At 44.6% G+C, this 72,089-nt stretch overlaps 2 protein-coding genes across 2 annotated transcripts; both read left to right on the top strand.

Annotated features, from left to right (window-relative positions):
• The first annotated feature begins 41,024 nt into the window (after positions 1-41,024).
• LOC121569165 (eukaryotic translation elongation factor 1 epsilon-1) lies at positions 41,025-49,896 on the top strand. The gene is made up of 4 exons (XM_041879847.1): positions 41,025-41,130; positions 41,752-41,949; positions 45,435-45,530; positions 48,233-49,896. The coding sequence occupies exons 1-4, from the start codon at positions 41,047-41,049 to the stop codon at positions 48,374-48,376; spliced, it is 522 nt and encodes a 173-aa protein (XP_041735781.1). The 5' UTR covers positions 41,025-41,046; the 3' UTR covers positions 48,377-49,896.
• Positions 49,897-66,434: 16,538 nt separating this feature from the next.
• On the top strand, positions 66,435-69,510 carry LOC121570443 (biogenesis of lysosome-related organelles complex 1 subunit 5). The gene is made up of 5 exons (XM_041881903.2): positions 66,435-66,716; positions 67,228-67,310; positions 67,421-67,550; positions 67,838-67,896; positions 68,147-69,510. The coding sequence occupies exons 1-5, from the start codon at positions 66,698-66,700 to the stop codon at positions 68,318-68,320; spliced, it is 465 nt and encodes a 154-aa protein (XP_041737837.1). The 5' UTR covers positions 66,435-66,697; the 3' UTR covers positions 68,321-69,510.
• The last annotated feature ends 2,579 nt before the right edge of the window (positions 69,511-72,089 follow it).

Genomic DNA, 72,089 nt, shown 5'->3' with positions numbered 1-72,089 from the left:
TGATTCAGATGTGGTATCACTCATAACACTTAAGTTTTGGTGCCTTGCCTGGTTCTTCCATCATTCAAAACTGTGCATAAGTTTAACTCATACACAACCACCTTACCCAACCCCAATATATACAGTCTGAGCTTTTAATAACCTATTTAACAACACAGCGGTGTCACCATGGCCCACGGCTCAGCTTAGGCTTAGCATGATTCAATAATAGCATAGCATCTCCTAGCATGGATAAGCACACATCCAAATGAACAGCCTCTCCCCACAACTCACTGTACTAGGCTATACTTTATATATGGACACACAGACTCCATTTTGGTTCACTTATTGGTTGTTTTTAATGGCTGCTTCAGTGGCATGGCTGCTCATTGCCGGCCTACAGTATGCAGGCTGTGGGAGAGAGGCAGCTAGGCTAGGCTGTGGTAATTAACAACAGAGGATGTGGCGTGGATGTGGCGTGCTCATTAGCGTGCCTATATACCCGGAGGTGCTGAGCACGGACAGCTAATGAGATCCATATTGTAACGAAGGGGACTGTGACCGCCCGGGGTTCTCTTCTCACTGCACAAATTGGGGTGTGCATCGAATGGTAAGGGGCGCTTGGAGAAATGTTAACCGCGCTGTGAACTAGGAGTAGAAGGGTAGTTGTCTGGTGTGTGTGTGTGTATGCCACAAGGAGTTCACAATTATTTTGTTAATACATCCCTAAAAGTTAATCTAAGCTAACACGTGGAATTGTTTTAAGATGGTCATACCATGGATCATTTTGCTATTTGATTTTGATTTGTAGGACCCCTGTAGGTATACAAAAATTTAATAAAACAATTATTTGATAAAATATTTTATTTGACCTTTACTGCACATAGAAACGTATTGAAAAACACATTCATAAATGGCAAAACAAACAATAAGGAATAAGGTTTTGAAGTGTCTGTCCTATATCTAGGAGATGTAAGAAAGCTCACAAGAAAAAAAGATTTGACACATATTTAACCCCTTTTTTTTGTTGGCACAAAACTGGTTCCATACTTCCATTCATTTTTCAAGCCAGTACCGGGTTACCTTCAGACGAGTCCCGTGACACTTGTGAGTGATGTAGAGAAAAACAGAGAACACTATGATGTTCTTGGGAGTCTACCCTTTCCATAATGGGGCCATATTAGTTTGTAGCCCAAACCATTCGGACGCTACACACAGAAGTTGGCATATCGGCGGTACCGACTTCAGACGAGTCCCGTGGGGGTTGTAGAGCAAAACGGAGAACACCATCGTGTTTGTGAGGGTCTCATCTTTCCATAGAGTGCTCATATTAGTTTGTAGCCATTCGGACTCTACAGACATTTTCGTGAGAAGACCGATTTTTGGGATGTCTCCTGGCGGGCGCGTCAATCGGTTTTTAAAAAGTATATGATTTATATTGTATCATGTTAACATACTGTGTGCAATGTGTGTGATCTGTAGTGATGTCTGTCATTTCATTGGCCTCTATATAAACAACCTTGCCCACTTGGGGAGACATCCTTTGGAAGGTTTGTTTTTCATATATTTACCTATATTTTTCTGCATAATTGTATGACAAGGTGAACAATAAACATTTTACTACACCTAACTATGAATGTCAAAGTCAATTTAGTGAAGCCACAAAGTAGGGAGTGATAGCCTGCCAAAAACAGTGGAAATTCAAGCCAAGTGGGTAACCTGGAGTATCTCTCAGTCTGTTTCTGGCAAGAATAGAAGGAGACTGTCCGCTTATCATCTCTGAGGTCACAGAGAAGCTGGATGCGGTGATAATTACTATGGTGGGCAAAAAAATAGTGAGATTTGGTGTGTGTGTGTGTGTGTTTGTGTGTGTGTGTGTGTGCATGTGTGTTTGAGAGAGAGAGAGAGAGAGAGAATGAGAGAGAGAGAGAGAGAGAGAGAGAGAGAGAGAGAGAGAGAGAGAGAGAGAGAGAGAGAGAGAGAGAGAGAGAGAGAGTGCTAGGGGACAGGCACAGAGGCACAGTGACAAAGCATATTGGCACTAAAAGGACAGACCATAGCCCTGACGCTGAGGTGCACCATATTAAAATAGCAGATGAATCCCTTCCACATCCACTAACAGACACACTTGATGCTACTAGCCACACTGGACTGATGTTTGCAGCTTTATTTACTCAGTTACTCAGTGTACCATGCATGTTCTGCTGGAGATAATATGAAGAAAGAAAAGTATATGAAGGGAGAAAATGAGAGATGAAGATGGAAAGGCACAGATATGAGAATAGGGAGTAACAGACAGACCAGAGAGGAGAGAAAAACTGAGAGAAAATGAGAGAGGGATGGCAATAGAAAGATTGATAGAGAGAGAGAGAGAGAGAGAGAGAGAGAGAGAGAGAGAGAGAGAGAGAGAGAGAGAGAGAGAGAGAGAGAGAGAGAGAGAGAGAGAGAGAGAGAGAGAGAGAGAGAGAGAGAGAGAGAGAGAGAGAGAGAGAGAGAGAGAGAGAGAGAGAGAGAGAGAGAGAAAAAAAACCAAGAGAGGGATATAGTAGGGAAGCTCAGCCAGTGACACAGGTAATATCATATTCATCACAGGCCTGGCACATATCTCATGATGGCTGGGAGAGTTTCCCCCGGGGGCTTGGGGAGAGGACAGGGTGGGGGAGAAAGGAGTGGAGAATAGTGGGAGACCTGTCACGCAGAGCCACACAGGTATATTGTGAGAATGATTTAATGCGATAATAACCTCCACTTCACCGGATAGATAATGTTTCATTGTGGCGCCTGATGGTTAATGAATGATACATTAGTAAACACTACTAAAACGTTATTAGAGACAGAGACAGGGAGGATGGAGTCTGCGGGAAGCTAACGAACAGGAGGGGCGAGGGTGGAAAAGATGAGTATGTGAATGTGTCCTTGCCCCCTTCTCTTCGACACCCCCAATTATTTTTCCTGCTCAGCAGTTGTGAATAAAATATGAAAAAAGTGGAGGACCTGAGGAGGTGGCGGTGATCCACCAGATCAAATGATATGTGTACAGCAAGGGCCCACATATTTACAAATTACATACAAAGTGACTTTATATGAGGTGGGAGTCTGGAAGATATCCCTTCCGGAAATCCTAGGTGAACAGTGGCAAGTACTCACTAAACAAATATGCACTGTCACAGCCAAAACCAAGTAGCTTAAGCTGGCCTGATGTATCAGATGCTGTCATACTTTGAAGTGTTGGGGACAATATGAAAACAATATACAGAAATACAACTGAAGTCATTAAAATAGTCATAGTTTTATTTATATATAGACTGATGTTTCAAAATGCTATTGTTTTATATTGAAGTTGTCAACTCCACTGTATTTTTATCACTGTATTCATCATCATTATGGTGATGCAATTGACCCTGTGCTGGGCACTCATCCAGCTCGAAGGACTATGAAAAAGACCGTCACCTCACACATTTTATTGCCAGGCTCAGAACACACAATCTCTAAGCACCTGAATTCGGTAGGCTATGTCACTAAACATGACAACTTTTCAACGGTAGGCTGGATAATGTGAAAGTGCACGCAAGGTCAAGCCTGAATTAAAAATGTCTCTCTTGTTTCCTCTCTATTTCTCTCTCTCTGATTCATTCTCTCTCTCTCTCTCTCTCTCTCTCTCTCTCTCTCTCTCTCTCTCTCTCTCTCTCTCTCTCTCAGACACACACACACACGTGCGCGCGCACACACCCTGGCAAGCAACAAGGTCAACAAAGGCAAGGTTTACTGTCAGCAAGGGTAACACTAAAGTAATGTACAGCAACAATGCTGCTAAATAGCACCACAGCAGTCAGAGGGGACGGAGCTAGAGGAAGTGCTAACTCACCTATTTCTAACTGAGGAGGTGTTATTGGCAAAGATAGAGGGACAGGCAAGGACGTCCAAACAGGCCAGACCTATCTTTGAATCAGTCAGGGACATTAGAAACAACAAGGACAGAGCAGAGGTAATTTGCATTAGAGCACTTCCCAAATAACTAACTATTTAGCAGGAAAGTTGTTGGTTCATACTCAGACATAGAGGAAGTTTTTGATTGCACCTCTGTCCCACATGTGTAACACAATAACAGAAATACTATTTCTTTAAAAATGATTAGTTAAATTCAATAGTTACCAACAATATAATGTTTTGTACACACTTAACGTTACAATGTGACACCTGATTATAGCGCCAGCCACTTAGGAGTCAAATTAAGTTCATGGGGAAATTAGCATGTTAGCCACGCAGGACTGCATTCCTTCATTTATATGACTCTTTTTATGGCCCAGTCAAATCCGACTAGCTAATCAAGCCATATTACAATAGTTCTCTATGGCTTGTATTTGATTGGCTTCAATTTACATAATGGAGCAACGCGGAAATGTGTCCCCCTCCACCCATTTCCATTCCTTTTCTCAGGAGATTAGATTAGTTTATGGATTTGAAACATGTGCATGCGGTTGATTTTATTTATTTATTTATTGGTCTAATGCACTCGGCAACAAGCGAGTCGGTCTATGCCAATTATGAGCTGAAAATGCACCTGGCCAGGACAATGCATAGTGTCAGAATCCAATTTGTGTTGGGGAATGAGAAAACGATTTATCTCTCGCCACGACGTCTCTGAACGCTACACACACCAATAAAAAAAGGTGTCTGTGGCAGCCACTGTGGTTCCCCATATCATAACGGGGAAAACAAAATAAATTATTTCTTAAAGAAAAATACTTACAACATGCAAATAGCAAGTGTTGAGAATTGCGGATAGATAATTGTGTACCTTTAGTTTTCATGCATATTTGTGTCAGCCAAATGTAAAAAAATATATATATATAATAAAGTATGTTTTTATTATTATTATTTGAGATTCCAATTGGCTATGGATGAGTAATTTCACTATGTTGCCGTGGCGATATAAAAAGCTGGTGCTGTGGTCTTCTTCTATGCTGTGAAGAGAGATACGGTAGCTGGGATCAAAAGGACATTATGTCCTTAATGGCAAGTTCCCTCTATTTGGTATTTGGTCTCTATCAATGTGCTGAGAGTCTGTCATTTGGTGGCAGAATGAGCCGGGCTAAAGAGATAATATTTCAATAACATACTGGCCTGATCATAAAGTAACTCAATGGAAATGTGTAACAGCCCGAGGCACCCCAGCAGGACAGTCAGCAGTCAAATGATTTCACATTCCCTTTTCTCCTTGGCTGCCTGCATGCACACGCTGCCATTTCCCAAAGAGCACCGATGACAGACACACACACATATTTAAACAATACACTCCCACACATTAACCTACATGGAAATGTATACAAACTGTACAGTTTTTTAATATAGTATCTAGGAGAGGAAGATTACTTTTCATGGTTAGAACAGTAAGAAATATGAAAATAAGGCAAAATATGTAATTGTCTGGAACCCCCAGGTGACAGTGAATAAGATGTATTGACAGTACTGAGGGCCAATGCATTCAGATCAGTTCAGGACACCTCAGTCAAAGATAATATAGTGCTCTCTAAGGGATGCCTATCCACCAACACACCATAAATTACCTTACCCTCTCAATTCAATTCAATTCAGTAGACTTTATTGACATGGCAAGTTAAATTACTTACATTGTCAAAGTATACATATAACAACAAAATGGTGGGACCAACAGCAATAAGGCATCAATAATAATGGTAGTAGTAGTAGTGGAAATGTGATTACCTTACCCTCTCTCTCCCTTTCATCCCCATCAAGGGGAAACCCTTAGTTCGGATACAATATATAATCAAGTTGCTTCTCCTGATAAGCAAAACAGGTCAGCAATAACTGAAGCACAGAGACAGGCATCAATGGAATGAACAAGTTAATGAGGCTGGAGATCCAGTCAGTGGAGGCCGGGTGTTTGAAGCATCCATCCTTCCAGATGTCACACCCACCACTCTAACAGGGATAGCTACACCTCTCATGTAGCTAGCTCCTTTCCTTTGGTCTTTCCCTTCTTTTTATGAACCAGCCTGAAAGTCAAGGCGTTGGGGATATTAAAACAGGGGAAAGTAGAAGATCAAAATTGCACTCTGGTGTTGGTAGCGGAGCTGTGGGCGCCAAGCCTCTGATGCCACGTGAAGGAGCCATGCCGCAAGGGTATCTGTGAGCCTCGTCCAGGTATAGCTAGCTAGCTCCCCCGTTTTTTAATGACGCCATTTGCCTAATGTCTACCTGTGGTTGTCAATCAGACATTATCCCAACTTATTTTCTCTCCCCCAAACTAGACCAAAGCCCTTGCCTGAAACATCGCTGTGCCTCCTGTTTACCTCTTTCCACCCCATTAATTGGGCGGGAGACACCACTTTAATATGAGACCAGGAACAGGAAGAAACAACAACAAAAACATGAGTGGAGATGATGGGCATGTCTTTTCATCCTTAACCCCCATTGCCGTTCTGCTGATCTGGACAGTTCCAGGGGGAGAAAGAGGAACTCCTTTAACCCTCTTGTACTCCTACCTCTCTTCTCTCTCTCGCTCTCTCTCTACCTCTCTATCTCTCTTGCTCTACCTCTAGCTCTCTCTCCCTCTACCTCTCTCTCCCTCTACCTCTCTCTCTCTCTACCTCTCTCTCTCTCTCTCTCTCTCTCTCTCTCTCTCTCTCTCTCTCTCTCTCTCTCTCTCTCTCTCTCTCTCTCTCTCTCTCTCTCTCTCTCTCTCTCTCTCTCTACCTCTATCTCTCTCTCCCTCTATCTCTCTTGCGCTACCTCTATCTCTCTTTCCCTCTACCTCTCTCTCGCTCTCTCTACCTCTCTTTCTCTCTACCTCTCTATCTCTCTCGCTGTCTCAAAGGTGACTAACCAGACACGTCCTTTGTTACTTTTTTACCTGACGCAATTCTGAAACACTGCACAGACTAGCCTTTTTTTTTGTTGTTTAAAGGAGATGATAATTACACATTGTGAGCTGTGTCACCATGTCTGTCTGTCTGTCTGTCTGTCTGTCTGTCTGAGTTTAGGAGTGCAGGCAGGTGCGAGGCACTCAGACAGACACATGTCCAGATATTGCCATGTTAGCAGTTTTCTTTGTCTTTTGTTTGTCTGGGCCATGTCATTGTTTATGTCAATCCAACATTTTAGCTGAGAAGCCTTTTTGTACCATTAACTGCCTCGTGCTGTAACAACACAGTCGGCCTGTATATCAAGACATATGGAACCAGCCTTGGTAATTATGACTATGTAGATGTCTAGTGGTAATTTGATTGACAGGGGTGGAGTGGTTTCCTTGAGCTGTTTCAGGCTTTGGCATTAATCCTCTTTCCATGATAAAGAGCCCAAGTGTTATAGAGAGAGGAATGCCAGGTGGGCCTGCTCACCTCAAACCAGGTGTGTGTGTGTGTGTGTGTGTGTGTGTGTGTGTGTGTGTGTGTGTGTGTGTGTGTGTGTGTGTGTGTGTGTGTGTGTGTGTGTGTGTGTGTGTGCGTGCGTGTATGTTCTTGTGTGTGGCTAAGGAAAACAATCACCAGCATACCTGATTATTAGGAGAGGAGGGCATCATGCACCAGACCCTGATCTCTGGGGAGACTAAGTCAGACCCTCTCCCACCCCCAATACCCCCCCCACCACACACACACACACACACACCCTCGTCTCCACCACGTGTATCCCAACAGAGGCTTTATGACAGGCTGCGGCGACATGGAGCCCACCGGATGAATTGTTTCATGGCCCCGGGCAGTCCAGGGGAAAGAGGAGCCGTAAATAGGATTTAAGTTTAAATGGAGTAATACGGCCCTGGAAAAGAGGGCCCCGAGTGGTGAAAACCCAGAGGTAAGAGGGAGGTGAGAAGTTCGCCCGGAGAGCAACCACATTCAGCAATTTGGCCTAACAGGAGAGAAAAAATGGGGCCTTGAAATAAAGTTGAAAGTCAATGGGCATGTTTTTTCGGACAATGGAGAAGTGGTCCTCTGTAGCTCAGCTGGTAGAGCATGGCGCTTGTAACGCCAAGGTAGTGGGTTTGATCCCCGGGACCACCCATACACAAAAAAAAATAATGTATGCACGCATGACTGTAAGTCGCTTTGGATAAAAGCGTCTGCTAAATGGCATATTATATTATTAAGACTGCTCCAAACTCAATGGTCACATTTTTGGGTCACAGAAACGGATATATATACAGTGGGGAGAACAAGTATTTGATACACTGCCGATTTTGCAGGTTTTCCTACTTACAAAGCATGTAGAGGTCTGTAATTTTTATCATAGGTACACTTCAACTGTGAGAGACGGAATCTAAAACAAAAATCCAGAAAATCACATTGTATGATTTTTAAGTGATTAATTTGCATTTTATTGCAAGACATAAGTATTTGATCACCTACCAACCAGTAAGAATTCCGGCTCTCACAGACCTGTTAGTTTTTCTTTAAGAAGCCCTCCTGTTCTCCACTCATTACCTGTATAAAAGACACCTGTCCACACACTCAATCAAACAGACTCCAACCTCTCCACAATGGCCAAGACCAGAGAGCTGTGTAAGGACATCAGGGATACAATTGTAGACCTGCACAAGGCTGGGATGGGCTACAGGACAATAGGCAAGCAGCTTGGTGAGAAGGCAACAACTGTTGACGCAATTATTAGAAAATGGAAGAAGTTCAAGATGACGGTCAATCACCCTCGGTCTGGGGCTCCATGCAAGATCTCACCTCGTGGGGCATCAATGATCATGAGGAAGGTGAGGGATCAGCCCAGAACTACACGGCAGGGCCTGGTCAATGACCTGAAGAGAGCTGGGACCACAGTCTCAAAGAAAACCATTAGTAACACACTACGCCGTCATGGATTAAAATCCTGCAACGCACGCAAGGTCCCCCTGCTCAAGCCAGCGCATGTCCAGGCCCGTCTGAAGTTTGCCAATGACCATCTGGATGATCCAGAGGAGGAATGGGAGAAGGTCATGTGGTCTGATGAGACAAAAATAGAGCTTTTTGGTCTAAACTCCACTCGCCGTGTTTGGAGGAAGAAGAAGGATGATTACAACCCCAAGAACACCATCCCAACTGTGAAGCATGGAGGTGGAAACATCATTCTTTGGGGATGCTTTTCTGCAAAGGGGACAGGACGACTGCACCATATTGAGGGGAGGATGGATGGGGCCATGTATCGCGAGATCTTGGCCAACAACCTCCTTCCCTCAGTAAGAGCATTGAAGATGGGTCGTGGCTGGGTCTTCCAGCGTGACAACGACCCAAAACACACAGCCAGGGCAACTAAGGAGTGGCTCCGTAAGAAGCATCTCAAGGTCCTGGAGTGGCCTAGCCAGTAGCCAGTCTCCAGACCTGAACCCAATAGAAAATCTTTGGAGGGAGCTGAAAGTCCGTATTGCCCAGCGACAGCCCCGAACAGCATACAGGGACTAAGTGACAAATTACATATGCACAGGGAAGATTAGTAAGCACCAATAACATGTACATTTATAGCACTTTTATACAAGGATTACAAGGATATCATAATGTATTATATTAAAACATAGTGCCACTTTGTTATGGTTGCAATTTCAATTATTATGTGCTTTAATCCACATTCTTGGTTCTCAATATTCCAGTGTGTGGAATTTTTTCTGTCGTGGGAAGAACAAACCACAGATGACCCATTTCATAAATTGTGAGACAGATCTATTCCTCCCACATGGTTCCTCCCGTAAATCTACAACTAATTACAAGAAAATTATTTGATGTATCAGAAAATAATGACCAGAAAATAACATTGTCCTGGTCTGATTTTCTTCACACAATCAAGCCTCTTCAGTGAACTTTGCAGGTGCAAACATTATATACGTTCATATCAACACTCTAGTCCTTCTTTCTGAGCTTGTATAAACAGAAGTGCTCAGTGAGTTTCACTCAGCGAACATAAGTACCATTAGGGTAGTCCCCAAACAACGCTAGCCTCGGATCAACTTCACAGTAAATTAGCCACAATTAGCTCAGCGGCAGACGTCAACGTGACCGTCCTGATGTCATTAAAGACCCACACATTCATAACTTACAGTCTACTGGATAATTTCTCAAATCAATGATCTTGGTAAGTAATTGTAAAAAGGCCCCGGTTGCCAGATCAGCTGGATGTGGCCAATTAAAGGGAAGTGGGGGGACAGCCTTGATTAGCGCTTTGCTCGGGGGCAATGGTGTTTTATTACGCAGCGCTAGCTGCTGCTACTCCACGGCGCTCAGGTTAAACGTTTTTCATTCATGGACCTCCCCCTTTTAGCTGAGGGGCGAGGCTGTGGGGGAGGGCAGGGATTTAGTTTGTACACAAATGATGACGACACGTTGTCGACAATAGAGCCTTTTGGTAGAGAGGAGGGCTCAGTGTGGAATAAAAAACAATGACGCTCATTCAGAAGAGTCTCTTCCCCTAAAGCGTTTCAATTCTGGCAAATACTTTTCAATATTGTACCGTCAAACTCTCTCATACTTTAGCTTGAAACCACTATACTTATTTGTATTTATTTTCCTACAGGTATGACCCAGGACTTAGTTGTATGTTGTACAATTGTATCTGGATATCAAACGTTTTTTGTCTTTTCTCATTTCAGCTGCTGCCCACTGGCCATTGAAATGAGAGGGGAACCAATATCAGTTCAGTGTTTTCACTGAGTATCGTGAAACACATTGCCACTTTGGGAGAGCAAAGAGCTCTGGTGTACTAGAGGTGATAATGTACAAGAAAGGTGCGTACCTTGACAACAGTCATTACAGCACAGAGAGGACTGGACACAATACAGACCCTTGCAATCTGAATGCGTGGGTTAACACTCATCCAGACAGTCCTCTGTCACGCAGTGGTATTGGGATTCAAACGTTCACTGGGGCGCAGATGCTCACCCTCTCCCTCGCAGGTTGCCACCTAGCCCCAATGCCACCCTGCCCAATGCCAGGTAGCACCCCATGCGCCCCTCACGCCCCAGCCTCATCAGTCAGTCCACACCTCCATGAAATTAAGCATAAAACATTCATGGAGGGAGATTAGCTCTTAAAACCCAGCTAATGTAGCATGAAATGCAGAGGCCTTGCTCTAGCGATCAGAGAACTCTGAGAACTGACCTATTTTACACAGTGCTCAATCTCTTTCCTCTAGGTTTCTATTGCTCTCCCCCCCACCACCACCACCACCACCTCCCAACATCTGGCTAGAGAGAACATTATTTGATAATTGGTTTGGGCTTTTATTATTCTAACAGTGGAAGCCGTATAGAAGCAGAGAGAGAGAGGGGAAGAGTCTGGTACTAGAGCGATCAGCGGGTCCCAGAGGGATAGGAGTGTGGGGACAGTTGAGAGATGGAGGGAGAGAGAGAGAGAGAGAGAGAGAGAGAGAGAGAGAGAGAGAGAGAGAGAGAGAGAGAGAGAGAGAGAGAGAGAGAGAGAGAGAGAGAGAGAGAGAGAGAGAGAGAGAAATAGAGAGAGAGAGAGAGAGAGAGAGAGAGAGAGAGAGAGAGAGAGAGAAAGACAGTGTAACGATCCCGGCAGTCTGAGTCGGGTCCTGTCTGGTGACTAGTGTTTCTGTTCGTGATCTCCAGTTTCCCGAGGGTTCGGGAACGCTCCGGGGAGCGCTCTTGATTTCCGCACCTGCATCCCATCAGCAATCTGCACACCTGGTCCTGATCATCACCCTTCTTAGGCTCTGGCCTAACATCCAGTTCCTGCCGGATCGGTTAGCCATGAACAGTATGTTTGTCAGCGTATCAGCCTCTGAGCTACTAGTGTTAGTTTTGTTGTTTTGCACCTTGTTGGCTTGCCGTGTACTTACCTCCGTTTGTTTCTATCTGCAGTCTCTCACCCGGAACCTTCTCCCAACCTCTGCCTGATGGTCGGCGGCTGCCGAGCCATTACCGGACCAACCACTACACCCTCAACAACCCATCCACGCCACCCGCTCTGTTCCCTGGATTATTCAGCCTCACTCGGGAATCTATTAAATAAACACTCACCTTTGTCTCAACGTACCTTGTCCTGGTCTGCTTCTGGGTTCTGGCTTAGTAAACCGTGACAGAACGATCCGGCCAGTAATGAACCCAGCGGACCTGGACTCTGTTCGCCATGCCATTACCCAGCAGGAGAAGATGTTGGGCCATCATAGCACGGTACTACAGGAGATCGCGTTGTCAGTTCGGAACCTTTCTACCGGTCTGACGGAGGTCCAGAACCAACGCAAGTGTCCGGTGGAGGATCCACTACCGGTTTCACCCATCTCGCCTGCCGCTTCTGAAGTTGTGTCCCTCCGTGAGCCCAAGGTTCCGACGCCGGATAAATATGAGGGGGAGCTGGGAAGATGCCGTTCCTTCCTTATGCAGTGTGGATTAGTGTTCGATCTACAGCCCTACTCTTATGCCACAGACAAGGCTAGGATAGCCTTTGTGATTGAGTTGCTGCGTGGTCGGCGCTGGAGTGGGCTTCAGCCGTTTGGGAACGACAGGATCCCTGCATGGCTTCATACCAGGGGTTCACGGCCGAGATGAGGAAGCTCTTCGACCATTCCGTCCGAGGGAGGGACGCAGCTAGGCACCTGTTTTCTCTTCACCAAGGAACTCGCAGCGTGGCCGACTTCGTGATCGAGTTCAAGACGTTGGCTGTGGAGAGTGGGTGGAACGAGGAGTCTCTGCAAGCGGCCTTTTACCAGGGTCTGTCGGAGCAGCTCAAGGATGAGTTGATCTCCTATCCGGAGCCTAGTGACCTGGACAGCTTGGTAGCCTTGTCTATTCGGGTGGATAATCGAGTCCGAGAGCGAAGGAGGGAGAAGCAATGGGGTCCGTCCAATCGATCAGCTTCTCAGTTCCCAGTCGGGTCGGGTGGTGGACCAGAACACGTCGATCATTCTCCACCACAAAGGATTAGTGGAGAGGACCTCTCTCCCGATTCTGAACCCATGCAAGTGGGGCGGCACGGGTTAACCAAGGAGGAGCGTCAACATAGACGTAAGACCAACTGCTGCCTCTACTGTGGTCGCTCGGGACATTACATCTCCACTTGTTCCCGGCGGTCGTCAAACTGCCCGGCTCGCTAAAGTTGGGAGGACTTTTAGCGAGCCAGTTTCAACCTCTCAGTACCTCTGTCAGACCCCGTTTCCCGGCTACCCTTGTGAACAGGAATCAAAGCTTAGCGATTAACGCTTTTATCGATTCAGGTGCCGATGGAAGCTTTCTTGATGCCGAGTTGGTGGAACAGCTGGGGCTTTCCAAGGAGCAATTGCCGGAAGCCATTGAAGCGACCACTCTGAACGGCAGTAGTCTGGCACGTATCACGATGAGGACTGAACCGGGTTAAGATGCGGTTGTCGGGGAATCATTCTGAGATGATTTCATTCTTCATTCTGCCGTCTTCCCATGTTCCTCTGGTCCTTGGATACCCCTGGCTGAAGGAACACAATCCCACGTTCGATTGGGTGACGGGCAAGGTAACGAGTTGGAGCCTTGATTGTCATGCTAACTGTCTCAAGACTGCCTGCCCCCATTCGGTTCCCAGTCAGGTGATTGAGGCTAAACCCCCAGATTTGTCCCTGGTTCCCGAGACATATCACGATTTGGGGGAAGTTTTCAGTAAGCAGAAGGCTCTGTCACTCCCTCCCCACCGACCATATGATTGTGCCATCAACCTGTTCCCGGGAGCTGTCTACCCCCAAGGGAAGGTTATACAGTATCTCCCGACCTGAACGTGAGGCGTTGGAGACCTACATCAAGGAGTCCCTAGCGGCTGGTCTCGTTCGTCCTCGTCATCACCCCTGGGGCAGGATTCTTCTTTGTGGGTAAGAAGGATGGCTCTCTTCGACCGTGTATTGATTATCGGGGGTTGAATGCCATCACGGTCAAGAACAAGTATCCCCTGCCCTTGATGAGTTCTGCCTTCGACTCCTTACAGGGTGCTACGGTATTCACCAAGCTAGACCTACGCAATGCGTATCACATGGTCCGGATCAGAGAGGGGGACGAGTGGTTGACGGGTTTCAATACACCGATGGGTCACCGAGTATCAGGTGATGCCGTTTGGACTGACCAATGCTCCAGCGGTATTCCAGAGTATGGTGAACGACGTCCCTGAGAGATATGATCGGTCTCTTTGTGTTTGTTTACCTGGATGACATTCTGATCTTCTCGAAGGAACCTTCCGACCACGTCCAGCATGTCCGGCAGGTTCTGCAGCGATTGTTGGAGAATCGCCTGTTCGTGAAGGCCGAGAAGTGCGAGTTTCACGCCCACACGACATCCTTTCTCGGGTACATCATCTCCAGGGAGAGATTAGGATGGACCAGGAGAAGGTTAGAGCGGTTCTGGAATGGGCCCAGCCCGGTACGAGATTGCAGCTCCAGAGATTTTTGGGGTTTGCGAATTTCTACCGCAGATTCATCCGGGATTACAGCCGTGTGGCCGCTCCGTTAACTGCCTTGACTTCCAGTATCAGGACCTTCAAGTGGAATCCGGAGGCGGATCGGCGTTTCTGGATTTGAAGAGGCGATTCACCAACGCACCGATTCTCTCTCAACCGGACACGGCCCGTCAGTTCGTGCGTTGAAGTGGACGCGTCTGATGTGGGAGTTAGCGCCATCCTGTCGCAGCGATGCTCCACGGACAGTAAACTCCATCCCTGCGCCTACTACTCTCGTCGCCTTTCGCCTGCGGAGAGGAATTACGATGTGGGTAACCGGGAGCTTCTCGCGGTGAAACTTGCCTTGGAGGAGTGGCGCCACTGGTTGGAGGGGCGGAGCAACCGTTTATTGTCTGGACTGACCACAAGAATCTTGCTTACGTGCAATCGGCTAAACGTCTCAACTCCCGTCAGGCCAGGTGGGCGTTGTTTTTCGGACGATTCAAGTTTTCCCTGACGTTCCGACCTGGATCTAAGAACGGCAAGGCGGACGCCTTGTCCCGGATGTTCTCCAAGACGGAGGAGAGTGGGTCCAGGACCGAGACTATTCTCCCCCGGAACTGCGTCGTGGGAGCAGTTATGTGGAAGATTGAGGAGGAGGTGCTGGCGGCCCTTCGGACTCAGCCCGGTCCCGGTAACGGTCCACCCGGTCGGTTGTTTGTGCCTGAGTCGGTTCGTCCTGCTGTCCTCAAATGGTCCCACGCCAGCAAGATGGCTTGTCACCCTGGCGTGGCTCGGACAATGGCGTTTCTTCGCAGACGTTTTTGGTGGCCTGCCATGGCCGAGGATACTCGGGGTTTTGTTGCTGCCTGTCCAGTGTGTGCGCAGAATAAGAGTACCAATCGGCCCAGCTCTGGACTACTTCACCCCCTTCCTATTCCCCGGCGTCCATGGTCGCATCTGGCCCTGGACTTCGTCACTGGGTTGCCCGCTTCTGAGGGGAACACGGTCGTTCTGACTATCGTGGACAGATTCAGCAAGTTCGCCCACTTTGTGCCAATTGCCAAGCTTCCCTCTGCCTCGGAGACGTCCGAGATCCTGGTTAGGGAGGTTTTCAGGGTCCACGGTTTGCCCAGTGATATCGTTTCCGACCGTGGCCCTCAGTTTACCTCTGCTGTCTGGAAGTCCTTCTGTTTGGCCATTGGAGCTACAGTCAGTCTCACATCTGGTTTTCACCCCCAATCCAATGGTCAGGCGGAGAGAGCCAACCAGAAGATGGAATCCACGCTACGCTGTCTGGTCTCTTCCAACCCCACCTCCTGGGTCTCTCAGTTGCCTTGGGTTGAGTATGCCCACAATACTCTCCCTACATCTGCCACTGGGATGTCTCCCTTCCAGTGCCTGTATGGCTACCAACCTCCCCCTGTTCCCTTCTCAGGAGAAGGAGCTCTCAGTGCCTTCTGTTCAGGCCCATATTCGTCGTTGCCACCGGACCTGGCATCGGGCCAGAAAGGCACTCCTTAGAGTTTCGGACCGGTATCAGCTCCAGGCGAATCGTCGCCGGATCCCCGCTCCCACCTATACCATCGGAGATAGGGTTTGGTTGGCCACACGGGATCTTCCGTTACGGACTGAGTCTAGGAAGTTGTGCCAAGTTCATTGGTCCGTTTGTGGTGGAGAAGGTGATCAATCCAGTGGCAGTTCGACTCAAACTACCGAGGACGCTCAGAGTCCATCCCACCTTTCATGTCTCCTGCCTCAAGCCTGTCTTCCTCAGTCCTCTGTTGCCTCCTCCGCCTCCTCCTCCTCCTCCTCGGATGATCGGAGGTGGTCCTGCCTACACGGTGCGTCGATCATGGATTCCAGACCGGCGGGGCCGGGGTTTCCAGTATCTCGTGGACTGGGAGGGTATGGCCCTGAAGAGAGGAGTTGGATTCGCGGCGACAGGTCCTAGATGCTGACCTCATCAGTGACTTCTACCGCCTCCATCCTGGCGCTCGGGAGTCCGCCCGGTGGCGTTCGTCGGAGGGGGTACTGTAACGATCCCGGCAGTCTGAGTCGGGTCCTGTCTGGTGACTAGTGTTTCTGTTCGTGATCTCCAGTTTCCCGAGGGTTCGGGAACGCTCCGGGGAGCGCTCTTGATTTCCGCACCTGCATCCCATCAGCAATCTGCACACCTGGTCCTGATCATCACCCTTCTTAGGCTCTGGCCTAACATCCAGTTCCTGCCGGATCGTTAGCCATGATCAGTATGTTTGTCAGCGTATCAGCCTCTGAGCTACTAGTGTTAGTTTTGTTGTTTTGCACCTTGTTGGCTTGCCGTGTACTTACCTCCGTTTGTTTCTATCTGCAGTCTCTCACCCGGAACCTTCTCCCAACCTCTGCCTGATGGTCGGCGGCTGCCGAGCCATTACCGGACCAACCACTACACCCTCAACAACCCATCCACGCCACCCGCTCTGTTCCCTGGATTATTCAGCCTCACTCGGGAATCTATTAAATAAACACTCACCTTTGTCTCAACGTACCTTGTCCTGGTCTGCTTCTGGGTTCTGGCTTAGTAAACCGTGACAGACAGAGAGAAAAAGACAGAAAGGCAGATAGAGAGAGAGGAGAGAAGAGAGAGAGACAGACAGAGAGAGATGAGAGAAGACAAAGAGAAGAGTATAAAGGATAATAACCAGACGTCTTATAACTTGGTTTTTGATAAGGCATCGCTTTTGATAAGGAAAACCAATCTTATTGTTTTATTGTTACAATACAAACTCTGTCTTCATCGTCTTCATCCTTAATTCCATCATTGGTTATGACACTAAATGCCATAAAATGATAGAATTGGAGTCAATATGGTCAAGGAGCATTGATTTTGATATTTTCATTTGTCTATATGTTTAACATTGTTGCTTATTGGAGTTGCGGGAGCCGTGTAAAAGTGAACTGAAAAAAGAGAGAAAGCAGGGATCCGGGCTGGCGTCGGATGTTTCTGTTTACCCCCTCTACCCCCCCCCCCATACACAACCCCACTTCCACACACACACACACACACACACTCACATGCGCACACACACACACTCACCAGACAACACAGGGCTCTGTCTCCGATCACAGCGGAGCACTGGGTCCCCGGCATGGTGAGACCAAACGATTTGAGGCATATGTCAAGTTCTTGTGGATTCAAAACAAAACTCTGTCAGGACGGCGAGCTAGACAGTGTGCATACAGTACAGCGGGACCCTCAAGTCCAAGACCAAACCCATCCCTTCCAATCGGTCCCCACAGACTTGTGTTCCCTTGTGAAAGGGCTGCAGTGGATTTGCCTGGGAGCCATAGAGAGCTAGAGAGGGCCATGGCATCCAAGAGACTGAGTCCATTCACATTACCCGCTGTGGGAGATGGCGGCAACGGGAGGGAGGGAGGGATGGAGGGAGACCTTCTCTTCTCTCTGGAGTTAAGCTGGAGAGATGCACGCAGTGCACAGACTGAGAGAGAGGCCTGGAGTATTAGGCATATGGCCACAGTGGAGGATGGATCGCACACATACACACGCTTGTATTGTATTTTCATATACAGTCTATGCACACACAAACACAAAAATATTCACACAAACTCATGACCTGAACATTATCATGCAATGTCCTCCTAGTAAAATGAAACTTACATCTGCCAAATGAGGAATTTTAATGCTGATTTCTACAGGAAATGATAGTAGAATCACAGCGCGACAATTTCTCTCCATCTCCACTAATGTCGAGTGTTTATTTGTGTCTAATCTAATTTTATATTTTGATGTGAGTTTCTCTTCTCTAAAAAATACATCGATTATTTTCATTTTGTCTTCCATAAAACCCAGTGATATAGTCACAGGTCCCCAGAGACTCAAATCCAGCCAGTGTTGTTACCGATCGGTGCTTTAAAGTATGAACTAAAAGGAAACAACTATGTCAAGATAAACTAATATAAATAATGAGTAACTATAAAGGAAGGATTAAGCAATGTTTTATTTGATTTATTTAACCTTTATTTAACCAGGTAAGCCAGTTGAGAACAAGTTATCATATGTACTAATGATATGCTCACGGTGTGGTTGAATTCAAGTGACAGCCTGTTTAATTTATCCTCCGATAAAGGGTTGCATTAAATAATATATAATTGCAACATTATAATAGTCTTGAATGTCTAAGTCAATTACAAACAAAAGTGGTGTAAAGGATTTCTCATTGGAAGTACGATGCCATGTCTAATAAGTTTCCCCATTATTAAGCGTCAGATACATTTCCAGCCTGTCTTTGTGAAAAACAAAATAGTCAAATAAGGCTTTTTGTAGTTTGCTCCAGGGCAGTGTTACACTCTGGGGTTTGTCATGTAACGTAGCTTGCTAACCTCAATAATCATAATCCAATATTGCAAATATGAGGTTCTGTGTACTAAGCCAGGGATATTAGCCTACATTATTTCCCATATGTATAAATAAATGTCTGTGTTTGTTTGTCTGTTATCTCGCATGCAATGCTATGGACAGATTACACCTACCTCTGCTTTATCAAAAAGGGAGTAAAGTGTATATACTGCGTAAAGAAAATAAATAAGAATATGGTCTTCCTCAAAATACTAATAATATGTTACCCTAAGAATAGGGGTTAAGCATCGTACACAATATTGTTCTATTATAACCATCCGATGGTGCAGTAGTTGACTAGATGAAATAAACTTCATTTGCAAAACAAGTTTGCAGTCTGTTGTTTTCCCCAAACCATTGATAGATGGTTATTGGATGAACTCCTATGGGGGAACATCTAATGTTCAAAAACACAGACCACTATAATTCATGAGTCTAGTCAAGGACAAAGATGAATTTCATCATCTCTCACAGCATGTACCATCAATTCAAAATGGCCTCTTTAAATTCAGTCCAAGGGAATGACAAGACCCAACCTTTATTAAATTATCTGCAAAGTTCAACACTGTCCAATGTCAGTGCACTACTGTGTTGCATGCACACACAAACACACACAACCCCCCTTTTGGTCTTGACTTTCTAAACAGGCCAGGCTAATGACGTCCCTCCCCAGTATCCAGTGTGTAAACATGCCCTGATGGATGGCGGTTGGGATGCAGACCAGGAGAAACACAGTGGTTGTGTTGTTGTGGCACTGGCTACACAATGGAGAGGACTTGGGTCTGCTAATGGCTCCATGGCAAGTAACGATGATAAACACTTTATTTTGCTCTACCAATGAGTGCACATTACTTAATGATGTTCGATGGCGGTCGTGAGTGGTAAAGACAACAAATATATTATACCAATGCATCTTAAATGAGCATCCCTAAGGAAACCCATCTGAATTGTAAATTTTGTGGCCGACTACATTTTTCATATGCAAAAGCCATGCGGCGAGGCGAATTCCAAACAACTGTGTACTTAATGTGCAATGTTTTACATTTTAACATCTTTATGCTCTCCACTTTGTATTTATTTATATCAAATGTGCAGCACTTAATGTTGTCAGGTATGGACGGAGACCAGATTGACATAGTCTTGCTTCATCACCACTTCAGGTTTCCATATCAAATAGGAGTCTTGTCAACACACCAGCTTTCCATTTTGATTAGATTTCAAAGAAAGGGTCCATTGAATGTTCTGTGCCGTTTTGATATGATATACTCTTTGGATTTGAGAGTAAAGTCTACCATTCAGATGGAGCCACAATGGCCCTTTCTCTGTGCAGGGCCAGTAATTAGAATAAACCATAGATCTCCCTCAGACTCCTTATGAAAGAATGGCTGGCAGCAGGTCCTCAGTCTGTTATTTTGGACCACGTCCGCCCGCCTTTGAGAGGCACACATTGCAGTGGACGGTAGCTCAGTGACTAAAGGGTCCTGGGACTGCCAAAGGATCTTGGGATGGAGAGCTGCTGGCAGCTGGATGGGGTATTGAGGCAGGTAGTTAGAGGAATGGTGGGAGGGAGGGTCGACCGAAAAACAAGCACATTCAAACTGGAACATGATCTGATAACCCTGGAAATGACTGAGGCTCAATGACATCGCTGCCAATGGGCTTTCAGCACCTGACATTTAAGTGGCAGGTTGGTGGGCTCCCCAGGGACTGAGGGGGAACGGGGCAGGAGGCAGGACACACACATTCCTGTGGACGAGAGGGGGTGAAACAGCATCATTAGCCCCATAAGGCCCAATACGATTGGGCTCAGTCACAGCCCAAGACAGAGCACCTTCGTTCTATGTTTATTATTTACAGAAGCTTTTGGGATGTGTACTCGCCCCAGATGATCAAACGTTAAGCAATCAAACACCTCTTTCAGAGCGCCAGCTTTCTGCTAGACTAGACTGTAGCTTTATCGTACGTGTATCTCCCAAAATAAAATAAAAAAATCAAAGTTCACTTTTATCTCTCCCATGGCAACAAGAATCTACACAATGTCATCTATCGTCATCCAGGCAGCTTTATCCACCTGGAAGAAGGTTAAATAGCTCACTATGTCTCCCCGCTCAAACAGGAGGCTGAGTGAAAGATTTACAGGATTTCTATTTCTCTGGCTAACAACTGGAACCAGGAGGGTGTCTCAGTGTTTCTCTGAAGGCGCCTGATGGGGTGTTTTAAGGACATTAGACACACGCTGGGTTGTCACTGTTGAGCGATCAAGGAGCAGAACATAGTGGAGAGAGAATGGGAAACTGACTATTTCAGGCACAACGCAACACAACACACACACACACACATACACACATACACACATACACACACACACATACACACACACACACACACATACACACACATACACACACACACATACACACACACACACACACATACACACATACACACACACTGCTAGATCCATAGTAAAGGTAAGCTCTGCCTGTAGGATGGCAAGAAATGTGTATAGTTTTAGGTTGACAGTGAATGAGAATGTTAGCGTGCTGTGGTTGTTGTTTTCTAGGACTGGGGACATATCTAGCAATGTGAATTACCTGGTTGGAACCCTCATTAGATGTGATTTGATATATCTAAGACTATTTGACAATACATACAGTGGATACTGTACATGCAGTACATAAAACAGAGTGAGGCCCACAAAGAATAGGAGATGAAGATGTTGAGCAACCTGACTTATAAAGTGATTTTCAGGTTGAACAAAAAAACATAACATTTCAAAATGTTTGGTTGAGTAACCTTTGATTTGTCCCTGATGTTGAAGGTACGTCACAATGATAGTCAGGGGCTCGCTATTAGATTGTCACCAGGGAGGACTGGCCTGTCTCTACACAGCCATTCTAACAAATACCAAGACTGATGCGTTCTCCCCGGCTCGCCTTGGCTGTGACTGACACAGGCCTATGCTTAGTAACAGCTTTGCATCCACCACTGTCGCAAAGGTCTCCGCACCTTGAGGAAAACACTGCAGAGCGCAAGCACATTATCCCCCCTGCTCCCTCACACTTCCAAGGGGTTCACTGCCCTGTGCCTGCAGACAGACCCAGCCGTCAGCCTCTCCGCTTAGCAGGAATATTGGCCTCTCCATGGATGCTTCATGATGGCCGTCCAGCAGTTTTGACAGCTTGTCAGCATCCTTGGCTGTCCTTTCCCTGAGACTAAGAGGCCAAGCCAGAGTTCTCATCACATTCTTGATGATAAAGGGTGTGTGTCTCTTAAAGGACTCATCATGTCTCAGCTCAGACACACACCAGGTGCGTGTCTCTTCCATTGGCGTTTGAAGGCACAGCGGCTGTTTGGACTTACAGAAGTGTGAGGGCAGACTCAGGTGGCGTGATGCGGACAGAGGTACAGTAGCATGCCACAACTTGATGAGGCAAATATTGGTTCAGCAGCCCAGAGGCTGTAGCCCTGCAAAAGCTACATTTACTGTAAATGAAGTCAAAATATAGGGGCTAACATTTATTTCAGCCCTCACCAGATCATCTCAAGATGATGTCATGGCGTCCGTCTGTCTCTGCCTCTTCTTATTTGCATGACATCAGACCTCTGTTCGCTGCCTCCGACCCTCTTTCCCAGCCCTATGGCCTCAGTGTCACAGCCCTCCCTCCCTTCCTTCCAGCCACATTCAGTCCCTTCCCATCAGACAGCGATGAGCCATCTGCCTCCTTTTCCATTTCCATGGCTCTCATTTGGCCGCCCAGTAGGACTATGTAGATTCACGATAACCGGTGAGCTCCTCTTCTAAGACTCATGTGGAGTGCCTAATTAATCTGCTGGCTTCTGGTATCGCCTCGCGTGTCCCTGAGCATCTGACATACGCCGCCACTCTTTCTCATTCAGCCACGGATGCCGTAAAAAGCTCAGTTACTTGAGCTGAAGTTAGGCAGGCAGGCCGTGAGGTGGCAGGCCGTGAGGTGGCCTGGCCCTCTAGCAATGTACAGTAGATATTAATGCACTATCCAAATATGTACAGTACCGTGTGTTTGTGCTGTTCCTTTGATTTGACCCTGTTTTCCTTGTTCTGTGTGAACTGAGAGGCACTTTTTCTCAATATAGGAATGTTTGACTTGATTTAACTTGCTACTGTAGCAAGTTTGGCGTCAACCACAGGTGAAAAACTTGAGAGGCAGTCAATGGCCCTCTTCAACAAACCAAAATGTGTCATGTCTAGAATCTTTATCTGTTTTCAAAACATATGCACCTGCACATATAGATGTATATGTATATGATGTGTTCTGCATTCTGTCACACAGGTAGGTGATCCCAAGAGAGAGAGGTGAAGGACCTGAGGTTGGGGTTCAAGTGAGAGGTGGGGGACAAAGTTGAGTGTAATCAGGGTTGAGTGCCTTTCCCAGAGACCCCCACTGGCCCTGCTTCCTCCCCTTCCGTAACTGGAGAGGCATGCCACGGCGGGATGTGCGAGGAAGGGACAGCTCTGAACGACAGGGTGAATGGAAACCCCCAAACAATTAGGTCAGTGGGAGACCCGGCTAGGGGTGGGGGTACGAGGATGGGGGTTTGGGGGCTAGGGTTCACGCATTGCCTCTCGGACGGTGTGTGTGTGAATGCAGTAGACGAGGGACGAGGGGCTGGGCAGGGAGTCCATCGAGCGAGGAGGATTAATTGCTGTGATGTGTTTGGAATGTGGGGGCAGGCGTGGACGGGGAGAATGGGGGTGATGATGCATCGCTTCTCCCTTATGAGGTCACAATACAGCATTTTTTTTGTGACCATGTTTTTATTTGTTTGGTCTTTTTTTGAGGGGGGTGGGGTTACAGGTACAATATTCATAGCAATTCATATATTCAGTTGATATCATATTCTCCATTCAATATTTTCCATATATATTATATATATCCTGCTGTACCTGTGGGCTGCCACTCAAAAGAAAAATTAAAGTAAGAAATACATACAGAGGAATGATCATAGTGATCACATTACAGGATTTAATAATAATACAATTGGTATGTAAAGATAAATAAATAAAAAGAGGTGGGCCTCCACGACAATAAAGCTTCTGAGTGGGAACTGGACAGAGCTTGGCTTCCACCCAGCCATATCGCAGACATATTGAACTGCCCATTGATGGACTGCTTCACTCAATTACATCTCAATTTATCTTTAGGGACAAGGATTGTGTAGAAATGTCCCCCCATTTCCCAGGTGTGACTTTTAGACCCTTTTCACAAATAACAGTAGACGTGAAGGTGATTCTGATTTGATCATGTTTAAACAATGATGTCAGGTACGGACAAGCTCCTGACGTCCAATGTCAACAGCATATAAAATAAAATAACATTTAACATTTAAACAAGGTTGAAAAATGTTATACATGTAATTCCATGGTTCAACAACGTTCTGAGGAGGCTGGTGGGAGGAGCTATAGGAGGATGGGTTCATTGTAATGGCTGGAATGGAATAAATGGAACGGTTTCCATATGTTTGCTGCATTTGATACCGTTCCATTGATTCCAGTCCAGCCATTACATTGAGCCCGTCCTCCTATAGCTCCTCCCACCAGCTTCCTCTGGTTTCCATATTTCCATGCCTTGCCTTTTTATTGCAACCTAAAAATGCTAATTCTTAGGAGCATCTAAGTGGCGCTCATTTTATTTGTCATCCATGTGTATGCCTTTGAGGCTCAACAGGCATCCAGTTACATGACGCCAGACTAAGGGGGAGCAGGTAAACACTTCTTCCACCGCTCTCCCAGAACCGTGTTTGGCTTCGACAGTACAGGGCCCTGGGTAAAATACAACCCTACTGAGGTAAATTAAAGAGATGAATGCGTAGCGGCTCTGCTACAGGAGCGACTCGTCTGGCTGGCTAGCTAGCGTTCATGTGGGGTAAGGTGTGCTTGTTCATGCAACAAGGTCGTCCAATTACTCCACTCTACCTCCCTATCTGAGAGAAGGACACAGCCGGGGCCCCTGGGCAGGTGATTATCAGGGCCCAGATTCCTCCAGATTTCAAACATTTATGAGAGATGACTGTGGCTATTGAGTTATAAGTGACTCCTTCATCTAGGGGACAAGCTAAGTGTCTGTTTGCAGGTCCTTCGCCTTTTCGAATTTGTTTGGGTAGTGACTGAATTATGTCATCTGCATTGCTGGGGGCAAGGAGAGGCGCTATTAGTCCAAGTCAGACTCGGCAGACCAAGAAACAATTAGTTGTTTGTTTTTGGGAGCCATTTTCCATCCATTGTTGACCGGTCATGAAGATTCACCTGCTCAAGGCTTTTTTCTAGACTTTGCTGTGCTTCTATAAACTCTTCTCTCTGCCTCTTTTCCTTTGTGCAGAAAAGTTTGGTGCTTTAGATGTGGAGAGATAAAAGAATCCCAACGGCAGGCTTTAAAGAGACTTGGTTGATATTACCTGAGGAAAGAGAGGCTTGGTTCTCACACCCCAGCAGAGCTTTAGCAGATACTCTGATAAGGACACCCGGACACCCTGCTGGTGAGGTGGGATTGATTTGAAGAAGCCAACCCTTTCATGCTTGAACACTCACACACACACACAGAATCAGGTACACTCACACACACACACACACACACACACACACACACACACACACACACACACACACACACACACACACACACACACACACATACATACAGACACTCACTCATATGCAGGTGGCTCACCAGGCAGCCAGCGAGAGTCAAAAACATCACTTAAACGAGGGAGAATGACCCCTGGCGTTGATATGACTGTGAGATTTGACAGCCGCCTCGCGTGCAGGCCACTCTGACTAATTGGGCTAATTTGGCAGCAAGGGAAGTAAGGAGTCTCAAAGGACCAAGTGGCTACTCGTTTCATCTCTCCTCTTCATCTTAACCGCCTCTCTCTCCATCCCCCTCTCTTTCCATCTCCTTAACAACACCCATCTTTCAATTAAGGCGAGAGATGAGCGGTCTGAAGTTACCTGAAAGTCCAGCTCCGTCCTTAATGATCCTTATCTATTTGAGAGATAGAGTAGTTGCAAAAATATTGGACTGTCAATAGTAAGGATACTTTGCTCCCGGTAACAGGTCTTTGTGGCTTATTTACATTTACAGTGTCTGGAAAACAAAGCCACCATGTGTCCCGCGAGCTTAGAGTTGAGTGAAAGATTAGCATGGTCCAACCATCCAGCAAATATGATACATCCTCCAAGTTTGCCCCCGCTTGGAAAGCAACACAACTCAGAGAATATGCCAAGGGAAAGATAATCTGCTTTGAGAATGGTCCGAGGCAACTGCAAAGTCCACTCTCCTCGAATATCAATAAAATATATGAGCAATACATTACGACCGTGTTGCGTTGCACTCCGAATCTAATGCATTACTGTTCCTCTGATGGGTTTTGATAGGATGGATTTATTATTGTTCCCTTCTAGATTAATGATAGTCTATGTGACATGCATACTACTGCACAGAGCTCTCCCTCTGTGTCTCTCCAGCCTTTGGCACTCGCTACTTCGCTGGTCATCTGCACTTGTGGGATAAAGCAAAAGGGATGGGTTTGAGACACAACATATGTTATTCGCTTTTCCAATAGCGCCATGCCTCCCAGGGAAATTGTGCTATCGCATTATGACATAGAAAATGAAAGAGGCTCCATTGTGCCCCAAGATGGACTACAGCCGGCCAGAAATAATATTGAGAATGCAGACATCTCGGACTGGTGACAGCTAGACTGGGTCTGGGGACATCACAAACAATATATCTGAGTTTAACTTATAAGACGAGAATGGAAGAAAATGTTCTATGAAATGGTCTTGTAAAAAACGAACAAAATAAGAATCTAGCCCTTTTGTTGGTCTCCACTGTTATGCATCTGTCATTTAGAATTTTTGAAATGAATAAAAAATTACATATCAATATGAGGATTGAGGTAAACAATTATGGATGATGTAAGGTTTGGAGATAGGACTGGAAAATGCCTAGAGCAACTCGCCAGAGCTCCAGTCGCAGTTCCTGGCAGATTGTCGCTGTTCACTATTTTTAGGGGTCGCCATCCAAAGGAAGGAAGATTAGCCTACTTAACAAACAGGCGTGGCCTTGTAGAACAACCAATCACTACATCATTTAGCAAAAGGAAAAACAATGGCTATATATACTATTTTTTTAAATGCACTGGACCAAGTAAATATTGTCAAATGCTATTTCGTCTTCTGTCTTAGACTGATCTCAAAGACAGAAGAAATGTCCATAACTTAGAAGAGTCATAAAAAGGTTTAAACTGTAGTTCCGAAATCCTGGCATATAACAAATATGTGTGAAAAGCTTGTAGTCATGTACTGTGCCTACTGGTGTGCCTACTGGTGTACCTACTGGTGTACCTACTGGTGTGTGTGGCAAAGAGCTCTATTTTCATGTCATCCAACAAATGAAAACACCTGGAGTTTGCTAAACGGCATTGGCACTTGGATAGGATCCGGTGCTATGGTCAGATGACATGAAAATAGAGTTCTTTAGCCACACACACCTGTTGTGGGTATGGCATTGAAATGAGAATGCATTATGCAGAAAATAACCCCATACCTACTGTAAAATATGGTGGTGGATCTTCAATGTTATGGGGCTATTTTGCTTCCACTGGTCCTGGGGCCCTTGTTAATAAGGTCAACGGCATCATCATCTTTACCCAGTACCAGGACATTTTAGCCAAAAACCTGGTTGCCTCTGCCAGGAGGCTGAACATTTGCTGCAAGTGGACCTTCCAGCAAGACAATAACCCCAAGCACACATCACAATCCACAAAGAAATAGTTAATTGACCACAAAATCAACATTTTGCAATGGCCATCTCAGTCTCCGTACTTTAACCCATTAAAAACCTGTGGTTTGAATTGAACAGGGGGCGCAGACGAAGGATATCAAGGATCTGGAAAGATTCTGTAAGGAGAAATGGTCTAAGATCTTTCCCAATGTGTTTTCCAATCTCATAAAACAGTTAGAAAAAGGCTTAGTGACGTTAACCTCACAAAGTGAGTTATTGAAAGGTATTGAAAACAGGGGCGTCAATAATTTTGAGCCCAATCTTTTTGAAATTGTTTTAGTATAAAATAATATAATTGCCTAATTTTTTTTTTTGCATACAATATAGCTCAGTATTTGTATACAGTCATTTTTGGTCATCTTTATCAAGGGTGTCAATAATTTCAGACCCCACTTTACATAAAACACAGGAAAATCACATTTTTGACTGCACTGGCCCTTTAAAATAAAACATACACACACTCAAAAACACACACACACACACACACACACACACACACACAGGAGAGGCAGATCAGGGCATTTCCACTAATGTTCTGGCTGCAGCTGTAGAGAGATCCAGGATTCTCTCAGCTAGGGGTCCACTGAGCGACCCATTCCTCCAAATAATCACAGGCTGCCAAAAGCCATTACCCGGTGTCACAGCTGCATTTGGTGGTGTCAAACAGGAAAGAGGAAGACAGACAGGGAGAGAGCGAGAGAGAGAGAGAGAGAGAGAGAGAGAGAGAGAGAGAGAGAGAGAGAGAGAGAGCGAGAGAGAGAGAGGAGGGAAAGAGAGAGAGCTGAGGAGAGTGTGCTCTCACCCTTGTCACTGCCATACCTCGCATCGGGGAAAATAACAACTCAACTCGAATCGCAACAAATGAGGTGGGGGAGTTGCAGGACGAAAGGAGAAAACAGGAGAGGAAAAGAGAAAGAGAGCGAAAACGGCAGGCAGCCTGGAATCGCAGGGCAATCACTGTGATGGATGTAAAGGGGCCACACACACAAACAATGGCAGGCCGACTCCCCCTGTTCCAGGGGTCCATTCCACCGGGCTCCCTGTGAATGGTGGTGGGTCTCAGTCAGATCATTAGGGGGATAATGACCAGGGCCTGTGAGAACCAGAGCCCAGGCTGCAGCCCAGTCTACACCCGCGTCTCAGGGAGCACAGCGGCAGGCAGGCAGCCCGGACTGGCAGGGGAAGTGAGTGTAACTTCCTCTAATGTCCCCGGCCGAGGCAGGTCTGGGTCACCCCCTCGCCTGTCGACGGACTGGAGGAGGGACAGATTTGATTGGCCTTGACAGACCTTTGACGAGTAATTGCTCTAATCACTCAGCCGACACTGCCTGGCAGGCAGCTAGGGCCCCGGTCGTCGACGCGGCAACGCGAGAGGGGTGGGACGTGAGGGCCTCAGAGATCCTACCTCCCCCTTGACAAGACATTTCATGGCAGAGGAGGTATAGCCCTGCTCTAATGGAGGTTCCTACTATCATCTCCTTCTCCTCGTCCTCTTCTCACAACCCCTCCTCCCTTCCCCCTTTCTCATGATGGCTGCCACTCTGTGGTCAGGGGATGAGTGGTCTGTGTTCAGAGCAGGCCAGAGATCTGTGACGCGGAGCACAGAGAGGAAAGAAGTCGTCATTACAGCAACAAGAGGCTTTGATATGCCTGTCCAATTTCAGCAACCAACGTCCCTCAGTGACGGTGAGAGACTCGCTGGCCAGATAGAGAGACACACAGAGAGAGAGAGAGAAAGAGAAAGCGAGCAAGAGAAATGGATGGATGGATGGATAACCAACCTCCGCCCTCTCTCACCCCACCCTCTCCAAAATAAGAGGGCATCAATTAGGGCCAGTAGGTCTGTAGCAGGCCATCGCTCCAGTGAACCCCTGAACCGGTGCACCGAGTAGGGGAGAGGAAAGGAGAGGGGGGCCATAGGTATGTATGGCTTTCTGTCAGCTCCACTCATAGGTAGCGCCGCATTCATGTCCATTAATTATGTGGGTTGTCAGCACTGGTAGAGCCAGTGAGGTTTACCATTGGGAGACGCTGGGTAGAATAGTTAGCGAGATTGCAGCAGGGACGAGACAAACCTGACAGGCCGGCTCACTCTATTTCTGGGTTGGATTAGCTTGACAGGAAGGTGAGGGTCTGGGAATGTGGCGCTGGATCGAGGTAGATCCACTGGTTCAGAGCTCGCTCAGTGGCTGTGTGCGCAATCAAAACAAAGCCCCGAAAAATGTATCGATATCATGACATGGACATACAATATCTCTGTTTTATGAAATTATTAATACAAACAGTCACTGAGTGCAAAATAATTGTCAGGTTGGATAAATTATTTTAGGTACAGCATGTATGTGACTCTTTATTATGGTGTGTGTGAATAGTTCTTATGTCAAATAAGATAAAATAAAAGACAAAAAATAAGACATAATTTAGCTTTTCCATTTAGACTAGACGTACCCACAAGTAAACAACTAAATGATATTAGAACCATTGCAGGAAGTATAAACTGCAGTATGCAGGACAACAATTTTCAATGATGACTGACAACCATAATGTCCGGACTGAACAGGATGTCCTGAGTCAATGTTTCTAGGAAGTGGAGTATCCGTCCGTGCGATGCACATCGCTGCAGTTCCTCAGACTAAGTGGATAATGCAGATAGGAAATTAATAGAGGGAGAAAACCTAAATGCATATGGGTTTGTTTTTTAAGCTCACTCTCTCCGTACCCCCCGGGCTTAAATTGAGATAATCGTAGAGACCCAAAGTTATTCAAAACCCATGTTGTATCTCTCTCTATGGTTTGACATTTTGACATTTTTATATAGGAGGTATTGCATAGAGATATAGCATCTACTGTAATTGAGTTAACTGCTAAGTTGGGCCCCAGTGTGCCTGACAATAATGTACAGAACAGCTGAATGAGAGGACCAGATGCTGAACTGGTCACAAGAGAGAGGAGGAACATTATCCTCATGTATTTCACCTATACCAGAATTTCAGCACATAGACACTCCACTAACGACACTTACCATAAGGAAAATGTATGGATCATCTATAATCAAATTCCCAGCCTTTTCCATCACCATCCTCCATATTCACTTCAAGTGAATTGTTCCAAAACTATTGCTATGGTGTCTGTGGTTTTGTCCTAAATAAATGGCACCCTATTCCTTATATCCAGAGCCAGTGCTCTAGTTAAAAGTAGTGCACTATATAGGGAATATGGTGCCATTTGGAAGACAGCCTGGGTTCCAGTAAACAAGCAAACAAGCCAGACTTATTTCCCCCCCAGTTCCCCAGGTAAACACGACCTGATCCTATTCAGAGTGACGACCAATTCCCCCTCAGAATAATGTGAATGTTCAGCCCCCAGCCCAAACAACTGGCCCTCGTGTCCTGCAGGTGTATTGGACCTAAAACAACTACTGAGCACCTGAGACTAGACTCTATCCTCCAACAGCACAACAGTAACACTGATAGGGAGTGATGGTGAGGGTGTAGCCAACCCAGGCCACCTTTCCACCTTTGTCAAAATGGCTGTTTATCCCCATTTATCTCTTACAGTATAGGCCAAGGATAGATAACACACACAAAAACAATTACAGATGCCATATCTTAATGTGATCATCCTGTGCACAGCAGGATTGAATTTGACGCTTAAAAAGTATTCTAAAGTTTGTAATTTCCACTTTAAAATGTCAGACTTGATTTGCCTAACAAAAAATATATCATCCGCAAAAAAAAAGTTATATTACAATCATTATAACAATTCACATTTCCTGTTGCTGCAGGATCATTTTCCTGCCGTGCGAAACTGGCTCAAATAAAGATATGGCATCTGTAGGGGTATGTATACATGTACATGGTCGTTTGGTCACTGCAGATGACAGTGAACTTGATAGAGCCAAATGAAGAGGGTATCGTTAGTGACGGGTCATTACCCTGCTCAACTGGGGTGTCACAGAGAAGGGTAGGAATAGATGACATGGCCGAGCGGCCATCTTGGAGATTGTGATGGGTCTTTATGGCATTCTCTATGATTACCTGCCTGCCACTCTCCTTCATAGAGGTGTTGACGTGGCATCAATACACGAGGAGACCTGGTACGATTACTTAATTCTTAATCATGTTCAACAGTGTTGTAATTGTGACAATGTATTGAATTGTCATACTTAATGTACATCAAGTAGAACTCAGTAAACCAGCATGTCTAACTTGGACGAACATGGTTCTCATTATTGCTGTTGTTAGTCTCTGCTGTTTCGTAGCCTCCCCGTAAAGACCTCAGCATATTGGACTTCAAAGGCGGCCCAGAATAAATCAAGACCACTCAGGATTAACAGTGGCAAATTATTAATGAACCCGAGGTCTCAGGCCTGCATGGCTCGGCGCAGGCAGCGTGTCACAAAGCATCGCAACTAGTAAACGCACACACACATACACTTGATAGTCGCTGCTGCTGCTGATGCTGCTAAATTAACACCGCCGCCACCACCGCTGCTCCTCTCCCTGATTTAAATATTAATCTTTCTCCCATCCCATCCTGGTGCAGAGAGAGCAGAGGGCTGGGAGGAGGAAAGGAGAGGGGGACAGCACCCAATACAATTACACATGCATTTTACAAGTGTTACATCTGGTCACGGAAAATCAATCCCCTTTATATAATCAACGAAACAAGTCTGTTTGGAAGGGAGAGGGACGGGAAACGTGATTACCGGGTAGGGCTGGCTGCGGCTGCAGAAACAGGAGCCCCGGTAATGCAGTCACGGGGAAGCTCGGAGGGAGTATCCGTGAGTGGTGACCAGCGCAGCCGGCGTGTATTCCTTTTTAATAGACGTTGGGCCTGGATCCCATTGGAGAGTTTGCTTGACAATCTGACAAAGTTATCTCAAGATAAATGGGTTATGGGTTGGTGGGGGGAGGGGGGTTATGGGTTGGTGGGGGGAGGGGGGTGAACTAGTGACTTGACTTCCCATGTCTTTGGTTTGACGGAGGACGTGCCCGGGAGTGGCGAGTGCTGATGGCGCACGGGGGTCCCTGCAGGTAGATCAGTATAGCTGTATCTGCACACAGACCCACTACCAGCACATCAGATAGCTTCATGTTAGCTTGATTAAAAGGAAGGCTCCAATGACAGACACACCGCAGCCTGGCCACTAGCTAGTAATAATACCCACCCGCCTTGACCATTTCCCTAACAACCAGTCCAGTCAGTCACGGGAACAGGAGAGAACCTATATCCTAGGATCTGTTTATATCATTTAATTCTCCTGATAAACTCACTTTTTGTATATCCCTGTCAGTTCACGTTATCTCTATCGCCGGTGCTCGCTTTTTTTTGTTGCCGCGGAGCGAATTATGCCCCTAAATGTCAAAATTGCTGCACTTTATTAGGTTAATTAGGACCTATATGAGGAGACTGAGTGAAGCCGGCCACATGACAAACATTGAGGAGCGTTGTTGACAGGCACAGAGCTTTGGCACACATACTGCACACACACACACACACACACACACAACCACACACACAACCGTATCACTGCACGTTGACTCACTAAGCCTAGACACCTGAGTGCAGTGGTCATGATGCAGGAATATATGTTTTATCATACTACTGTCTTCATCCATCAATTCCAATGTAGGCCTACAGTATTTGAAAATGTTCACTTCAAACAGGAGGGAATTACAAGGAGTGAAGTTTATGTGTGGATAATGATATGCTCAGCTTTGTGCACATTGAAATAGGATCAAAGCAGTTCCTGATCAATAGCTAGCTACACGTGTGATCTGTACAAATCAATTTAAAGACTACAGATCAGGATTGGGCTAATGGTGGTGGCCTTTCTGAACTGTAACTTATATGAAACCGATTGTTCATTACAGGGTTATTTCATGGTATTCGTCACTTTGCAAGCTTCTGTCTTTCATTCTAGGAGTGTCGGAATGGCCTGAGGATATAGTCTACTCAGAGCTAGTGTGTTGTCATGCCAATTCCCAATGATTTGCCTTGTGTGTTTTAAGACTTTGAAAAATGTGAAAATATGTTCTGCAGACGTAACAGGGTACATTTGATATGCCACACAGTATGCAGGAAAATATACTACAGAAACATTTTAATTCTTACATTTGTGTGATAGTACAATTAACATAATGATTCTTATGATCAAGCAATGTTTTTTATTAAAATGTGTTCTATATTAATCATTGTTACAATTATTGTATTCTATAATAAATGTATCATATTGGTTTTGTAATAACAATGTAACTCATCATTTATAATTATAACTCCTGATTGTATACAATACAAAAAGTATATTGGAAGTAAATGATACATAATCCGATGTAAATGTCAAACAAATGTATAATACCCAGAGAACAGTGCTGTGTCTGTGGATCATAGGGAAGAGACATTATCCACAGATGCTACCTGTTTATTCAAACAAGCTCAATTTACATCTATGTAATGCAATCACAGGATATGAATAGTATTGGACTTGGACACATTTTGAGCATGTTTGTAACTAATAATGAACTAGCCAAAAAGAAAATCCAAAGCACAGTATATCTGGATAGAGCCAAAAAGAAAATCCAAAGCACAGTATATCTGGATAGAGATTTGTCAGACATGATCATCCAACTCAGAATGATATTGCATCTGAATCCTAACTAAATATGCCCCAAAACATATATTTGTGTCTCTCCATACTAGAGGTAAGCAGCTGGACATGCTGGCCTTAAATCTCCACTATACACCCCACATTGCTCCACTATAACCATTATAATGGAGGATGCATTATTTCTTTTTCCTTCAGTTTGTGTCACAGGTGAGGCCTGGTGGATTTTATCATGGCTGCAGCCCCATCTGTCCCTGGACTGAAATTGCCAATAAAGATGGCCTCATATAGATCATGGTGGCTGGTGGGGGCTGGAGGCATGTCAGCCAGAGTCAGACCATCGCCTGAGAGTAGGGGACGGCCGAATAGGAGTAACCCTGCTCTCTCTCTCTCTCTCTCTCTCTCTCTCTCTCTCTCTCTCTCTCTCTCTCTCGGGGTGTGCTATAAAGATCTCTCCTCAGTAGGGATACAGTGGACAGAGCCATAGGAGAGACAAGCCATGTGTCTGCGCTTTCCCTTCTGACCTCCAGAGGTAGTGAATCAAAGTAATGGGCTAAAGACATAAAGATAGATGGAGACAATGGTGGGAGAAAGAAAGGTGGCTTCACCTCCAACACCTACAGTGGGGAAAAAAAGTATTTAGTCAGCCACCAATTGTGCAAGTTCTCCCACTTAAAAAGATGAGAGAGGCCTGTAATTTTCATCATAGGTACACGTCAACTATGACAGACAAAATGAGGAAAAAAAATCCAGAAAATCACATTGTAGGATTTTTTATGAATTTATTTGCAAATTATGGTGGAAAATAAGTATTTGGTCACCTACAAACAAGCAAGATTTCTGGCTCTCACAGACCTGTAACTTCTTCTTTAAGAGGCTCCTCTGTCCTCCACTCGTTACTTGTATTAATGGCACCTGTTTGAACTTGTTATCAGTATAAAAGACACCTGTCCACAACCTCCAACAGTCACACTCCAAACTCCACTATTGCCAAGACCAAAGAGCTGTCAAAGGACACCAGAAACAAAATTGTAGACCTGCACCAGGCTGGGAAGACTGAATCTGCAATAGGTAAGCAGCTTGGTTTGAAGAAATCAACTGTGGGAGCAATTATTAGGAAATGGAAGACATACAAGACCACTGATAATCTCCCTCGATCTGGGGCTCCACGCAAGATCTCACCCCGTGGGGTCAAAATGATCACAAGAACAGTGAGCAAAAATCCCAGAACCACACGGGGGGACCTAGTGAATGACCTGCAGAGAGCTGGGACCAAAGTAACAAAGCCTACCATCAGTAACACACTACGCCGCCAGGGACTCAAATCCTGCAGTGCCAGACGTGTCCCCCTGCTTAAACCAGTACATGTCCAGGCCCGTCTGAAGTTTGCTAGAGTGCATTTGGATGATCCAGAAGAGGATTGGGAGAATGTCATATGGTCAGATGAAACCAAAATATAACTTTTTGGTAAAAACTCAACTCGTCGTGTTTGGAGGACAAAGAATGCTGAGTTGCATCCAAAGAACACCATACCTACTGTGAAGCATGGGGGTGGAAACATCATGCTTTGGGGCTGTTTTTCTGCAAAGGGACCAGGACGACTGATGTGTGTAAAGGAAAGAATGAATGGGGCCATGTATCGTGAGATTTTGAGTGAAAACCTCCTTCCATCAGCAAGGGCATTGAAGATGAAACGTGGCTAGGTCTTTCAGCATGACAATGATCCCAAACACACCGCCCGGGCAACGAAGGAGTGGCTTCGTAAGAAGCATTTCAAGGTCCTGGAGTGGCCTAGCCAGTCTCCAGATCTCAACCCCATAGAAAATCTTTGGAGGGAGTTGAAAGTCCGTGTTGCCCAGCGACAGCCCCAAAACATCACTGCTCTAGAGGAGATCTGCATGGAGGAATGGGCCAAAATACCAGCAACAGTGTGTGAAAACCTTGTGAAGACTTACAGGAGACGTTTGACCTGTGTCATTGCTAACAAAGGGTATATAACAAAGTATTGAGAAACTTTTGTTATTGACCAAATACTTATTTTCCACCATAATTTGCAAATAAATTAATTACAAATCCTACAATGTGATTTTCTGGAATCTTTTTCTCATTTTGTCTGTCATAGTTGACGTGAACCTATGATGAAAATTACAGGCCTCTCTCATCTTTTTAAGTGGGAGAACTTTCACAATCGGTGGCTGACTAAATACTTTTTTCCCCCACTGTATGTAAGAGAGGGGGTCTGGACACTGTCCGTGATCAATAATATGTAAAGTAATCTACTAAAACATAGTAATGTATAGGGGACTGTAAAGACAATATGAATCCATTACCACCATGAGGAAGACAGTGATATTGAGATCAGTCACACTTGTAGAAGATCAATACAACAATGTCTGTCCAGAAAAAACAGTAAAGTGAGACAAAGCTTTTCAGAACAATCCATGTTTATTCAATATAACTAAATACTAAATCAACCTATAATAAGTTTAAATAGTGAAATATGACACTTAAATAACCACTCATATAATATGAGTAATATGGAAAGGATAAATGATTTGCATTTACAATGAGTGGTTTCTGTCAGATAACTGTGTCAGCCATTATGATTAGAATGTTCAGGTGTGTGTTGATGCCCCATTTACTGTCACACAACAGCTTCTTCTCTGATTGGCTTGATAAAGTTTTGGCCTCTTAAAACGGCCATGTTCTGTGTTTGATCATGCAGGACCTTCGCAGATGTAGAGTTTTTTGAAAGAACCACAGTGCTCCCTGCTGGCTGAAAGAGACATTGCAAACAACAGCAGAGAGCCCCCACTAAACTGTACACAACACAGGTCAGATGCTTGTGTGTGTGTGTGTGTGTGTGTGTGTGTGTGTGTGTGTGTGTGTGTGTGTGTGTGTGTGTGTGTGTGTGTGTGTGTGTGTGTGTGTGTGTGTGAATAACCCAAGTCCATGTTGCTCACATGTCAGTGTGTGCATACGTGTGCGTCTGTTTTTCAAATCCATGTTTATTGTGCGTACTCCACAACTCTACATGGCAGTCTCTGTTATCATCCTCAGGGGCATGGTGAGAGCACAACCACAATAGTTTTCACCAAGAATTTGTCTGAATCACGGAGAGAGAACCTGCATGGCCAATGGGCAACTTCAATAAAGGCAATCAGAAGCTATAATGATCAAAATCCTCCACCAAAGTTTATTTTTATGAGGGGACATGGCTGAGGGTTAGGGAATTCAGAGCAGTAATTAATAGTCTTAAGTGACTGTTGTTGGATGAGAGATGCACTCTGGAATGGTACTGTGAGCTGGTACTGTGTCCCCCAGCGCGTCCCACAGCATCTGGCTGGCATGCAGCGAGGAAACTGAGAAACTGTATTACTGCTCTCTCATTTCTCCAGGCTCACACTCCTCCCTGCATGTACCAATGCTAATCTCCTGTCACAAATGTTAAGGGAAAGACTTGAAATGCCACAAAAATGTCATCGTTCCACCATGTTGTCCTCTCATCTAGCCCCCCACCCCACCCCCAAACACACATTAGCAAATATATATGTGTGTGTGTGTGTGTGTGTGTGTGTGTGTGTGTGTGTGTGTGTGTGTGTGTGTGTGTGTGTGTGTGTGTGTGTGTGTGTGTGTGTGACGAGAGGGGACCAACTTCTTCTTGCCGTGGGTTGTTCTTGCTGCGCGGGGGAAGGTTGGTATGTCAGTCCCTTATTGGTACCCCAAGGCAGGCCTGGAGCTCTGGGGTTGTGACTCTCTTCAGTCCTTCCACTGCTAGGGCCAGCAGAAACAAGGAGAAAGCAGTCAGCGCCGACTACTGACATTTGAACACTGAAATAACTATTTTCTTAGAGGTTGTAAAAGGTGTTACATTTGTCACAGTCTGAGTTTATGCCCATTTCGGAGGAATTAACCTACAAAGACCAGGTAATAGAACCTCAAAATCTTTATGCTCTATTACAACAAGCTAACACTGATATACACAAAGGTTACCTCCCAGGTTTGTTCATCCACAATCATTTGTGAAAGCTGTCTGTCTTCTCTCTGGTGTTGGGGGAAATGTGAGACAGATAGGAAAAATAAAAACTGGATGCTGGGGTAGGATTTCAGTCTCTGTCTCTTTCCATCACAGGCTTTTCTCTAATTGTCACACAGCCGCCCTATGTCTGTGCCCATGTTCGTTCCAGCTTGGCAATCCAAGGTAGCACCAATACACAATCCGTGCTGACAGCATGCATGTCTCTGCTCACGACCGATCCTTGTGCACGATCTCGTGCAGCTCTAGATTTAAATATCCAGACGATAACCTTACAGGTTATGAATGGTAGCAGGGGAGACAGCTCTGCATAGGCCTTACATCCAAGCCAGACAAATCAGTGTAACGGGGGAAGAGATATCACAATTGGGGAATGCGGATGCCCCTGGAAGCCCCACGGCAGTATGGGTGACCCCGCGGTATATTCTCTTACAAATGTGACCCTGGATTATGTATCACAATCGGCATGAGAAATAATCCCACGGGCTATAGATCGTCCTCGGCAACTGGAGATTGTTGTCCTCAGCACATCTGTGTACATACAGGATGTGGCAGCTCCAAGGCATTTGGTAGAGGAGGCTTACTTTAACGCTGCAGGCATGCATTTCTGAAATCCCTACTAGGCTAAAAATGTATGACGTGCTGAAACACACAAACAAAAAGGGAAAAACTGGAATTATCCTTACCTTGTTCTGTGGCATCTAATCATTTGTGATAGTTTGTGTACTCATTCTTATAATTAATTTGCTTTCTGGGACAGCTTTTCTTCTCCAAATTAGTTCTAAAAATAATGTTTGCAATAGCAGATAAAGTGCACATGTAGTGATGGGGTTAGGATATGTGCAAGGTAATAAACATTAACAAGAACGTTCCATCCAAGGCCCTATTCGTACTAGATTCAATCATAAAAAGGCCCTAGAATAATATTGCTACAATTAGGCTAGATGAGGTTTGAGGTTCAAGTCAAATAGGGGGTGCTTATATTTGTCCTGTTTCACTCATGTACAAGTGTGTGGTGTGAAATGGAAATTTGTTTTTAGTATATCCCACTCCCCCTGAGACACTGGGGTCACAGCCAGGGATCAGCTATTATTGACGGCGACCATGGCATAGTTAGGGTTAAATGCCTTGCTTAAGAGCAGCGCAACAGATTTTTCACAGAGTCAGCTCAGGGAGTCAAACTAGCAACCTTTCAGTTACTGGCCCAATGCTGTAACCGCTAGGCTACCTACCTTCCATCTCATGTGCTCACTGCATATTGGGCTTTTTTGGAATACTGTATTTATTCATTCCTTATTTTACTGTAACCTGGTAAATTGACTGAGAACACATTCTAATTTACAGCAACAACCTGAGGAAGAGTTGCAGGGGTTCATCAGTGTAGGAAAACTCTGATGAATTCTACTTCATGTTATGGTGATACATGTAACGTGCCAAGCCGGACCATGGTAGAGTTTTTACCACAGGCAGTAGCTTTTTTTTAACCCTGTTTAGAGTAACTTCCCTCCACATCACCTCAACCTGGATACTCAAATATATGTGACAACCAGGAACATGACTGATGGGAGGTAGTAGCACGCGACACCTCAACGCAGCCGTCACTTCCTATGATGTCATACACACACCTGGCCCTCATAGAGTTAATAAGCAGAGTTTGATTGACATCTGACATTTCATTATGGACGAGTCATAAGGAGGCTGTACAAATCGAAACAGACATGACATACAACGGCAGAGCAAGGAGACTGACATGCCAGGAGACACGGAGGCAAACTTGCTGCAGGACTTGGGGAAACTCTAGACCTTCACTGTCATTTTGATTTAATTTTCCACAAATCTCATACAACGCAGTGAGGAAACAAGTATGTTACTATGAATTGTAGGCCCCTGTATGCTTCCCATTATTTGATAGATTCAGCTGTAGGAAGGGTTTGAATTACTGGAGTGCCCGAAGATGCCGAGCACTCCCATAAGAAATCAGGGTACCCCTATACTATTAACATGTGTATTCCCATAAGAATATTGACACATTGATTGTATTACATAACACATCTTCGCCCCTCTGCTCATTTATAAGCTGGAGCCAAGTCATGCTGGAAAACGACATATCTAAGCCAGCACAGTACTGGGGTCCTGTGTGGCTCAGTTAGTAGAGCATGACGCTTGCAACGCCAGGGTTGTGGGTTCAATTCCCTCTGGGGAAAAATGTATGCACTCACTACTGTAAGTTGCTCTGGATAAGAGCATCTGCTAAATGACTAAAATGTACTGCTTGGGTTGGCGTGAAAAGGATAATTGATCAGACTGAATTAAAATGAGACTAGTATTTTATGTAGGCTTACATGCAAATCCATTACAAAACAAGCTTTTCATTTATTATTAAAACTCCTCAGTTAACAGTATGCCTTATATTAACCAAATACCATAAGATTTGTAAACATGAATTATCCATACACCAATTGAAAACCTCTCTTTAATGTGCCTCAGTGGGGGTTTTTGTGTGCCATTTTTATTCTGCTGAAATATTTTTTGATTAATCAAGAAAGATAGACTTTAAGATATATATATATATAAATTAAACAATTAAACATTCTCAATTTGATCATTCATGTGTAGCCTAAAATAATGTAAGCACGTTTTAACTACCTAATAAAGACATTATTCTGTAACGAAATATTCATGGCGATAGTATTCGTATACTATAAAGTACTTTTATCTGATGCAACGTAATGAAACAAAATAATAGCCACTTTTTATGTCACCATTGGCTGAATATGTTGTCGATTTAAATCTAGTGGGCAGGACTGAGTAATTTCGACCAATCCTGTGCCATCTCCCTTGTCCCATCGTTCACAAAGATGTCGTTGAAAGAGCTATCCTCGCTAGAAAAGGCTTTAGGATTGAAAAAGCCTAACAAATACAGTACTCAGGGGGATAAGAAGGTGAATTTGCCATCTAATGGTTGCGGTTACAGTTATCGATATGTGCTAAATAAAATAGAGCTTACCACATGAACAGTAGCCTAGGTTAAAAAGAGTCGTGAGCACATGCTAGCTACAAAGCTAGCTAGCTAGCTAATGTTAGCATGCCAGTATACTTTCCATAGAAAAGCAAGATACTAGTTAGCTAGCTAGCTTTAGCTAGTTCTATTTTAGCGAAGGCAGGTCACGTAGGAACAAAGAAGCTATAACTTTACCCCATATAAGTTGTAGAGTAAATGTGTAATCAATGTTTGAGCTAAACTGTGTTATTAGCCAGCTGGCTTGGCTAACATTGAATGAATCTGCTGCCTGTTTATGCCATGTGATTGCAATCTTAGGTTGCCAACGATTTCTGGCTCTAACTATAGCAAATTTCAGTGGAGTGCTATACTGACTCAACTGCCTTCATTACAATGTTAGAAACACAAGTCACAGGGTGTAGTCAATGTGACTGCATGTTTAAGCACTGAAATACTGTATCTTGTTGACAAGTCATTACAATACAGACACTGACATTATGTGTCCATAATTCCTATCAAGCTAAAGCTAAATGTACACATTGACATTCTCTCTCCCACCCAGGTGCCTGTCCTCCAGAGTGTTAATGGGCCAGCTCTGGTTGGCTTGGTGACCATCGCCACTCACCTGGTCCAGGAGGCCAAGCGGCCTGAGTTGCTGGGTGGGTCAGCAGAACACAAGGCTGTAGTGCAGCAGTGGCTGGAGTACAGAGTCACCAAAGTGGACGGATGCCACAACGAAGATATCAAGACCATACTAAAGGTAGAGACCCAGAAACAATAGTAAAGATTATTCTCCAACGTTTTATAACTTCAAATCATCCAGAATTAGAAAGTAAATTAAAATAAATAAATATCGAAGTACATTTTATTGTCCAATGTAAATGTGGACCCACTGTTTTTCTACCATTGCTGTCATATGGGATAGACCGGCTTGGTGAGCTGTGTACGGAGAGGGTCTAGAATAGCAGAGCCTGGGAGAAGCCCCTGAGCCAAACTCGCCAACCCATGCTCCACCAGCCGTGGCTAGACTGACAGAGTGTGTGACTCATTAAGGCGCGGGGATATGAATCTAGGCTGATATATGGCCCTTCAGTGACATGGCCGAGGTGGGCAAAGCCGTAGATAAGAGCTAAGGGTGGGCACACACTTTACAATATAAGTCTTTAATTGGGGGCCGCTGTCGACAGCGTGAAAGGGATATGAAGCCATTGGTTGACTGGACAGGCGGCTCTCGGCACTGGCTGTCAGGGTGACGTGCCGCCTTGGCATCACTGAGAAGTCCTACTGATCCAGAATGTGGACGTGAATGTGGACTTTTAAAAAATGTAATGGTGCCACTTACAGAAGTTAGCCCTGAGCCCCACTCTGTGCCCCCACTGGCTGTTCACTAGAACTCTTAACAGCACACCAATAATCCCAGAAATGAAAGGGGTCAATGCGGGCCACAATAGCATACGTTTTTGTTTTTTTGCGCTTGTAAATTCTACCGTGTCACCAGTTTGTGTTGATTGTGCAGAAAAACAGCCAACATTTTAGATTTGAATTCAATAGTTACACTTTGGAATCGATTTCATGGGCGGCTTTAGTCATACCGTTGATTTAGAAAACCTCAAGTCTTGGAAAATAACAAGTTTGTCCTCAGGGGAGCTAATGTTCTACCTTGTGCAATAACTTATTCTTCACTGGGACCAGAAAGTGCCCTTCCTTCACTATGGTAGAATAGTCATGATGTTATAACCCACAACCTTGGGGTTGTAGTGAGGTCTAGAATCCCCAGTGAGTGTAGAGATATCAGAAGGCTTGGACAGACTGTGGTTGGGGATGGTGGAGGAGCAGAACCCAGGTTCTGAACTCCATGTGGGGGTGGAGGGGGAGCAGTCTTCCGTAGCTGTAGGGAAGGCAGGGATCTGATTGTGGCGGAGGAGACTGCTGCCTTCATGCCTTGCTTGGCAGCACATTCCGGCTGAACAATAACTCCATTAGCCCTCAAGACGCTGTATGTGCAGTACAAGTGCTAAAGATGGTTCCGTCCCTTGGGACCTGCACAACCACACACACACAGCCCCTGTGTGCTTAGTCCATCCAGTTTGTGGAAGGTTCATTAGATTTGCAGGCGCCCAAGTCAGTTGGGAGAGGAGTGGGCCACTTGTAAGGCATCTGCGCTAGCCGGAGTGGCCAGAGTTTTGGGGATGCCATGCCACGGCAGGTAAATACGTGTTCCCCCTCAGGTCGCTCATTATTCACATACAGATACAGCGCTCTCCACTCATATGTGCGCGTCACGCACTCCCAGATATATAGGTTAAATAGATCTCAGGCCTGGGTTGGCTCCACCAGCCACCATCTTAGTTTTCAACTATTTTGACTGTTAAAGATGTTTATTTTGATATTTTGTCTCTTTAACTGTGGATATGTCATTATCACCCCATTGCTGAAAGTTTGGTTATTGTTTTTCCTCTTTAAAATAAATGTTCTATAGTTGATTAAATTCCTTGGTCAACTTTTGAGACATTTCTCAGATTCAAATGTCTAATCTGGTTGTTATGATAAAAAAAAAAAAAAAGCTTAGATAATGTCAAGAATCACATTGGAGTGATTCTGACTGTGGTCCTCAAGACAATTGTTTGTAGGCGTATGTCTCCACAGTGCATTCGGAAAGTATTCAGACCCCTTGACTTTTTCCACATTTTGTTACGTTACAGCCTTATTCTAAAATTGATAAAATAGTTTTTTTTCCCGTCATCAATCTACACACAATACCCCATAATTACAAAGCAACAACTGGTTTTTAGAAATGTTAGCAAATTTATAAAAAATAAAGTGAACACACTTAAATAAGTGTTCAGACCCTTTACTCAGTACTTTGTTGAAGAACCTTTGGCAGCGATTACAGCCTTGAGTCTTCTTTGGTATGACGCTACAAGCTTGGCACACCTGTATTTGAAGAGTTTCTCCCATTATTCTCTGCAGATACTCTCAAGCTCTGCCAGGTTGGATGGGGAGCGTTTGATCGGTTTCAAGTCCGGGCTCTGGCTAGGCCACTCAAGGACATTCAGAGACTTGTCCCGAAGCCACTCCTGCGTTGTCTTGGCTGTGTGCTTAAAATGTTTGTCCTGTTGGAAGGTGAACCTTCGCCCCAGTCTGAAGTCCTGAGCAGGTTTTCATCAAGGATCTCTCTGTACTCTTTGCTCCGTTAATTTTTCCCTCGATCCTGACTAGTCTCCCAGTCCCTGCCCCTAAAAAACATTCCCACATGACGCTGCCACCACCATGCTTCACTGTAGGGATGGTGCCAGGTTTCCTCCAGACGTGACGCTTGGCATTCAGGCCAAAGAGTTCAATCTTGGTTTCATCAGACCAGAGAATCTTGTTTCTCATGGTCTCAGAGTCCTTTAGGTGCAGTTTGGCAAACTCCAAGCAGGCTGTCATGTGCCTTTTACTGAGGAGTGGCTTCTGTCTGGCCACTCTACCATAAAGGCCTGATTGGTGGAGTGCTGCAGAGATGGTTTTCCTTCTGGAAGGTTCTCCCATCTCCACAGAGGAACTTCGGAGCTCTGTCAGTGGCCATCGGGTTCTTGGTCACCTCCCTGACCAAGGACCTTCTCCCCCGATTGCTCAGTTTGGCCAGGCGGCCAGCTCTAGAAAGAGTCTTGGTGGTTCCAAACTTATTCCATTTAAGAATGATGGAGGCTACTGTGTTCTTGGGGACCTTCAATGCTGCAGACATTTTTTGGTACCCTTCCCCAGATCTGTGCCTCGACACAATCCTGTCTCGGAGCTCTACGGACAATTCCTTCGACATCATGGCTTGGTTTTTGCTCTGACATGCACTGTCAACTGTGGGACCTTATATAGACAGGTGTGTCCCTTTCCAAATCATGTCCAATCAATTGAATTGACCACAGGTGGACTCCAATCAAGTTGTAGAAACATCTCAAGGATGATCAATGGAAACAGGATGCACCTAAGCTCAATTTCGAATACTTATGTGAATAGGTTTTATTTTTGCTAAAATGTCTAAAAACCAGTTTCCGCATTGCCATTATGTGTGTAGATTGATGAGGAAAAAAACGAATTTAATAAATTTTAGAATAAGGCTGTAACGTAACAAAAATGTGGAAAAGGGAAGGGGTCTGAATACTTTCCGACTGCACTGAGGATCTGTGAAATTCTGTCAAATATGCAATTCTAATTAACCTAATGATCCACCAAAAGTAATTTACTTTTATTTTTTTCCTCATGCAGGACCTCAACAGTTATCTAGAAGACAAGGTTTACCTGGCAGGAAATCAGTTCACCCTAGCCGACACACTCATGTACTACGGAATTCATCACGTCATCGTAAGTCTGTCAAACGGAGCTCACAATTAAAAGAGTCATATGGTTAAAGGGCATGAGAAAGGAAACTTGACACAAGCAGAAAAGATGAGGCGCAAAATGATGTCTTTAGCCCAGGCCAAGGAAGAAGTTTGTTGGCCCCTGGAGGCTGACAGAGAGAAACTGGATCACATGTTGAGAAATGTCAGCGGTTGTGGCGGAGATGGATCGTTGCCACCAGGCACAAGGGAGTCAGTTTAGTTTTTTATCACAGCGGTTAACCTCAGGACAGAGGTCAGTCAGCAGCCCAGTTCCTCATTCTATTTGTTTGAAGTTCAGTTCAGGGGGGGGACTATCATAGCTATCGAACCCAACTGGCATGATTTTAGACTCTATTTCAGGTACAGTAGAGCTATGTTAGACCAGGCTTGGGCAGCCTCACAACGAACCTGAAACAGGATTGTCTAATATGTTCACATTATTATGGTGTCTCTTCAGCTAGCAATTACAGTTGAAGTCAGAAGTTTACATACACCTTAGCCAAATACATTAAAACTCAGTTTTTCACAATTCCTGACATTTAATCCTAGTAAAAATTCCCTGTCTTAGGTCAGTTAGGATCACCACTTTATTTTAAGAATGTGAAATGTCAATAATAGTAGAGTGATTTATTTCAGCTTTTATTTATTTCATCACATTCCCAGTGGGTCAGAAGTTTACATACACTCAATTAGTATTTGGTAGCATTGCCTTTAAATTGTTTAACTTGGGTCAAACGTTTCGGGTAGCCTTCCACAAGCTTCCCACAATAAGTTGGGTGAATTTTGGCCCATTCCTCCTGACAGAGCTGGTGTAACTGAGTCAGGTTTGTAGGCATCCTTGCTCGCACACTCTTTTTCAGTTCTGCCCACAAATGTTCTATAGGATTGAGGTCAGGGCTTTGTGATGGCTACTCCAATACCTTGACTTTGTTGTCCTTAAGCCATTTTGCCACAACTTTGGAAGTATGCTTGGGGTCATTGTCCATTTGGAAGACCCATTTGCGACCAAGCTTTAACTTCCTGACTGATGTCTTGAGATGTTGCTTCAATATATCCACATAATTTTCCTTCCTCATGATGCCATCTATTTTGTGAAGTGCACCAGTCCCTCCTGCAGCAAAGCACCCCCACAGCATGATGCTGCCACCCCTGTGCTTCACGGTTGGGATGGTGTTCTTCGGCTTGCAAGCACCCCCTTTTTCCTCCAAACATAATGATGGTCATTATGGCCAAACATTTCTATTTTTGTTTCATCAGACCAGAGGACATTTCTCCAAAAAGTACGATCTTTGTCCCCATGTGCAGTTGCAAACCGTAGTCTGGCTTTTTTATGGCGGTTTTGGAGCAGTGGCTTCTTCCTTGCTGAGCGGCCTTTCAGGTTATGTCGATATAGGACTCGTTTTACTGTGGTATAGATACTTTTGTACCTGTTTCCTCCAGCATCTTCACAAGGTCCTTTGCTGTTGTTCTGGGATTGATTTGCATTTTTCACACCAAAGTACATTAATCTCTAGGAGACCGAACACGTCTCCTTCCTGAGTGGTATGACGGCTGCATGGTCCCATGGTGTTTATACTTGCATACTATTGTTTGTACAGATAAACGTGGTACCTTCAGGCGTTTGGAAATTGCTCCCAAGGATGAACCAGACTTGTGAATGTCTAGTTTTTTTTTCTGTGGTCTTGGCTGATTTCTTTTGATTTTCCCATGATGTCAAGCAAAGAGGCACTGAGTTTGAAGGTAGGCCTTGAAATACATCCACAGGTACACCTCCAATTGACTCAAATGATGTTAATTAGCCTATCAGAAGCTTCTAAGGCCATGACATAATTTTCTGGAATTTTCCAAGCTGTTTAAAGGCACAGTCAACTTAGTGTATGTAAACTTCTGAGCCACTGGAATTGTGATACAGTGAATTATAAGTGAAATAATCTGTCTGTAAACAATTGTTGGAAAAATTACTTGTGTCATGCACAAAGTAGATGTCCTAACCGTCTTGCCAAAACTATAGTTTGTTAACAAGAAATTTGTGGAGTGGTTGAAAAACGAGTTTTAATGACTCCAACCTAAGTGTATGTAAACTCCCGACTTCAACTGTACACTTGTTTTACATTTACTTTTACATTTTAGTCATTTAGCAGACGCTCTTATCCAGAGCGACTTACAGTTAGTGAATACATATATATATATTTTTTATACTGGCCCCCCGTGGGAATCGAACCCACAACCCTGGCGTTGCAAACGCCATGCTCTATCAACTGAGCTACATCCCTGCCGGCCATTCCCTCCCCTACCCTGGACGACGCTGGGCCAATTGTGCGCCGCCCATGAGTCTCCCGGTCGCGGCCGGCTGCGACAGAGCCTGGATTCGAACCAGGATCTCTAGTGGCACAGTTAGCACTGCGATGCAGTGCCTTAGACCACTGCGCCACTCAGGAGACTGTGGGGAAAGAAATGTGACTTAAGTTACAAGTAGAGTTGCTTCATTAGTTTTGGTACTAGCTAGTTATAGCCAGAAAGATGCATTTGCTAAATATAAATGGAGATTCATAACATTGCTAGACATTTTATTTTCCCGCCTGCCTTGTAATGTGACAGTAGTGTCATTCTCAACCTTAAACAATGTCAGATTTGTATAGTATGGATCATCAGTGATAAAAATGAATGACCCCCTGTCTCTCCTAGGTGGACCTGGCCGTCCAGGAGAAGGAGAAGTACATGAACATGACGAGGTGGTTCAATCACGTCCAGCACTACCCCGGCATCCGGCACCACCTGCCCCCCGTGGTGGTCCTGAGGAACAGAGTCTACACCAGCGGCCACCACTGAGGTCTCCTGTCCCCTGTCAGGGTGCACTGCTGGCTGCCAGGATGGCCCAGGGCGGACTTGGGGGGTACACAGGGTGGTGCTGACATCTCATCATCCCCACCTACCCAACACTACGGTCCCTCCCTCGCCTTCGAGACGTTTGATGTCTTTTTGTTGTTGTTCGGAGTCTCTGTTTTTTTTATGACTGCAGATGCTGTCAGTGTCAAGGTGTAGGGATATTCTAGCGCTGCTTTCTGAAACTGGCTCCCTGAGAGCATTCTTGCTGATGAATGGCAGTAGGGTTTGCTGATACCTGTCAGCAACTCTTGTCTTTTCACTTAAAGGGATAGTTCACCCAAATTACAAAATGACATTGGTTTCCGTACAGCAATCCATCGTTTAGTTTCCCATGCACTGTTTCCACATGCTAATGGTTTAGCGTTTGTGGCACAAATCCCATTCAAGTCATGGGACTGATATTAGCATTTTTTGCACATCATGTTCAAATCATCCAAAACTGTTGAGCTTCACAAACAATTTTAGATACTTTGGATGATTTGGACATGATGTGCGAAATAGGCTAATATCAGTCCCATGACTTGATTGAGATTTGTGCCCAAATGCTGAAACGTTAGCATGTGGAAACAGTGCCAGAGAAACTAAACCAAAGCATAGATTGCTGTAATACCTTGTCCATAGACTACTTACAGAGTAAGGAAACCAATGTCATTTTGTAATATGGGTGAACCTTCCCTTTAACCTGAGCCTTGAATGTGAAAAAGTATTATTAAAAAGTACAAATTAGTTAATAGTTTGCTATGTCGCTTTAAAGAAGTCCCTCTTGCAATTTCAATGTCTCAACATGTTACTTAAACAAAACAAAATAACTCCAGTCCGCCGAACTGTGTTCAGCATCCTCCACAGATCCCAGGTCCACTATCAACTTTCCGCCCTCATGAATATAGTCTTCAGTCTTAGTTTCCCGAGCTGCTGCCTCTGCTATTCCACCAGCAGCGTGGGCAGCAGCCTCTAGTTCAGATCAGAGTCACTCGAATCAATCTGTGTGTTGATGCTGAAGGACAGAGGGCAGACTACCAGCTGCCATAGAGGCCACAGTGTGCCTCTGTCCAATGCTAGAGCCCTGGGTGTCAGCCATGCATTGTGTCATTTCACCCTCTTACCCATGGGGCGGCAAATCATTTTGCAACAACATCCGAGTGATAATACACACTCACACAAGCTGACTGGATTTAGCCATTAGCTCTGTCAGCAGTGGGAATCACAGCTAATATATATATTGAATCGCTGTGTTTGCACAACAAAATAGTTGGGTTATCTTTGACTTAATTATGAAAACTTTATCCGATGTGTCAAACTGTTAACTGGTTTAAACTGGCCTTTTTGTCCCTCCTAGTTTTCTGGTATGTTCTTCCTAATAAGCCTGCCTTATGACGGCTGCTGCTTTACTGCTATGGTTTGTGTTATTTAAGTCTACAGAAGGTTGTCCTGTGCCAATAAAAATCAAAGGGAAACAAAGATAATCTTCATCTCATGAGTCTCATCTTGTTTTGTTTTTTATTAATCGCTTATTTATAATTCAAATATATATGTTTTTAATTTGGTGGGTCCATCGATTAAACAACAGCAAACAAGGTGCTGTGTGTTCCAGAAAGAGTAGACTTGTGAAAGCAGACATCCTGCAGTCATTTGAGCAGGCCTTGTGACTAGATAAGAAAGAACATTGCACTACTGGACCATAATAGAACCACTGTCCTGTTGTTTATTTCAGTTCCATTTAGATATCACTGCTGCTGAAAAGAAGCTTAACACAGCATGTCATGCTTTATCTTTGAGGTGTCAGCTAGATTGCAGAGACTGAACTTAAGAGGGCTTTTGTTTTATGCGTTTAAACTGCGTAGACACATTTTGAAGTTATACAAAGCTTTCTGAAGACCTAACTCATGGATTCGCAACTAACTCGACGATGTGTAACAATAAACTTCAAATTAGTCTTTGATGTTTTGTGTGCTGACTGACTATTGTCGTAATGTCAAAATGGCAGTGTCATTAGGTCTTCCAGCTTTGCAGCTGATGATCAAACCAAAGCCAAGACAAACCCATAGATGAAGCCACAGTGGGTAACTCAAGACAGCCCAATTAGTAGGAACCTCTCCCCAGTCATCTGAAGACAGAGGTTCACCCCTCTACAGGGGTGGACTGCCACAATGAGCTCACATTGAGATCTTTCCCCCCATGGCAGCTGAGGCAGCCTTTTTTCCCCCCACCCCCTGGTCAGCGATAGTTCAAGGGTCAATTGGCTCGGTGGATTAGCAGGGTTCACTGGTGACTTCAGCTCTCACCAGGAGTCATCTCTCAGTGTGTGGTCATGACCAGACGCCACCTATCACTCACTCCTCTTTATGGCCACAAGCGGTTTCACTGTGGGAAGGGCATGGGGGCAGAGTCCAGGGCCAGGTGAGGTGAAGTTGCCCTACGGACAACTATCTAAAGAATGACACCTCTGCTGGGTCTTACCTTTTAAAGTGTAGTGAGGAGTGCCACAGGTTCCCCAAGCAAGACCCTGTGTCAGGTAAGCAGTTTTGGCAATAAGTCTGGTCATGAAGTAAATGGTGCCAATCTGAACTTGTAAAAAACGATGTGGGTTCCCACAGATTCAGGCAGTTTCAATAACTGGTCCCTTAGTACCATCTTCCTAATGAAAGGCAACTGTGGTGGGGTATTCACGTCACATAACACCCCACGGTGTTAGTCCGAGTCTGCCATGTCGACACAAAAAATAGTTTGTTATGTCTTCTTAATGAGATCGAGAGAGCGGCGCATCCGACGGGACGTGTTCCCCTGATTGATTAAATGAAACAATCAACACTGAGTGGGGGCGCATTAACGTGTCGTAAGTGCTTGTGACAGGCCTTGCCTTATCCTCCTCTTACAGATAGTGACAGTTCTACCATGCGCCCATAAAGATGGCATCTGATTGTCAATTGCAATTACACAAGTGCAGAGGCAATGATCAGGCGGGTGGGGGTAGTTTTCTTTGCACACTGTTAAGTACAGTCATTGGTTCAGGCTTCAAGGGCTTGAGGGCAAGTTGGGAAACTTATTTTGCTGTAGTTTCCTCTCCTCTCTAAAGGTACAGAGGATCGTGTGAAATTGTGAGGTAAGCAGGGGATACATTCCAAGGTTGGGTGTATTTGTCTCTTTCACGGTAGTGTTTCTGTTGAGGGTTTTCTATCCAGCTTCTGTATTAGAAGCATGGCGTCTTAATGCAGCTTCTGTATTAGAAGCATGGCGTCTTAATGCAGCTTCTGTATTAGAAGCATGGCGTCTTAATGCAGCTTCTGTATTAGAAGCATGGAGTCTTAATTCAGCTTCTGTATTAGAAGCATGGAGTCTTAATGCAGCTTCTGTATTAGAAGCATGGAGTCTTAATTCAGCTTCTGTATTAGAAGCATGGAGTCTTAATGCAGCTTCTGTATTAGAAGCATGGAGTCTTAATTCAGCTTCTGTATTAGAAGCATGGAGTCTTAATGCGGCTTCTGTATTATAAGCAAGCTACAGGGAGGTAAACACTAATCTTGTCAAAGTTTATTTTCTCTGGGGTACAAGTAGAGCCATGCCATGGAGCGCAGAATGAGCCCAGGTGTGTGGCGAGGAGTTTACGCGACGCACTCACTCACTTCATCAGTCAGAGAGGGGCGGCTGATTCAGCCTAGGTGCTGAAGTACATGTGTGCATCCCGGGGCAATGGGATCACACCTAAACTCAGGCACGGATGACAGACTGCTCCAGAATTAGCCTGCATCGCTTGCCCTCTCTCTCTCCCAACCTGCCTCAGCTGCACACACACTTCCTGGCTGCCGCATTCAGATTCCCTGTGTGTGTGTGTGTTCATGCGCTCGTTCAGGGGGTTGTGGATTTGGCTTGGGGGCAAGGGTTGAGAGAGACGTGGTGAGTTTGGGGGGATGGGAGGAGTGCATACCGTGAAAGAAGCAAGGAAGATAGCAAACTTCCTTGTCTGGATAAGTTCAAATAATGGACCTCTCAGTTCTCTTGTGTGGATTTGTCCTGCGCTATGTTCTAAAGCTGCGAAAGTCTTGATCTTTTTTATATAGACCCCTGCTTTTAGGAGTCAGTGGGGTAGAGGTGCAAGAACATACACATCATTATTATTATTACCAATATGGAACTAGTTCTCCATACATTTTGCCAGGGAATTGTCTCCTCCAGGACATTTTATCGGCTGCACTCTGGCCTTGTGGCATAGTCACTGGTGACAGAGAGGCCATTCTGTGCCCTCATATTCTAATTCTGAAGAATGTGTCGCAAATTAGGTATACATTTTCTCTCCTACTCCATGCACCCTTGCCTCTCTACCCCACAGGTCTATGCCACTTAACTTTAGACTGCCCTCCTGCCTTAATGGTTTTTGATAGGATGTCTTCGGGGGGGGGCTACCAAAAAGTAATTGTGTCTGAAGCCCCTTGACAAGGGCTGTACTTTTAAAAAGGTACTGCTCAGGGAACCGAGGGCAATAAGCTGAGAGAATGGTGATGGTAGTAAGCCTCAGATGCATTCCTGGGTGGAGAGAGGGCAGGAGGGGGTCAATGCCATCAGCGATACCCTATAATGACCACCCTTGGAACAAAAACAACACCTTCATTACCATTTCTCCTCGGCTCATCTGCATATGTGTCAACCGGCTGTGAATTTTTAATTTCCGCCTTATTACAATGCAGATTTTAATTTGGGGTGACTAATTTATTTAAACCTGGAGTGAAATTATCCCCCTCTTCCAGCACTGTTTCCCTCCTTATCTTGTCACATTTCCCTAATGCAAAAAAACACTCCTGATTCATATTTAGGAGAACAACTCAGGCAAGGTTTGATATGATTAACTGTAATTATGTGTTACCTAACTGATCTGCTTACCTTTGGTGCTGTAGTCTAAATACATATTCATGAAGGAGGGGTTTACAGGAATAGTATGTGTTTATCTTCCATTTTATATCAAAGTTTGCATTTCCACTTTTTACCGAAAGACACTTGATACAATGACAGTACTTCGGCATATTTTAACTCTGGGTTGACTGTATCATATAAGCCAAACCAATAGACAGTTCCCAATGTCCACCTCACTGAGCATGGCGATAATGCATAGCCTGGGCACAAAGGGAGCCAGCCGGCGTGGCGCTAATGGATTAACCTTGACAGGACATGATTATGAACCAGAAGTGCACCTTTTACTCATGCCTGGTTGTTTCCCGTGTGTGTGTATATGTATGAGTGTGTGTGTGTGTGTGTGTGTGTGTGTGTGTGTATATATATGAGAGAGTGTGTGTGTGTGGGCTTCACCGCTCACTGGCTTGATTCTGGACTGGGGGCATGAAGCTGCAGTCTGGCATAGGGGATGCCCGCTCGCTCACCCGACTGCTCCACTCACTGCTCACTTCCCCTCTCTCTCTCTCTCTCTCTCTCTCTCTCTCTCTCTCTCTCTCTCTCTCTCTCTCTCCCTCTCTCTCTCTCTCTCTCTCTCTCTCACTCTCTCCCTCTCCCTCTCCCCCTCCACCTCCTCACACACACACAACCGTCCACAGCAGGACTGTCCCAGGACCAGGAGGGGGTGATAATGGGGGTGGGGGGTGGGGGGGTGGGGGGGGGTATGGGTCATGGAGAGAGTGGCAGCTGGGGTCTCAGTCTTACCCCTCAGTGAGCTTGCTCTGCTAAACATCGACTTATTTCAAGGGGTCGCTCTTTGATTCTCTGAGTATTAGTTAAAGTACAGTGATTCAAGTCACTGATATGAAGGGTTAGTTAAAGTACAGCGATTCAAGTCACTGATATGAAGGGTTAGTTAAAGTACAGCGATTCAAGTCACTGATATGAAGGGTTAGTTAAAGTACAGCGATTCAAGTCACTGATATGAAGGGTTAGTTAAAGTACAGCGATTCAAGTCACTGATATGAAGGGTTAGTTAAAGTACAGCGATTCAAGTCACTGATATGAAGGGTTAGTTAAAGTACAGCGATTCAAGTCACTGATATGAAGGGTTAGACCATATTTTGGGCATGCTCTCTTTTAAAAATGTGTCAATGTGATATTTTGTGGATTATTGGAAAAAATTGATGTTTTGTTGGTCCAGTCAACATGCAAAATGTGCTGTGTGTCAAACAGCCATGGATAAAGGAAAGACAAATGATTGCTCAAAGGTTGCAACTGCCTAATTTGCCAAATTACACAGAGTGAGTCTATTTAAGTGAGCATGTGCTGTGAAATTGATTATGCTCCTCTTTGGAATAGCCTATGGTGCATTCCTCACTTAAGGCAGTCTTGAACTCCTAGCATTGAAGGGTACTGTCCCTGAGTCTCGACCAGGGATTGGTTCATGTTGTCACCCCCGGCAACAACCCCAGCGGACATACAGTACAGGACCGGGGGACACCAAGAGGTACGATGTCCTGCAGATGTGTCCGTCTTGGAAAAATGACAGGACATGTTACAGCCATCCACCATCGTGGCTCAAATGGCCTGCAGTCAACCACCCATTCCCCAGCCCAGACACTGCTGAAGGAGCCACTGCTAGGGATGTTGGGGGGTAGGTTACTGAGAGAGCTCCTCAGTCAGGCTATATTTAACTGCACATGACACACAGCTGATCGCTGGCTCCTTTGAAAAAACATATATGGTCGAGGCCTGCGTGAAATCGACATTTGCAACCCGGGGACGGCGCGAGTGAGCCAGGACAAAGCCAGAGTTTTGTGCCTCGTCCGAGGAGGGGGGGTCGAGCGTCAACAAGGCCCATGTCTTATCTCATGTTTCCCCCACACACACTTACGTTAACGCTCGTTACACGCTGGCTTTTCACCACCCCGACTCATCGACACTAACCGCCCGCTTTGAACTGGGCACCAGAGGCCCCAGAAGCCCAAAGGGCAGCGGCGGACTGGTGCGCTATCAAAGATGCTGTTGATGGGTTGGATGGATGATGGCGGAGGTTATACGGGCGTACAATGGTATGGAGATGATCGTATCATAATGGGCCCAGTGTGCTCCTCCAGGCCCCCAATCCACCACCCTCCCCGGTCGTCCCTGCAGGCAGGGAAACTTTGCCTTCCTTACGGCCCTTGCAGACTTCCCTTGTGACTTTCACAGCTGTGCTCTGCGACCATTCATTCAAGCTTAAGATACGTGGTGGGTGCTTTTTCTGTGAGCATGTGATGGCCTGGCTATACACACAAGTGAATGATTCCTGTACCTCTGGTGTTAATGGGGTGTGTTATTTGCAATAATGTCATTTCACAGGGGGTTACGGCACTGCAAAGGCAATGATATGGATCTTTAGCAAGCCAGGTGTACTAGGCGCCTAGTCTTGAATGGATTTGGTATCATGTGGAGAAGACTATAGACAGGTTGGTTGTTTAGCACAGGGGTCCGCAGCCCCGTACTGCATGGGGTCCACGAAAATATACAGTACCAGTCAAACGTTTGGACACACCTACTCATTCAATGGTTTTTCTTTATTTTTACTATTTTCTACATTGTAGAATAATGGTGAAGACATCAAAACTATGAAATAACACATATGGAATCATGTAGTAACCAAAAAAGTGTTAAACAAATCAAAATATTTTATATTTGAGATTCTTCAAATAGCCACCCTTTGCCTTGATGACAGCTTTGCACACTCTTGGCATTCTCTCAACCAGCTTCACCTGGAATGCTTTTCCAACAATCTTGAAGGAGTTCCCACATACAGTGGCTTGCGAAAGTATTCACCCCCCTTGGCATTTTTCCTATTTTGTTGCCTTACAACCTGGAATTAAAATGGATTTTTTGGGGGTTTGTATCATTTGATTTACACAACATGCCTACCACTTTGAAGATGCAAAATATTTTTTCTTGTAAAACAAACAACAAATAAGACAAAACAACAGAAACAGTTTTCCCTCAAGAATTTCCCTGTATTTAGCGCCAACCATCATTTCTTCAATTCTGACCAGTTTCCCAGTCCCTGCCGATGAAAAACATCCCCACAGCATGCTTCACTGTGGGGATGGTGTTCTCGGGTGATGAGAGGTGTTGGGTTTGCGCCAGACATTTTCCTTGATGGCTCAATTTGAGTCTCATCTGACCAGAGTACCTTCTTCCATATGTTTGGGGAGTCTCCCACATGCCTTTTGGCAAACACCAAACGTGTTTGCATATTTTCTTCTTTAAGCAATGGCTTTTTTTCTGGCCACACTTCCGTAAAGCCCAGCTCTGTTGAGTGTACGGCTTAAAGTGGTCCTATGGACAGATACTCCAATCTCCGCTGTGGAGCTTTGCAGCTCCTTCAGGGTTATCTTTGGTCTCTTTGTTGCCTCTCTGATTAATGCCCTCCTTGCCTGGTCCGTGAGTTTTGGTGGGCGGCCCTCTCTTGGCAGGTTTGTTGTGGTGCCATATTCTTTCAATTTTTTAATAATGGATTTAATGGTGCTCTGTGGGATGTTCAAAGTTTCAGATATTTTTTTATAACCCAACCCTGATCTGTACTTCTCCATAACTTTGTCCCTGATCTGTTTGGAGAGCTCCTTGGTCTTCATCTTGCAGCTTGCTTGGTGGTGCCCCTTGCTTAGTGGTGTTGCAGACTCTGGGGCCTTTCAGAACAGGTGTATATATACTGAGATCATGTGACAGATCATGTGACACTTAGATTGCACACAGGTGGACTTTATTTAACTAATTATGTGACTTCTGAAGGTAATTGGTTGCACCAGATCTTATTTAGGGGCTTCATAGCAAAGGGGGTGAATACATATGCACGCACCACTTTTCCGTTGTTTATTTTTTAGAATTTTTTGAAACAAGTTATTTTTTTAATTTCACTTCACCAATTTGGACTATTTTGTGTATGTCCATTACATAAAATCCAAATAAAAATCCATTTAAATTACAGGTTGTAATGCAACAAAATAGGAAAAACACCAAGGGGGATTAATACTTTTGCAAGGCACTGTATGCTGAGCACTTGTTGGCTGCTTTTCCTTCACTCTGCCATCCGACTCATCCCAAACCATCTCAATTGGGTTGATCATCCGTTCACCCAAACCACCCAAACCGCGTCACGGCGGTTGGAACCAAAAATCTCCAATTTGGACTCCAGACCAAAGGACAAATTTCCACCAGTCTAATATCCATTGCTCATGTTTCTTGGCCCAAGCAGGTCTCCTCTTCTTATTGGTGTCCTTTAGTAGTGGTTTCTTTGCAGCAATTCGACCATGAAGGCCTGATTCACACAGTATCCTCTGAACCGTTGATGTTGAGACGTATCTGTTACTTCAACTCTGTGAAGCATTTATTTGGGCTGCAATTTCTGAGGTTGGTAACTCTAATGAACTTATCCTCTGCAGCAGAGGTAAATCTGGGTCTTCCATTCCTGTGGCGGTCCTCATGAGAGCCCGTTTCATCATAGCGCTTGATGGTTTTTGCGACTGCACTTGAAGAAACTTTCAAAGTTCTTGATATTTTCTGTATTGACTGACCTTCATGTCTTAAAATAATGATGAACTGTCGTTTCTCTTTGCTTATTTGAGCTGTTCTTGCCATAATATGGACTTGGTCTTTTACCAAATAGGGCTATCTTCTGTATACCTTGTCACAACACAACTGATTGGCTCAAACGCATTAAGAAGGAAAGAAATTCCACAAATTAACTTTTAAGAAGGCACACCTGTTAATTGAAATGCATTCCAGGTGACTACCTCATGAAGCTGGTTGAGAGAATGCCAAGAGTGTGCAAAGCTGTCATCAAGGCAAAGGATGGCTATTTGAAGAATCTCAAATCTCAAATATATTTTGATTTGTTTAACACTTTTTTGGTTACTACATGATTCCATATGTGTTATTTCATATGTCTTCACTATTATTCTACAATGTAAAAAATAGTAAAAATAAAGAAAAGCCCTTGAATGAGTAGGTGTGTCCAAACTTTTGACTGGTAGTGTATGTAAAAAAAAAGTGGATTTTCTTTTAAATATCGCTAGCTACAACAGAATAAACACATGTTGGATTACATACCTACAGTAGAAAATAGGAGAATATGTTATTTCTAATGATGTCAACTTTATTTCTCAACTCCTAATATTGAGCAAATTACACTCACTGGAGTACCTGGCATAGGCTTTGAAAAAGCAACAGCGAATAGGCTATCAGTGCGGCAAGTGCCAATGGCTGATGGTACGTTTTCTTGGCTTGGACATACATTTTTGCCAACATATGGCTAACGTTTGTTTAACCTGTTAAACAGCTGCATTTATGCGAAAATGTGTTTGAAGTTACCTTTCTAGCTAATAGGCTATGTTAGAGTTTACATTTCCAATTATAATGTGGGCAGGTCAAAATAATGAAAAACTATCTACCAAATGTATTCATTTTAAAAAGTTGATTACTTCTCATTGCCATTATCATTAACCTGATGATAAGACAAGATATATGAAAACATTTTTATTTTGCTAAAGTATGATGAGGGTCCCTGGGTCGCCAGTTTGCCTGGGTGGGGGGGTCCCTGGGCAAGAAAAAGTTGAAGACCCCTGGTTTAGGAACAAAACCGACACGTGCGCAACTATGTGGCAAAAAAGACAGGGTTGGCTTAGATTGTTGACAACATGTAAACTATATTTTGTCTCAATTAACATTTGTTGTCTCTCAAATACATTTACATTTACATTTTAGTCATTTAGCAGACGCTCTTATCCAGAGCGACTTACAGTTAGTGAATACATATTTTTTTATACTGGCCCCCCGTGGGAATCGAACCCACAACCCTGGCGTTGCAAACGCCATGCTCTATCAACTGAGCTACATCCCTGCCGGCCATTCCCTCCCCTACCCTGGACGACGCTGGGCCAATTGTGCGCCGCCCATGAGTCTCCCGGTCGCGGCCGGCTGCGACAGAGCCTGGATTCGAACCAGGATCTAGTGGCACAGTAAGCACTGCGATGCAGTACATTGTTTCAGTTGTTGGTTAGCTAGCTAGCAAATCTTTGCCATATTAGCATTGACATGAATTCAGTCAAAACACCTCAAAACAACACATGGTATCAATAACAAGATAACACTAGCTGAAACGAGCCACCTACGATACCCCACATGGCAGCTTCTTGTCATTGTTGCTAGCTATCTGACCGCTCAGAATCATAACAAAGCATGGCTTCCTGCCCCATCGATGCGCGTGCATCATTTTCGTGACGTTGTCAGAAAAGCCACAATCAATTTCATGGTGCACAGTTGATGCTGTATACTATGTATTGTTATACTTGACAGTATAGTTAATGTGGATAATTCCAAAGCCTCATGCCGAGTGACTCATAAAAACACCCTGGGACTATGTGGGAACCGAAATGCATTTTTCCCAGTTGAAAATGGTGGATTTGCCATCAGTTTGTTGTCGTGCCTTTTTTTATGACAGGCCCTCGAACCCTCCGTTACGCTAGTAATATCTCCCTTTCATAAAAATTGTCAGCTAAGGATGGTTGAAGTTTAGTCAAAGACAGTTGGAGATCACCTCCAGGGACACACAGAGCGGGATGAGGGAGAGATGTTAGCGGAGCGCCTCGTGGCTCGTAGCCCCCCGATCTGCTCAGTGACACCTCTCCCCCAGCCAGCAGGATGAATGACTGGAGCTGCTACTCCCATGCCTCCCTCGGGAGAAACCTGGCCTGCGTCCATCCTCACACACACACACAGACACCTGCTCACACGCATTCAAATTGATATCCACACACACATTTGTTTGCACACACAGGCATAAGGATACACTCCCATGGGGGCACACAAACACACACATACACACATGCATCAAAGGAGGCCTGAGCGCTATCACTGCTCTTTGTCTCCCACTGTCATTGCTGAAGGGCTACTGTATGTAAGCTACAAGACAACATGTTATAGCAGCGTAGACCTGGACAACCACAGAGCTTCTCCTGACCTGAGGGCTCCCTTCCTTCCTTCCTTCCTACCGCACAGACCTCCGAATCTGAGGGAGAGAGAGGGAAGAGGGCAGGCACAAAAGTGAAAGAGAGCAACAACTCTCGGAGATGTGGCGACTAACGGACGACAGCCTTTCCCTCAAGGAGGCCGCCGTCTCCCGCCTTGGCGGACACCAGCGCTAAACTCCTGTCAGGTCCCATCTTACATCCCCCTGTCCTGTCTCTGGCAGGACTCGCCTCTCCGAAGGGGGTCAAGTCACACACAGGGACGGCAGTCACTTGTCCCCCTCTCAGGGGTGTACTGTACTAACATGTCGCCCTGTCCAAAGACGACCCGCTGCGGCCATTAGGGTGGTAATGTGGCCACTAGGATTTGGACAGAGTAGTGGAGAGCTCGCTTTACAGCGCTGAAATTTCCACTGATAGATTTACAGCTGGTAGAGACATTTTGCTGTCAGGTTTTGCCTTGTGCCTCCATCTATTTAAATGTTGGGTAACATGTACTACACATTATTTATGAGTATTAGCTTAAGTCTTCTTTATTTAATGTAAAGTAAATGTGTACTGTAATTTTTACATTACTGTTATTGTAATATTTCTTCTGATACAGTTGAAATCTGAAATGTTTCACTAAATGTTCTGTACTTTAATTTGTCATTTGTTCGCTTCTGTAACACTATCATCTCACTTCTATTTTCCTCACATTCAAATGTGCCAACTGTGTATAGCACAAGAAAATGAATATGAATCTATTTTAACTCATTTCAAGACATACATTTGATTAAAATAAAATATCAAATTATCAATCCTTTGTCTCAACAAAAAATTTCTATATATATATAATAATAATATGCCATTTAGCAGACGCTTTTATCCAAAGCGACTTACAGTCATGCGTGCATACATTTTTGTGTATGGGTGGTCCCGGGGATCGAACCCACTACCTTGGCGTTACAAGCACCGTGCTCTACCAGCTGAGCTACAGAGGACCACATATATATATATATATATATATTGATAAGATCTTTTTAAATGTCTGTTTTTCTGCCATTCTCTTAGAATGAGGACATGGGGGAAAGGCTTGTTGGAAATGTATTTTTCCACAAACACAGTGCATCTCTCCCAGGTGACTGCTTAACACATGCAGTAATTGTAAACTTGCCCCTGGCACTGTATATGTGAGTCTGTGTATGTGTAAGTATGTGCATGTGAATGATCGCCCTCTGCGTGAGGGTGTGTGTGCACGCACAGTTGCATGCATGTGTACTGTATGTGCGTGTGTTTGGGCATGTACATCTGCTTGTGTTTTTGTGTGTGTGTATATAAAGTGTGTGTGTGTGTTATGTGTGTATGCATGCATTGGGATTACGGTATGTTCCTCCACAGGTCTGACTTCTGTTGTTCCCTATACTCTTCTGTTTTTGTTTTTGGGTTTTTTCTGTCTTCTCAGGACAGGAAGCAAAAATGAATTAATAACATTTTATAGGGGCCAAATCTTTTCAGCATTTCCAGTCCTGTGAGCTAATTTGACAGCTCATGGGGTGATGCGAATTCCACTTCAGAGAGACAGGTACCCTAGGGCTAGCCAGCTGGATTGTGGATGCTTACAGATTTGGCTCTCGCTTCCTGCTGGGTGTCATCTGTCTCCTTGGTCTCGCGGTGGATAATTTTTTGTCCTTCTGACATCATGTGCCTGAGCAGTTTGTGCCTGGCAGGGCATGTCTGTCCAGGTTGGCCATCAAACCCAGCCAGCGTGCATCTAATCTGACGAGGCACCACTCCAAACACAGCCGCCCCCGGGCGCCCCCTCTGTCCCACGTCGAAAATCACGGCCCCACAAAAAACTTCTCAACCGTCAAGACTGGCCCCCACTCCTCCGCCAACATGGTGAAGGGGTAGAAGGAGAAGTGTTTTGGGGGGGGTTCCGCCAGGGGACTTATTTCGCTCACGCAAAGAAAATGTCCCTACTTTCTCTCCCGTGGCTGTCACTTTGATTGCCGTCGTGGTGCGGGAGGGTCTGCCTCAACAGGTTTGGGCCTCTCCCTGCCTGTTGCCGGCAGTTGACTTGGACACCGCGGCACTCGGATGAGGCAATCCTTTGGTTGGATTATAGTTGCGGCGGATGGCCGAATGGGAGAAGTGACAGCGCAGCGGCCCGCTAATCCCGGGGACAGCCCCAAACCGGGGCCCGCTGAGAACACTAATCGTAAACGACACAATCGTTCCACTCCAAGGAGGGGCAGTTTACAAATCGCAAGACGTGGCTGACAAGGTTGCTTGGCGGAAAAAAAAGAATTTCACAAAAAGCACATGATGACTACATATGTTGATTTTCAGGCTGTGAGCTACTTGGATGCCGCTGCTTCTTGCTGCTTGTTGCTGCCTTCCTCCGCTCGGCCCCTTGCTTCATTGGCCCCGGTAGAACATGACAGCAGGGCAGCGTCCTGCTCCGCCGTGCCTCCTGAGGTGCCACTATTACCGGGGCTCCAGTTATTTCCCGGGGCCTCTCTCTTTCTCTGACACGGTGGACGTGGGCAGCTCAGGAGTAGCCTCCAGGATGCAGCGAGTTGCACCAGGATCACTGACCTGAGCAGTGTGAGCTGGCTGACTGGCTGAGAGAGAGAGGGAAAGAGGGGGGCAGGTGGGTGTACGGCAGGAGGGGCCCCCGCCCAGGGGCCCAGGCAGTGAGTAATCCCACCCATCCATCCCCCTCCACCCGCACCTGTTCAGAGCCACAGTCACTGGCGCTCAGTGTGCTGTGAACGCCAAGCACCATGGTCCCTCTGGCCTTCTCCAAGGGCCCAGAGATCATGACCAGAGCCAGAGAGAGGAGGAGGAGAGAGAGTGAGGGACAGAGAGCAATGTAATGCAAAATAATTATACCCATTGGGTAATGTGAGCAGCACCGTCGTTAGGGGCTGTGTAGAGAGGAAGAGAAAAAGAGATGTGTTTTCTAAGCCGTCACCACGCTAACAGGCCTGATGGGTATGTTTTGTAAACCACTCAGCCAGACCTCCCACAGAACACTCACCATTTGTCTAAGTACTCAATGCTCTAGGAGCTCAGCCACGTTACTGCAGTCTGAGCAAGGGATGAGCACGGCTGTGGTTTCCCATACTGTGTGTGGAGGTCTATGAGAACAAAATTATGGGAGACAAACCAACATGCTATGAAGGGAAATTACAATTGTAGCTAATTGAATAAATTGCGCATTACAAAATGTATTGCTAAATATTTATCCACATTTAAAATTGTTGAGGATTGTTTCATAAACCTGTTTCACATTGTGAAAATATTTATCATTTTTCACAACTTATTAATGAAGATTGTACATTTTATTTATTTTAGAAATATTGCAGGAAACATTGTTACAAAAATGTTATTTTACTTTATTATTTTACTTTCTTTAAAAACTATTTGAATGCACCCCACTTTGTGTTAGTTACCCTTGAAAAGCCTTGCTATTTCAGAACAGAAGTGTGCAACGAAGAGATCACCACTGTCACTCAATTCACTTAATAGACCTGTGAGAGAGATGCATGTATACCCATGATATGGTTCATGTAAGAGACAATCACATGCAAACCTTACTGGAACACAATCCTGGTAGATAATAATGGACAAAGACAGTGCCATTTCTCGAATTTGATGTATAGCATTTACTTTTACGTCCTACTTTTACTCAAGTATGACAATTTAGTACTTTTTCCACCACTGTACTTAAGTACATTTAAAACCAAATACTTTAAGACTTTTACTCAAGTAGTATTTTACTGGATGACTTTCACTTTTACTTAGTCATTTTCCATAAAGGTATCTTTACTTTTACTCAAGTATGACAATTGGGTACTTTTTCTACCACTGCCTTAATGACTACTTCTGTGCAGCAGTGGAAATACAATAAAATCATGTAATGAGGTACATTCAGTTTCACAATCGTGCACTCTTTTGTGACTTTAGTTCAGTTCACTCATTTCTTTAGGTGTGATTAAAGTGTGTTAATTCACTCTCAACAACAGAACAGAAAACATATTTCATCCTTTTACATGAAGTCAATAAAAATATAATGTACAGTTATTGGTGGAAATACATTTGAAAAAAAAGTATATGTATAATTCAACAACTGTAAATTATGAGATTACTTCGCTTTATTTCTGCTCTAATGAGCAAATTGGCAATGTCTATTCATTTTTTATTGAATATCATGGCTGTTAACATGTAATTACATTTTCATCATAACTATAATAATGTTATACTCTTAAATTCTGTTATTAGACTACATTGTATCTACATTACAATACATTACATTACAGCCTATTACGCGTACTCCAAATGAAACAAGTTAATTAAATAGAAGAATAAGTATTTTTAGAGTATAACAAAATATTTGATCCATTATTTGTGAAATGCTGTGCAGTTAATCAAAATATGATTTGGCTGCACAGCTGCACATGTACATTATAAACACAACAAGGGAATAGGTTATGTCATTGTCATACTGTGTACGTGTTGTTTTGTCATTCTTTCATGGTGTATCTGACCTTGTTTGTAGGCAATCAATTTAAAAGCACCTACTTATTTTCACAAACGTCAAAGTTTACTAATGCACTCTTTGTCGATGGGCCCTGGAGCACTCTGCGATGGCAGTTGATCAGTTGCCACAAGAACTTCTCATGACTGCAATCTCTTTAATAGACTCAGATCAAAATCAATCATGTGGTCAGGACGAGAATTAGCTCATGTCTGAAGACTTTATTTTAAGTGGAAGTGGCATTTCTGAGTAATAGCAGGCACTTCTTTTAAAACAAATGTTTGAAGTCTTAACATGCAACACTAGACCCCCTTTCTTAACACATACTAATATGTTTATGTTCTTAATGTGCTCTTGCCAGGAGTCCTTGTCTCTAAATAGGCCTACACTGAGAGGAGGTCATATAGTTGCATTTAAATTGTTAAATGTCATGAACTTTCTATCCCAAAATAATTCACTAAGCAGGGTCTCATTAACCAGACTGGTAATAATAAGAGTGGACATTGTTTTCACCTAGTGGAAAATTAAGGGAGCACACTTTTTATAAAAAAAACTAAAGCGCTACTCTATTACCCAGAATAAATAGTCTACAAAGTGATCTCAAACTTCTACTCTTTATATTATATCTGCATGACTTTTGAAGAACAAGCCGACTAAATAATCTAGGCTAATTGTACATGTGTACATATTCATAATCTTTGGTCAGTCTTGGTAGGATACAGTGGCCCATAATACTATAGTACTTAGTTTACTGGTTGAATGGACGATGCACAGAACCAAGGGGTTGGGAGGTGTAGTGGATAATCTCTCTTTTAAAATCCACAATTTATATTGACATATCTATTATTTCCTGCTATGGCCAACTGCACACACAGCATAATGTTTATATTCTAAATCCATGTGACAGCCACACATAGTAAGGTATTACTTGATGAAATTTCTCAAAATGATGGCCAATCCCTATAATTACTACTGTCATCAGCTAGAATGGGGTTGCGTTATGTGTGTATTTTACGGATTTAAATGGATCATCTCTCTGTGCTAACAGACACTTCCATTCATTGTATTGTATGCAGAGGGGACTCATCAGGCTCATCTTCAGTATTATACTTTATGTGGCTGTGGAACTCCCTGATAAAGCCACACCATAGAGCAAGACTGACATCTGCAGTCCTGACTCATGCAAGACCTCTATCCTCCATCATTATCATTGCATTGCCCTGGAATAAATTACAATTCATCAATGACAATAAAGCAATTTAAATGCCTCATCACACACACAAACACACAGAGAGAGAGAGAGAGAGAGAGAGAGAGAGAGAGAGAGAGAGAGAGAGAGAGAGAGAGAGAGAGATCATAAACCATTAACGATGGAAATTTGCTGCTAAATTTGTAGGCTACACCTACAGTGTAAACATGTATTATAGTGATGACTGATGATGATGTTGTATAGTCTGTCCTGTACCTACTGTACCTCAGAATTTACCTCATGTAAGTGTGGCCCCCGTTTTGGGAGGTTTGGTTTGAGCCAAGACCTCGTACCCGGAAGTAGTTCGAGTATTTATATCAGCTGACTTTAAATCAGCTGACAACAGTTACAGTTTTTGCTAGAATATATTTAAGCTACGTTTAACAGCCGCTGGAGCTAAATATTTGCAAACTCATATATGATAAATTGCATGTAAATATCTCGTGAATATCTATCTCGTTGAAAAGAGGTTGAAAGCTAGCTAAGCAAACTCATTCAACCCTAACCAACTGCTAAACAAACATTGCACGTATTGTCGAGGTTTAACTATTAGCTTTTTTGTGTATTAACCCGTAACTATGGACAAGATCGCCAAAGGTGAGTTCAATATCGTGTTACGGTTATCATTAATTGCAGGTAACTCGCTAGCTAGCCTGCACAACTCGGGAGAGTCATGTGTTGCAGAATTAACGCACACAATTTGCAGCCTCTAGCCTGATCCCAGATCTGTTTACGCAGCTTCACCTGGGGTGTAATCCAAACAGTTACAAAACCTTCTATTTGCAACGAAAACTAGCGTTTCTATTGGACAAATTCAAGTATGTTCCGCCCTGTTTGCTGAAACTTGCCAATAGAAACGCTAGTTTTCGGAGTAATTATGACTTTTCCTTATCTAGATTTCCTTTACCCCCCCCCTCCCCCCCAATCAATTCAGGGGCTAAATTGATATTAAATTAATATGAATTCAGATGATTTTGCTGTCAATTATTCATGTTTCATTATTTTCTCTGGGGACACTTCATGAATTCCTTTGGATGAAATGACTGCAAGCACTAGAATGAAGTTGTTACTTTTCAATATATCTGACATTATCAATTGCTCCCATTAGATGTTGGTGATATTCAGTCTAGGCTAATAGACCATAGGCCTGTTGTACAAGGGGAGATCCGCTACTTTGTGAGAGAATTTGAGGTAAATATTCAGCTTGGAAAGATGCACCGTAACATAATGGGGCGTACAATATGATTTGACTAATTTAGGAATTGTCATTTGTTAACATCTACTTCTTTGTGATTTTGAAGGAGAAACGTGGATTTAGAGAGAGCCGTTTGCTGGACAACTTGAACAAAATGGTAGTGGAGACCAACGAGCAGATGTTGCCCAAGTGTTCAGAGCACATGCATCAGCACCTCTATGAGGCCCTCACACGATGTAAGACTCTCTTCCTTACCTAGCCGGTGTATATTTCAATTGCTAGCCACTGCAGTTGTGATATGGAGTGATTGAGTTATTGTATTGTTCGATTTTATTTTATTAGGATCACCATTAGCAGACGCAATGACGACAGCTAGTTTTCCTGGGGTCCGATACATAATGAAAAAGACGTATTACATTCATGTGTCACAGAATTTCAACTGTATTGTATTATTTCAGTGTGTCTTACTGTTAAGGCCAGAAAGTAGTTGAATGTAACATTTGTTCATTGTGTTTTCCTACAGTGGAGGCTGCGAATCACATGTCACAGAGGATCCAGCAGAGGGCGCTAGAAGCACAGCAGGTAAAGACGCATGCTCTCCTCAAAGCCCATGAATTACCAATGTTATTTAACCATTGACAGTCATTTACATTCAGGCAATGATTGTGACAACATACCAGAGTCGTGGTCATTTGGCACTAAACAGGAGATAACTGAGTACCACCTAAATCTCTCCAAGTGTATTTTCATTTTGTTTCATTGTTTTGTCTAGTTTGAAAATGTTTTGTCTCGTGTCTGCCTAACCCAGATCCTTGTGTGTTGTGAACCTCAGAGCACCCAGCTGCAAGTGACCATAGACAGACGGAAGGAGGACTGGGATGAGTTTCTGAAGGAGCAGCTTCGTCTGAAGGAGGAGGTAGACGAGGAGCACGCCAAGGCTGTCGGACGCCTCAGCGTCATGTACAGCGAGATGAAGAAGGATTTGGCCAAGTTCTCCCGCTTCTGATCCTCGGTGTGTGTACGTCCACGTGTGTCTGTATCACAGGAGGTTGGTGGCACCTTAATTGGGGCGGACGGGCTTGTAGTTATGGCTGGAACGGAAAAGGTGGAATGGTATCAAACACATGTTTGATGCCATTCCATTCGCTCTGTTCCGGCCATTATTATGAGCCGTCCTCCCCTCGGCAGCCTCCTGTGGTCTGTATGCTTGTGTGAAATGAAGGTATTGCCTTTGATTGATGCGGTACTTAGTCATTGGCACTAACAGAGGACTTCTGAGCACTAGTGCTGCACAAAAGTCAACATTTTCCAGATCACAAGTAAGAAAGTGTGATTAACAACGTGGCATTTTCACAGCCCATCCAAATTAACATTTTCTGTTCTAAGCACATGGAATATGTAAACTTCTGAAAAAGGTCATTTCTAAACCAGCAATAACATGATTTTTCCTTGGCTGTGAAGCTTTTAACATTTTGAGATTTATTATGGAATCATGCTTGGAGGTGTGGATAGATTTTTGTTTGCCTCAAGCCGAATAAGAAAAGTGACTGGGATTTGGCACAGAGATTAGATATTTAAAGCTACGTGAAAATGTTTAATGTCAGAAGCGCTACTCAAAGCTGGGTCAACATCTCAAACTTTACTCACTGAGCAGTTTCCCCAACTAGGCATCCCTCACCAACTCTTCAGAATAGAGAACAGTCAACCTCTGACATCAAGTACAACAAGCAACCTCTCAAAATACATACATTTAAAAATGGCTTCACTGAAGCCAGCTCAAACTGTCAATTGTAGACATTATTTAGTGGTGTTTCCTCAGGCCTGTTATGTACCCTTGTTAAATGGAGAGGTAGACTTGTAGTGCTTCGTGAAGGTTTATTAGTCTTATGTACGGAATACACATTGTCCAATGAATGCTTACTTGCAAGTTCCTTCTCGACAATGCAAGTGTTGTGTTTAGAGAAAGTATTTTCACTGGACAATGGCAGGCTGTTTAGACTGATGGATGGATGGGCACCCTGACATATCCTGTTCCCAGCAGGTCAGGAATGTATCTCAGGTCGAAAGTGACAGAATAAGTATTTAAAATGGCTGTCATCAACACAGAATGGATCCCTTACTCAAGACTTAATTGTTGCGTGGGGGATGCTGACCTCATCAATCAGTATAAGTAAAATAAAGCGTTGCTAAACTCTGCACGGCTCAAGTGTGGTTTCTTTCTCTCGACACGAATGTATACTACGTAGTTCAGCAATTTCTTTTGACACGTCTGACAGCCGGTCTCGAACAGCTTGGTATCCCGTTTCATGGAAGGCAGAGGCACAGTCTTTTCCACTTGGCTCGCGGTGATCCGCAATGGCGCTGCTGCTGTCCGGTCGCACTGGGTCGCCCTCTGTGAGTGACTGGCGTCAGGGCGGGCGGGCGCCCTGGCCTGTGTGTCATCAGAGATCAGAGAGGGCATGCCCGTGCCAGCAGATGTTGTAGAGGCAAAGTGCAGCCAAGGGAGAACACTCACTCCCCTACCCAGCCCTGACTGGGCCCAGTTGGCCAAAGCCAGACAGCCCATCACCACTTAATGAGGAGTGACAATCCGGAAACGCAGCCCACCTCCACCAACAAGGCACCTTTCATCTGGCCCTGTTTATTTTTTCAGTTTAGCTCGAGACTGGGAGAAAAAAACTGCCCGGATATATTCCGAAAGGTCAACAAAGTCAGAGTGTTAGCTATTCATGAGAAAGTACTCTAAGCCCTTCGCCCCTATTAAGTCCTCTGGTGTTGTGAGAAGCTGGTGCACCCTTAACCTTAGTTTGGAGGATGTCCCACTGTACCAAGCAGACGTCCACTCAGGTCAATGACCTTTGAGACAGGGATCGAGGTGATGGTGGACATTGAACTCAAAGGAAAGCCACCTGGCCTGTGGCGGTTCGTACAGGAACTGCCTCTCAGCCTTCCCCGATAGACTCGCAGTTCCGGGAAGATGAGTGCGGAGCAAGTCGGGTACCAGCTGACACCAGCGTTATCGGCACACCGCCGCGTGCCTCAGGAACCAAGGCTTGTTTTTCGTCTCCTCTGTCTATCAGAGCCATTGTGTTCTTCCTGTTATGGAAAAAGCGTGGCGATCCCAGTCGAGGAGCTGACTGCAGTTCCCTGCCAACATAAATCGTCAGGGGAAAAGCACCCGGAGACCGGCAGTCCTGACGGGGGGACTATGGAGACACAGATTAGGAAATGTATGATCTTAGCCTGCCTCGGTTTCTCCAAAACAAAAGAGGGGCCACATCAATTGGAATGGCATGGATGGTGTGTGTTTCAGGATGAGTCTGGAGTGGAATGGAAAGCTATTCCCTCACCTCTGAAATCACAGTCTGTGCTTTCTTATTGAATATACCTAATATAACCCATGTGTATTAGGATAGTCTCTCGGCTCACTGCTTTTATCACCTCCACTCCTTCTGAAGTGGAGATCAAAGAGTGGAGTGCTATAGCTGTTCCAGTCTGCAGCCCGCTCTTCTTGTCCCGACTCCCAGTGTTCTCACACATTCAGGACCAATAAACCCTCACTGGACTGCTGCTTCTGAAAGCCTGACAGGGGCCCTTGGCACTTTTCAACTTAGTCAATGAGGGCTGAAAAGGAAAACAATTTTAAGTCAGCGATGGAACAATGTGAAGTGGAGGGCATTCATTTACAGAAGCATTCATTACAACAGCCCCTGAGATGTAGCCTCCATACACCCACTCCCCTGCATTGTATCACAGAATAGGCCTCTCACTCAATTACTGTGGGGTCCAAATGAAAATGGCAATGAACAATTGGGTGTGCTTCCCAGTTAATAACCTAGTATTACAACACCACAGGGAGTCGGTGGATGGGTCCTGTGTGAACGCTGATGCAGGTAGTAATATGAATTCTTTGGCAGTGGCAAATGTTCACCCTGAGAATTGCTAAGTGGGGCGAATAAGCTCGTAAGAACTGCAGTATAATGAATTAACAAATCTTAAAAAATCTGAGGGGTAGCATGGTTATACTCAGACTGCCAGTTTCGAAAATGAGTACGAGGTGGCATATAAAAGCAATTAGAAAGGGATTCAAATGGAATTCCTTCTTCAACAAATAAGTTCACTCACACTTTTGCTATGTACTGTATCACCAACGTCAAATCATCTCTGAGGGACGTCTGTGTTTTTGGTCTGCTTGGGCACAGCCTCGCGCTACTTGTCCCTGCCAAGTCCAAGAAACCCAGATAAGGGCCAGCAACAACAAACACCTTCCTCAGTCAATCACGGCCAGAACAATGGTCAGAGAAGACGTGGAGAATGACTTGTCATCATATGCCGGCCTCTACTGGGAACCTGCCGCTTGTTGTTGTCTAGAAGTTGTGGAATGTCTGGATCCTTTGCCAACTACATAACTCTAAAGTTTATTTTTTTATTTTATATACCAGGTACTATTTATAAATAATGACTATTTGAAAGGTTTCTGTCACTCCCAACGTCTAACCAATGTTGGTTCCACATATTTTTGTCTGGCAGGATATCAGGTCATCTCCCATGGCCAGTCATTTGGAATGACGACGGGAAGGGGGAAAAACTGTTATGATTCCTCTATCTCCATGTAAGTTAATTGATAAGAGGTTATCTGTGTGCCTTCAGGGGACAGTGGAGATCTATGGTTGTTATCAGACGGGTGTTTTTAGACTACTGCTCATTGTTGGCTAACAGGTAATGTAGAAGGTTTTAATGAGAACAATAACAGTGACCTCTACAAGCAACCCGTT

The sequence above is a fragment of the Coregonus clupeaformis genome, chromosome 7 (assembly GCF_020615455.1).
Source record: "Coregonus clupeaformis isolate EN_2021a chromosome 7, ASM2061545v1, whole genome shotgun sequence".
NCBI classification, from domain to species: domain Eukaryota; kingdom Metazoa; phylum Chordata; class Actinopteri; order Salmoniformes; family Salmonidae; genus Coregonus; species Coregonus clupeaformis.
The sequence above is the reverse complement of the archived record's forward strand: the minus strand, read 5'-3'. Positions and strand labels throughout refer to the sequence as shown.

Bases quoted from the DNA above. Each gene is read 5' to 3' on its own strand.
- LOC121569165 (XM_041879847.1), top strand. From the start codon at position 41,047: ATGTCGTTGAAAGAGCTATCCTCGCTAGAAAAGGCTTTAGGATTGAAA. The intron at 41,131-41,751 runs GTGAATTTGCCA...TCTCCCACCCAG, and splicing joins GTACTCAGGGGGATAAGAAG to GTGCCTGTCCTCCAGAGTGT. The intron at 41,950-45,434 runs GTAGAGACCCAG...TTCCTCATGCAG, and splicing joins ATATCAAGACCATACTAAAG to GACCTCAACAGTTATCTAGA.
- LOC121570443 (XM_041881903.2), top strand. The intron at 67,311-67,420 runs GTAAATATTCAG...GTGATTTTGAAG, and splicing joins ACTTTGTGAGAGAATTTGAG to GAGAAACGTGGATTTAGAGA. The intron at 67,551-67,837 runs GTAAGACTCTCT...GTTTTCCTACAG, and splicing joins CTATGAGGCCCTCACACGAT to TGGAGGCTGCGAATCACATG.